This window comes from Glycine soja, chromosome 16, assembly GCF_004193775.1.
Source record: "Glycine soja cultivar W05 chromosome 16, ASM419377v2, whole genome shotgun sequence".
Classification (NCBI taxonomy): domain Eukaryota; kingdom Viridiplantae; phylum Streptophyta; class Magnoliopsida; order Fabales; family Fabaceae; genus Glycine; species Glycine soja.
This window is the reverse complement of record NC_041017.1, coordinates 30,082,133-30,144,819: the sequence shown is the minus strand read 5'-3', so window position 1 is coordinate 30,144,819 and position 62,687 is coordinate 30,082,133. Positions and strand designations below refer to the sequence as shown.

The following is a 62,687-nucleotide window of genomic DNA, read 5'->3' as shown; positions in this document are numbered from 1 at the left end:
GGAGTTACGGTTCACGACTGGGTGGCCTCGACAATTACTGCATAGTTTCCTTAAGTGAGGTGTCGTGTGGACACGCTTAGGCTATTTCCTTGGGGATGGTACGTACCACATTGCATCTGAGAGTTGAGGTCAGGTGCATGCATCATCCTGAGCATAATTGATTGGATCCATGGATGGATGATGAATAATTGTTGGATGTGTGATGATTAACAAATGATGTTGTGTAAGCTCATGATGTTTGTCTATGTTCTCTTACTAATTGTGGTTATTTGGATTTAGTATTGGTTCTTTTTATAATGAACTCACCCTTACAATTTTGCATCGTGTGGTTGATACCTGTAATGATCGCGAACCTTGTTCGTGGGAGCAAGATGATAGCAGTAGGGTGTAGGAAGTGAGATTCTATTGAGGAGCCACCGAGCCGACGTGATAACGTTGGGATTATTTTGGGAGAAAATTGTGTTTTGTTAATCAACTCCTGCATAGTTAGTTCATGATTCATTTTGTTAAACTAGAGATGTAAAGCTAAGATTTTTAATTATATGTATGAACAAATTTAATTTCCATTATGTGTATGACGTGTACTAAGTTACTATTCATATATATATATATATATATATATATATATATATATATATATATATATATATATATATATATATATATATATTCACTCAAGTGATGGTGTGTTGTTTGGTGAATGTATGTCAAGACAAAAATTACTTCTATTTTCATAAGCAAAGTAAGGGAGTTTTTAAAAAAATTGAATTTCTCAAGGTATTTAGTGGTGATATTGTAGCGTCGAGACGGGTCATTACACAAATATCTATGCAATTTTAATTAAATTAATTTACGCATTAGAGATTGCTTTTCAATCAACTCAATCAAAATTACCAAACATAAAAAAGGAATAACTTTGAGGGTTTGTAATTTCTGAATTTACACCAAAACATAATGGGAATCACTAATTAATACACATAATTCACAAATAAAAACAAGCCAAATTGCATTTAACGGTATGCAACAGGGATTTTCTTATGATGATATAATAAAGTCAAAGATTATGTATCACATGTATATCATGTCATGGCATGTATGACATGGATTCATGACATGCAAAAGGAAACAAAACCAACAGCCATAAAAAAAAAAACAAACACATGAACGAGAAACAAAAATTGGATGACTATTCTGGAGCGAAAAAAATAGTTTTTCTCATGGATTCCGAACACAAAACATGAACGCGCATATGATGATTATTATATCGTGATCGAAAAGAAAAAAAAATTATAAACTCACAATCATATTTATAATTGCAAAGATAAAATCCTAAAATAAAACTAGGGTTCATGTAACAGAATAATTCAGGTATAACACAAATCAAATAACTTTAATTCCCAATAATCTAACAATAATGGTGGCTCTGATACCACCTGTTTGAATTTTATGGATCTTAATAAAATATCAATAATCACCGGAAATACATTATGTTAGATTATCAAGAGAGATTATGAAAAAAATACCTGGATCCATGATAAGTAGGCAAATTGATGAGTCTGAGAAACGGTTGGTTTTGTGTTCTTCCTCAACCAAATCACCGTTTTCCTTCTGGGACCTTAGGTTTCTCGTTAGATGGGGAGAAAAGAATACAATTTATGATTTGGTGTGTTGGGGATCACAACCTTACTTTAGGTTTTAATCTGTTAAAGTTTTCATTATTTCCTAACGGACTAAACTGGTTTTCACTTATCAAATTCATATTAATTTCTGAAGATAGTCCAATAAGTTCATCAAATTAGATCAACCCATAAATATAAATAATTAATATAAATGATAAATATAATATGTAGCCCACACTAATTAATTAATTAGAAATGATAAAATTCCTAACAACTAGTGCTTCCAAAAACTATATCATAATACTATCATTAAGAAGCAAGAGGTTTGCAAAGGTTTGGAACAAAGGGTATCTGGTTCTGCTTTGAATGTTGGGAAATGTAAACCTGGTAAAAATGCTGTGTATCAAATCTTGTGAACAGTGAAAACTGGTAAATAGGGAAATTCTGTTCAAAATGCAACACGTATAAGGAGAGCACATTCTGGTGTGATGACCTTGTCAAATGAAACCAGAAAAGCTTTACGAATAATTGCCTTCAAGGAACTTTTTTTCAGACTAACAAAGTTGTCGGGTTTGGTTTTAGAGACATTTGCCTTTTGGTGATATATTATTTCTTCCACGTTGACATGATACCTTGCTTAAAAAGATTAATTTCTTTGAACACATTTTACTTCGGTCGATAATAATTTCTCTGTAAATATCCATTAACAACGTTATCCTACTAACAAAATTCACAATCAAATATGCCTAAAACTAATCAGCATCGTCATGCTACATACAACAAACTATTCATCGTTCACAAATCTCTTCCTTCTCCACCCTAAGGCAAGGTAATTCAATCTCCCTTCAAAAACAAACAGACCAACCTTCATTGCATAATTTGACCGTTAATGAAAAAATAAAAAGAAAACCCAATCAACTGTTTAAGAAACAAAGCAATCTACAGTACACATGTTATGAGCTGAATATTTTCCTAGTATTCGAGGTCCAGGATTCCTCCAGAAAAGCTAAGATAAGAGGGAATGAGACTTTAATTTTCTACTTGCCATTTGAATACATGTTTTCAGTATATATAGAGTTTCAGCCTATTACAATATTCTAACAGCTTTTGGCATTATATGCCTTGGAGGAAATCAAAATAAACATTTCTAATAGAATTTGGATAATGGCTGACAACAATCATGGAAGAGCACTAATATGCTGCCAGCTCAGCCTCCTATACGAAGCATCTGAGGTACTGAGGTTTGTAGATTTCCCTCCTTGCCCTTTCTTCCTTTTTTGGTTCTGGTTCTTGCTCTGCGTCCTGCTGTTTTCTGCTCTTATTCATAACAACACATCACCGTCAACCAACACAAGAAACCATTCTTCGTCACACCAAATACCACCACCCTTCTTCCTCCATCCATGGAATCAACAACCATTTCCCTAAACCTTCTTCCTTCACCTATGAAGTTTCCTTTAACCGCGCTATTAAAAATAACCACATTACTTGGCAAATTGAGTAACATATAATTAAGAAAGAACATATTAATGCTTTAAGATTTTGGGTTAAGTGTAACATCTTATCAGTGTGCAAGTGTGAAAATGAAGGCTATGTTTGATATTTCGTTTGGGGTCTTCCAAATACAGGTTCATGACACGTTTAATTACCCTTAAAAATATGTTTGCCCATTAAAATTTTCTCTAAAAACTTAGTTATGTAGAAGTAAGACTTAGTTACTTTTGCAAACTTAATTTTATTTTAACTAGAACTTATTTTGGCAAACTATAATCACAACCACACATCTTTTTAAATATCAAATATAACTCTAATACTCATGCCCACCGGTAGATCAAAACTTTGTAGGACCATTCCAATGAAATCCGAATCTTAGTGGAATACAACCCAGAAACCAAACAATTTGGGAGAGATAAACGGCCTAAAAGCCCAACTAGAGTTTGTTCGTCACCGCATCGACAAGAAAACCAATGTGGATGTGATATTGATAACGGTGTTTTAATCAAACTTTTCACCAAACTTATAGTCAAAATAAAGTTGCCAAATTTTATCAGCTTCTTCTGCCAACATAGGTTATCATATAGCGTAGAAAAGAAAAGAAATGTTTATTTAGCTCCCACTCACCCTGCCGAAGTTGGGTTTGATTTTTCATGCGAAATTGGGGATTGAGGTGTGAACTATATAAAGAAAGAAAGCAAAATTCGAATTGTTGTGCCAGCCACGAGCATAAAAGTCATAAATCAAATCAAGTTGACTAAGCAGATACGTCTACTATCACTTTCTTATTCTTTATTCCTATCTTTTATTGTGCATATAAAATATGATCAACGTAGCACTATAACTGATGCACAAGCCAAACGAGCTATAAACTTATTACCACTGGAACATAAGTACTTTTTAAAATAAATAAATAAATATTAATACATGAGCAAAGCAATCCGATGACAAACAAATTATGAGTAACAAACTGAACATTCAAGACAGAGCAAGGTTCGAATTCAAAAAACGTCCCTTAGGAAGTACTCTTAGCACTGCTTCGTGCTCCAATCTCCATAGATAATTAAGGATTTAATTTAAACGTGTAAAGATTTTTTATAGTATACTGTCATTTAATTATATATCGTCATACTATATAATAAAGTTGTTGTTGACTTTTGTATACTAATAATTACTTTAAAGTTATATCATTGTATTTTTAGTGTAAAAACCTTTGCACTGGTCGTAAAAATGGAAATTAAACTGATAAATTAATCTCAAACCATTTGATTAACATGATGATTTGAAAAAACTCAAATTTTATCAAATTCTAATAGGCTCTTTTTTGTTCATCAGTTAGTGCTGCGTCGATCACATTTTACATGCATCATAAAAGAAAGTATTAGTTGCATATCTTTGCGCTATTCTTTTAAGTTACGTGTGTGTGTGTATATATATATATATATATAAAAGAATTTTCTAAACAAATAAAATCCTCTTCAATTAATCTTTTACATTTAAAAAATGATTAATATCAAATAGTTAGTTAAAATATATCTTAAAAATTTTGAACTCATGATAAAGTTGTCATTAGCAGAAGGTTAACTAAATAAACCATTCTTAACATCTGAGTAGATTTTTATACTTATACACAACTAAGATTTAAACTAAAAATTAAGGTCAAATTAACTACTACATTTTATAAACCTTAAACAAATAATTTTGTTATAAATTAAAATTATTACCGACTTATATACTATGATGGTCAATCTCAGTGTTCCTAATCAAACTGACTTAATTGATATGACGAGTTGATATCTAACAGATTGATTATGTAGTCAATTTGATGTAATCAAATACAAATCATTTTAACCTAACCAATTCTATGATTAAACCGGTCAGCTGGTCCAATTAAATCAAAATTTATTATTTTTTTTTAAATGTAAAATTTAATTAAAAATACAAAAAATGGTACACTAAAAATTGAATCATGAATCTAAAATTTATTTAATGAACTAACTTACCATTAAACTATCAACATTAACTATTAAACTTATAACACAATTAATACATATATTTATATTTTATGTTACTTATATTAATTTATACAGTTTAATAACTGGTCACATTTAGAGTGTGAAATACCTTAGAACTGTCCAAAAAATTGTTGATTGTAGTTTGCTGCTTACAGTTATATGATGTGATAAATATCTGGTGCCGTGTGAGATATTACATTTCAAAGTATAATTATTAATCTATAACAAATTATTGTGTAAGGTCTCTTTCACTATTACCTCAGTAGAGTACTAGTTGCGCACAAACAAAGGTGTAGCCTAATTCCGTGTGGCCTTTAAAACATTGTGGTACGCTCCATCTGAGGTAGGTTCTTATAATTCGCTAAAAACACCACGATGAACCGCAAGATTTTTATTTGGAAACAATTTTTTTTTTCTTCTAGAATGAGTTCTTGAATATAGGTCCAATATATGTTATAAGCATGATTTCCCAAAGGAAGAAGAATATTACTGTTCTGACGACGAAATAATTTCACCAAGACGTTTCGGGTCCTCAAAAGGTTTTGCGGCTGGCCCATAAGTCACCTCGAGCCTTTGACAGATATGTGTGATCACTAAAGGAACAAAGAAAGCAAAAAAGTGAAAAATAAGTTCATGGCTAGCTCTGTCTCTTAAGTTTTTGCAATAAAAGAATGTGATTTCTATGGGTTTTTTATGTTCTTTGTGTTTGTAAGTTCAACAATGCTAAACTATTAAGGGGTGTTTGGTTTGTCGATTTTTTGTTTTCATTTTCACTGAAAATAAAAAATGATAATAAAAATGTGTTTGGTTAGATTTTTGAAAATATTTTCAGTAAAAATGAAAACAGAAAATAATCAGAAAATGAAAACAATAAAATTTCATTTTTAGTGTTTTTAGTTGAAAACCGAAACATGTTGAATAAAATGAAAATGAGATGATAATGAATGTAATTTTAAATAAATTTAAAAATATAAAAAAGATAAGAAGTCTGTATATTATAAATTTTCAGTGTTTTTATTTCCTAAAAATAGAAAATAAAAAATCAAACCGAACATATTTTTAGAATTTTAATCTTTTGAAAATGAAAACAATTTCCAAAAAATAAAAATAAGAAATGAAAGAAAAAAAATAAAAATACAAATCCTTACTTCGTAAGTTTCTAATCTGTCAGCGTTAATAATGTACACTGTTATAACACTCTGTTTAGCTTTTATATGCTTTGTAAGTGTTGATGGACTTTTTCTATGAATGATCTCTTCATCTATCAAAAAAAATAAAAACTCAACAAAAAGTCTCCTCACATTAATATACACTACAAGAAACGTGTAGTTAAACTTAAGAAATAAAATTTTAGAAATACTTAAACACTTTATTTGTCACGTGAACATACATAATTTTATTCAAACTTAGGACTATCATAAATAAATAAGAATTATTTAAGAATTTATGATAGCCTCCTCACACTATTTTTTTATTTGATGAAATTATATATCTAAAATTCAAACTCCTTATTACCGATTAAACTTGAATAATGATTAATACTATATTGGTCTTTTATTTAAGAAAAAAATTATAATATCTTATTATTTTTGTTTGGAGCCTCACCTAGTGGCAATATATATTTTATGCCTTTTGCTTTTAGCTCGTGTCATCGCTTTCCACCCTCCACCCATCATCCACTATAGTCCTCATTCATGAACATAAGCTATCACGCATATTCTTTTCTTGTTACATTCGATCGAGTTCAAACGTATTTTGATGACAACGATGGCCACATAATAAGCCAATATCCCAAAACAAAGAAAAATATAAATTTTCAAAGGAAAAAATACCAACTTATAATTTCAGAAAGAGAGTTCACTCATTTTAAAGGAATCTGACTTTGGAGGTAAATTAAAGAAAAATATTGCAACAAAGGAGAAACGGCCAGGAGAAGTTTTTTTTTTGTTGTTCACCAAACCCCAAGGAGAAGTTATATTTGCCCTAAACAAGAGAAGTTATATATTTGAAGAAAAAGTTCTAAGAAAAACTGTTATTTTAAACTTTAATAATCACAAAATAGTTGAACTACATATGACCTCCATCAATTTCTTATATGTCAGTCACGTTATCCCTAACACTTTTTTTAGGAAAGAGATATTAATTTTGAAAAAAAAATATCAATGAGAACACATTATTCTCAAACCTAAAATAAACTCTTGCTAACTGAATTTGATGCTTATGATAAAAAAGTAAGTAATGGAAAATTTTAAAAGTTATTTTTTTATATTATAAATTTAAGTTTTTATTATTAAATGGGAGATTTTTAAAAAATTATTCTTAACTTCACTAAGTTACATAACTTATCCTTCTTTAAATATTTATTTTGTTTTTATTTATAATTATGTCAAATTATATTACTTATATTTAATTTCAATTTAGTTTAATATTTAAATCTCGATTCTTTATATTAAATTGAAAATATCTTTTTTAATTTATTAGATAAACTAAATATCAATAAAGATTATTTGTCTTAATAATTATTTTTCATATTTTTCTTCAATTTTAAAAATCTTACTTAGTTTATTCCTTTTAATTTATTAAAATACCCATTATTAATAATAAAATATCTATATAATATTTTTATTTATAAATTTTAATGCAATTTTCAAGAAAGTTACTAATAAACATACACTTTTTGTCCCAAAAAACTTTAGTTAAATAGATTATTTTTTTCACGTCTAAACGTAACAAAATGTTAACATATATATTATTAGTTAAAATTTCTTCAAAACTAAAAAAAAATTATTAAATAAGAAGTGGAATTCATAAAAATTTATTATTTTTAATAAATATCAGTTAATAATAAAGAATGTATTAAAAAAAACACATATTAAAGGGTGTATTAGACTATTAGTAACATTTATCATACAAACTCTAGATTTAAATAGCGATTCCAAATTTGTGGAAAACTAATCACTTCTACAGTTCTACTGGACTCCATCATGTTGATATCATGCATATGTTTAATGTCTTTTTAAAAATTATATCTCTCTTGATTCTTTACAATGTTATCATATTCCTCCACAAGTGCTACTCAGAAAAGAAAAGAAAATTCCATAAGTGCTAAAATCTCATTTAATTTTTTTCTGTCTCCGTAGAACTGGTCCTTTTAATTTATCGCTCCCAATTTAATCATGTCCATCGAAGTTGGAAAATTACTTTGTACCGAGCTATCCCTTTTTCTTTTTTGAAATTTTCCAGCTTCAGTCCCCTGAATTCCTTCCATATTGGTATTAATCTTTAATAAGGAACACATCATAATTAAGGATTTGGCTGTACAGGAGAGTTCTATCCATTTTAAATTAACGTTACAATTTATTCACTTCAGACTCAGAATTAATACAATTAAGAGAATTATTATGATATCCAGAAAAATAAACATTTACATTGTTGGGTTAATAGTTGAATGAGTTTAAAGCTAAAATAAGAAGAAGAAAAGGAAAGATCGAAGAACAAGTTTCTCAACGAGCAATGTTATACATTACAATACGAAACGCAGGAATGCTTACTTGGACCAATGTGTTTTTTTTTTAAATAAACTAATTAAAAGAAAATTAAAAACATGAGAATCTATATGTTTTCTAAGATATAACAGTTCGTATGATAACACGAAATACTATTTTTCTTTCTCAATTAGGTACCAAAATCTTCTCCCTCAAAGAAAAAGAATTAGGTACCAAAATCTTTAAATTTCAGGTACCACTGAATTTCTTTTAATGCAAGTCTATGTTTATCATGATGATTTTCAACTATGTTAAGTTTAAAACAGCTACATCCACGCCACTGTAAATCTGTACATTAGTGGACAATTTATAAATATCCATTCAGTCTCAAGATTTGTCTTTATCATATACTGAGCTTCCAAGAATCAATTCAACTAAATTTTCTTCGATAAAAAAGAAAAAAAAAACAGCTAAGTCCTAGTTCAGTCAGCAAAATGTCTTAATTAAATTAGGTGTGTATTATAATCAATTCTTATCCAAAAGTAATTATAATTAATTAGTCTTAATTAAATTTCCGGAGGCAGGTGATAAATTCATATATATAGATTACGACAAAATTGAGGAATTCTAAACCCAACCCTGCTCATTGATTTTCGTTCATTAGCCAACCGTGTCCACTTAGATGAACTAATTCAAGCCCAACTTTATCTCTTGTGTTTTTTCACTTTCTTTCTTTTCCCTATTTTTGTTAGACTTGTAGGGGTTAGGAGTGTTTAGTTTGACTGTTTTCTATTTTCATTTTTACTGAAAACAGAAAATGGTGATGAAAATTTGTTTGGTTGAATTTTTGAAAACATTTTCAGTGAAAATGAAAATAGAAAATAACCAGAAAATGAGAAAAATAAAATTTTGTTTTCAAATATTTTTAATTACAAACAGGAACCACATTTTGGATAAAATAAAAATGTGATAACAATGAATGTAATTTTAAACAAATCTAAAAATACAAAAAAGATAATAAGTCAATATTTCATAAATTTTCAATGTTTTTATTTCCTAAAACCAGAAAATAAAAAATGAAACCAAACATATTTTCATAATTCTAATCTTTTAAAAATAAAAATAATTTTTAAAAAATAAAAATACAAATCAAACATACTCTTAAATTCTCATTGTGATATGTGTGATATTTAGTAATATATTATAACATGTCGAAACCAAACAGCGACCAGCAAGTTTCTCTGACTATTACACAGTTAGTCGAAACCATATCACATCAACGATTCCTGGTCCACACTTCGTCTCCTATATAAACATGTGTTTGGAATTCAAGAAAATTGGACTCAAAATCAAATCAAATCACCTTAAGTAGTCTTTTACTCCTAGAGAAATTTTGTAGATACTAGATAGAGAGGAAGCCAAAGACACCTTGATAAGTATTATTATAATGGAGCATGGTGGCAAAGAAGACCAGACGACGACGTTCAACAAATATGCCTTTGCTTGTGCTGTTGTTGCTTCAATGGTATCCATCATATCTGGCTATGGTAATATTGCATTCTCTCTCGCTCTTGTTTCTATTATTACTTTTTTCATTGCTATAATTATTTCTCGTATATTTTATTATTCTCCACCATTTTGTAATCTCTCCACGATAACACACTACTCCCTCCATTTTACTGTTTTAGAATAAAAAAAAACTGTTCTGAATTAATTGTTGTTTTACAAAACTAATATGACGTAGTAGTATTAATTTTTTTTTCTTATGTAAGTAGTTACTAAGTACGTAATTAATTAGAAAGACAAATAATACTCTATATTAGGAAGTCATATCACATTTTTTGTTTTTGTAATTTAACATTTAACATTTTTTTGGTCTGATCCTTAGAACACTTTCAACATTGAAAAAAACGTTATCTTAAGGATAACAAAAATATAATTTACACGGACTAAAAATAAATAAAAAACATAAAATTGTAAAAATTAAAAAAATATTTAAGTTTAATTATATTTCTTAATATCATGTCCCTTAAATATGTGATTAAGTTTAATTTTTAGGTCTATGTATATATAAAAAAATATTTATTGGAACATTTCAGCACCTTAGTTAAATATTTGATAGTTCAAGAAATTAATTTTTTGGTTTTTAGTTGAGGATGTTCTGGACAAAAACAAAAAAAAACACATAATTGTAACTTGTACATTAGTTTTGTTAGCCAAAATATCTTAATTATATACTTGCATGAAGACATTTAGACAGTGTTTTTAGTATTATTCTCTAATCAAAACTAGAATTTTATCTGAATAATAGTAAAAAAACAAATGTAAAAACTCAATATAAACTATCAACACGAAGTGAAACTTCAATTCTAATTTGAAACCATAACAAAAGCATCTAAAAAACTAAGTCTAATTTTGATGATTATGTTTTATTTATAGATGGATTTGATGCACGAGCTTAAATTTATTTATTTTTAACTCTATCTACTCACATGCATAATTTCATCAGACACTGGCGTTATGAGTGGAGCAATGATATTCATCAAGGATGACATTGGAATCAGCGACACCCAACAAGAGGTTCTAGCAGGAATCTTGAACCTATGCGCATTGGTGGGGTCTTTGGCCGCAGGAAGAACCTCCGATTACATTGGTCGCCGCTACACAATCTTGTTGGCCTCACTCCTCTTCATGGTTGGTGCAATTCTCATGGGGTATGGTCCAAACTACGCAATTCTAATGCTTGGAAGGTGTGTTGGTGGTGTTGGTGTAGGCTTTGCTCTCATGATAGCACCGGTTTATTCAGCAGAGATCTCCTCTGCATCGTCAAGGGGGTTTCTAACCTCGTTACCCGAGCTTTGCATCGGCATTGGGATCTTACTTGGGTACATATCAAACTACTTCTTGGGGAAATTGACTTTGAGGCTAGGATGGAGATTGATGCTTGGTGTAGCAGCACTTCCCTCGCTCGCTTTGGCCTTGGGGATTCTGGCAATGCCAGAGTCCCCAAGGTGGTTGGCGATGCAGGGAAGGCTTGCGGACGCAAAGAACGTGTTCTTGCGTGTCTCCAACACCGAACAGGAGGCCGAACTCCGATTCGGTGAAATAAAAGTTGTGATGGGGTTTAATGATTGTGAAGTCGAGGAGAAAAATGTGAAGCCCTCTTACAAGTCTCAAGGGGAAGGGGTTTGGAAAGAGTTGCTGGTGAGACCGACGCCAAAAGTGCGTTGGATGCTGATTGCAGCCGTGGGGATTCATTTCTTCGAGCATGCAACGGGCATTGAGGCTGTGATGTTGTATAGTCCAAGAATCTTCAAGAAAGCTGGTGTCACTAGTAAAGATAAGCTTCTTCTTGCAACGGTTGGTATTGGCCTCACAAAGATCATTTTCTTGGTCTTGGCTTTGTTTTTGCTTGACAAAGTTGGTAGAAGGCGTCTTTTGCAAATCAGCACTGGGGGAATGGTTTGTGGGCTCACACTTTTGGGTTTTAGTTTGACTATGGTGGATAGTTCTAGTGAAAAGCTCTTGTGGGCTTTGAGCCTTAGCATTGGGGCCACTTATGGTTATGTTGCTTTCTTTAATGTTGGGCTTGGGCCTGTTACTTGGGTCTATGCGTCGGAGATATTTCCTTTGAAGTTGAGGGCGCAAGGGGCTAGTATAGGAGTTGCAGTGAATAGAACCATGAATGCAGTGGTTTCCATGAGTTTTATTTCGGTGTACAAAGCGATCACTATAGGTGGGAGCTTTTTCATGTTTGCTGGAATATCTATAGTGGCTTGGGTGTTCTTCTACTTTTTCCTTCCTGAAACCAAAGGCGTGCCCTTGGAAGAGATGGAGATGGTTTTCAGCAAAAAATCCAGTGGGAAAAATGTAGCAATAGAAAATGGTCCAAGATAGAAAGTGTAGTGTGTTATAGTGTTACAGTGAGAAAAACCATTTGAGAGAATAGGTGTGATTATGTAGCATTCTGGGCTACATGCTGTAAAATTCAACACACTAGATTTTATGTATTGTTCAACCAAGATCCATGAGCCTGACATCATTTTCTTTGCATCGCTAAGTCAAAAATTCAACAAAATGAATGGGCATAAAAAAACATGAAAGTCCAAATCATTAGATTCCCTATATTTTCTAGTTTAATATATATATACCCACAATAAAAAAATTATAATTATTTTTATTTAATAATAATTTCTTAATATATGAAAATTTAATTCATTTAATATACATATAATCATTATATTTATTAAATTCAATAAATATAATAATTAATACTATATAAAAAATTCAATATATTTATATAAATATTATATTAATAAAATTAGCATAGAGGTATCAGACGTAATTCACAGTAAATAGAGAGGGTGGGAGTGTTATTATAGGTCCTTTTTTGTTTACTAAAATCTAAAAATAGTTAATGTTATTAAGAGTAAAACAATAAATAAAAATATTGAGTGAAATATAAAATTAATTCGTATAAGTATTATTATTGAACGAAATCCAACAAATAACCAACATATTTGGAATAAAAACAAATCCTTAATAACAAAGAAAGTTTTTTGTAGAGGAATTTTTTTATTATTATGCAAGACACATAAAATTCCAATATATGTGATATTAGTGATAATAATTTTTGTGGTAAAAAAAAGTGATAATAATTTTTGACAAACTATCAAACTTGTGTATTACTTCCTTTTGTCTCAAATATAAGAAAAAAAAATTGTCTTAAATATAAGAAAATTTTATCTAACTTTATCTTATTTATGTTTTAATGAAAAGTAAGTTAAAAAAAATTATCTTTTAAATAAAATTGGTGTAATTAATTGTGATTAACTAACATTAATCAATATTTAAGACTAGGAAAGTATAACGATAAATGAAACAATAGTTATATATTAATACCTTTAGCACTATTAATAAAAACATATTAATATTTTTTTGTTATTTTTATTTTATTTTTAAATATGGTATTTTATTTTTAAAAAAACTCATAAATATAATAAATAAATACATAATAGTCAATTAATGAATACATGAATTTAAATACTCATTAATAATACTATTAAATTCATTTAAAACCCACTTTCTATTAATTATCTCTCTAATTAATATTATTATGTATTAAATAAGTAAAAATTAAATAACGGAAAAAGAAATGTTTAAAGTTGGTGGAAAAAAGTGCTTATTTTATATTATAAAAGATATTATATAACATGTGTATTATATATAACTATGTATATAAATAGGTTTGCATATCAAGCTAAATAAGTTGTAAGGCCCAAGGCCTAGTCTTTTTATTCATATATGTTTTTTTAAGTGATTCTTGAGTGAGACATTAAAATATTCATATAAACTTCAATTCTTTGAGATGAATATAAAATTAATATTTGATTTCAAATTTATTATCTTTAAAAAATATTTGCAAAAATTAAACACATATTATCTCTCACAAACTTAGCATATAATGCAAACTAAAACCCATTCATTGAGTCAAAGCTTAATTTTTTAACTTAGCAATGACCAACCTAACTTTAAATAACAACCGAGAAAGAACTTGGCCATTCATTCGTTTCCTCACTTAAGAAAATGAGGAGGAGCTCATTCTTAGTGTCCTATTTTCTACTCCATATTCTTCTTCTATCTTGTATTCTTTTCACACCAACTCAATCCTCTAAAGATTTGGTAGACCAAATATGCATAAAAATACCCTTTAAATGACCTTTGCAACTCTGTCTTACGGTCAAATCTGTTAGCCCCCAAAAGTGATACAAAAGGTTTGGCCCTCATAATGGTCAATGCCATTCTAGCAAATGCTACTGACACATTGAATTACATTAAAAAGCATATCAAGATAACTCCAGACTTAGAATTGGAGCATAAATTGGCTTTATGTGCTGACTCTTACTCCCCAGTTGTGATGTACATTCTCCCACAAGCAGCTGATGCCATAAGCCAAGGACAATTTGGGTTTGACAATTTGGGCATATTTTATGTTAAAAAAAAAGGAAGTAAATGCTTGCGACAAGAAATTCTCTGGCTCAACTCAATCACCCATAGGTGATAGAGATGACATTTTGCAGAAGCTATCGGATGTGGCTGCAGCCATACTGAAACTATTATTAAATAACTTATTTGAATATGATAAGATTTACATTTACGTATAAATGTATAATTTCTATATTGGTCATACTTTTTATTATAAATAAAATATAATATTTAATAAAATAGGACAGGTCATTCGAGAGTAAGCTAGAAAAAGTACACTAGATAAAAATTATTATAACAAAAAATTAAAAAACTATAATTATTATACTTTTTATGCATGTGACAAAGCATTATTTTTATAGTTGACATATGTTAATTGATTAAATTTCTTGGATCTATGAGTGCTTAAAAATAAAAAATATTGGCAGATAGGGATAGGGATATAAGTAAGATAATAATAATAATAATTGATGTCATCTTCAAGATTTACATAGAAAATAAATAAAAATAAAAAATTTGTTTTAAAAGTAATATTAATGGAAAGCAGTTGATTCTTTTTGCCAAAAAAAAGTATACTGATTAAGAAAGAAAAAAATAAGAATATATTTTCACAATACTAACTACATGAAAGATCATTTAAATTTTTTGGAGGGGAGGGGGGACGTTATCATCAATTTTTTACATCTTGTTAATTAATATTATTAAAGTATAATTTAAAAAATTAACAAATAAAAGTTTAAAATTCAAATAATTATATCATTGTATTTGTAGGATGATTGCTCGGGTATAATTTCATAATTTAAAAAATAAAAATTAATAATGTATTCTTAGCTATAGTATTTTTTTGCTATAATTGTTTTAAATGTTCAAAATGGTTTTTATTTTCGAATTTCTTGCTATAATAATGTTTTCCTTGTCACAATTTTCTCTCTAAAATAATCATTTTCTTTTTCCAAAAATTTACTATTTGTTTTCAAATTACTTTTATTTACTATTTGTTGGTCAGAAAACTCACTAAAAACAAATGGTCAAATTCTCTGAAAAAAATTAGTTACCAATATAATTGGTGGATACTCACACAATATAATGACATAATTTTTTTTCATTTTCAAAATACGTCCTATAATAATCCTTTTCTTTTTGTAATTCTTTGCTATAATAATTCTTTACTTTAATTTGTTAATACTTTTTAAATTTGCTTTAAATTAATTTAGCGTAATTTTGATTGATGAAAAATATTCGGATTATTATCTTTTTACTATCATGTTGAATATTTGACTCATATATCTCTACATTTGAAAAGATTGGACTAGTTGAGTATAATTTTATAACTTAAGTAAATCAAAAAGTAAAAAATAGCAAAATAACAAAAAATATTATGTTACTACATTGTATCACATTACTAATTTAATTAATTAATTTTCTGTATGATTTTTTTTTTTACAAAGAGAAAAAAAAACAAAGAAAATAAAAAATTATAATATCAATGAATCCCAGTTACATCAGAAAGTAAGTAGGGGGGATCTAAACCCAACTTTATTGCAAGAAAATCAGCACAAAGTTTCCTTCTTGAAGCATATGGATAATCTAGCAATCTCAATCATGTTGAACTAGCTCCTAGATCAACTTAATTATATTCCCATATTTGTTAAACTAGGAAACATCTCCCTGCACAAAATGTATTTATCGACATGTTAAATGAAAATATTTTTTTTTTCTATTATGACATTAGTACAGAGTATTTATCATTTTCGGTGATGATTAATCTTTTTTGGTGACTAACTATCTTTAATGTGATATTTCACTACAATTATTTTTTTTCATCCACATAACTCGAATCTAAGATCTTATTTAAGGAAATCAAATCTAGTATCATTTGGACCAACGACTTATTGAAAAATGAAAATGTTAAGGGAAGAAATAAGAAATATGTCTTGCTAAAAAGTACCCAATTAAGAAAATAAAGATTTTATTTTTAATCATATGAGAGCACATTTAAAAATCCTAGCAAAGAAGATTTTAATACATTCGAATAAAATTCTTTTCTCTTTTACTTCGTTAACTAATGCCCTTAAAGCTAACAAAGATTGATCCAGTTGGTAAGGATCGGACTTGTATCCCACAAGGACGCTGGTTTAAATCCATTGCTAATGTGAGGACCTTGTTGGTAAGTGATCAATAAGTATTTTTGTAAGTGTTCAGTGAATCTTGAGACATATCGTAACCCTGGTGAATCCTCAAAATCCAACTACCTAAACATTTTATTTATCGAAGAAAAAACTAATGCCTTTAAAACACAGGTTGAGATCTTTTGTAGTAACATTTTAGATAAATGAGATCTTAACCATTAAAATTATTTAATTTATTTCATAAAAATTATTATGAAGTTGTGTTTAAAATGTATGAATGGACGGGATGAAAGCACTTTACTCCCTCATGTTAATTCAATGGAGAAAATCCTTTCCCCTTGAAATATTGGACAACATTTGTTATATATATAAAAAAAAGAAGTAAAGTATCTAATAAGAGAATAAAAATAAGATGAAGAAATAATTTAAAAAAATAAAAGAAAGACATAAACAATTTAATATATATATTTTTTATTTGTAAGAATTGAAGACAAATATCAGAGAGTTTACAATAATTCACACACCTTACTCAACCAACTTAATTATAGCATTTTAGTACAATTTAACATATCTATAACATCTTTCCTATTTTCTTGTAAATAAAACATCATTCATATTTTCATTATTTATGGCAAACTTTTTCAAAAGAACTAGTAATAGGCATCAAAATGCACACAAGAATAGGATGTGTGAGGGGGTGGCAGAAAAAGAAGAATATATATTAGTTGCAATTATATTAATTAATATTAATTTGATTATTTTCATTTAAAATAGTCTTAATTATCCTAATTAATATATATTAGTCAAAATTATCTTAATTGATATAACACACTACACTTTCTATCTTGGACCATGTTCTATTGCTACATTTTTCCCACTGGATTTTTTTTGTTGAAAACCATCTCAATCTCTTCCAAGGGCATGCCTTTGGTTTATTTGGACAAGGCAATTACAAATTCAAGGCGCTAGTTGGCCATGTTGCTCCTCGCATTCTGGTCCATGTTCACTGGCACAGTTTCTCTTTGCTAGTCCAACACACTTAACATTTTCTCCCACAACCTCCACGTGCCCCTTGAAGACCACCTCAACATCCTCGTAAGTTTTTCCTTATAGAATTTAGGCTTGGGCCTAATTCAATCATATAAAACCGACTCATAAGACGAGGACTATGGTTGTTTTCATTTATCTACTTTAATTTGGTCATATCATTAGTTGACGTGGGATCTTAAGTGCAAGAAATGTAGGAGAGAGAGAAGGTGGTGAGGCACATGGGGGACATGTACACAAATAATTGTGGGATCAGGTTGCCACGGTTTTGGAAGAAAGCCTTCAAGGCTGCCTATAAGGATTTGACCAGCTATGTCATGGAGGTTAGAGATATTACCATTGTTGAGATCGCTAACACATTTCTGCACTTCTTCGATCTTCAATTGCCTTCTGTTACACATTCTACAATTGTTACATCTTCTCCTTCTAATTAAAATTTCCACTATACTATACAATTCGAATAATAGATTGGATTTATTTGTGTTTCTTGTTTATTAAGTGTGATCTTGTAATGTAAAACTTGGATTGAGTTTAAGGCCATTGTTTCGGTGGATCAATATCATAAGTTGTCCAAAATGGACCAAGATTTTTAACCATTAGATTAGCTTTATTAGTATAGGTCCTTTGGCACTAGATCCCTAACCCCACTAGTAACCTCTCTAAAGACAACCGTCGTTATTGCCAGAGGAGATTTCCGATAGCGACGTATTTTTTCTTCATCTCTTCACCACCTTCACTTTCTCCAACACCAACAACCCCATCGACTTCATGGACTAACAACTCGAAGGCAAACCAATACTATGAGATCAGAATCCCTTTCTCTTCCCTTCTTCAACCATCGTTCCAACTCATAGTGTTCTTTGACGAGGTCTCTTTTGTCCAGGGTCGAGCCCCAACAAATCCACCTTCCATTCATGGAGTGAAAAATGCAATGCATGTGATCTATGTTTGGGAGAAAAAACAAAATTGAGTTTATTTGCAGATTATTGTTGACATGCATTGTGCCGAATCGTGGGTTTGGCTTCGGGTTCCATTTTATGGTGAGGTTGTTGTCGGAGATAGTGACATGGTGGCAATGACGGAGGAGGAACCTGGGTGTGGGATCAGGCTGTTTGGCTTCAGGTTCCGCTTCTGAGTACTTTACTACTTGAGACAAATTGGTACACTTGTCAAACCATTAACAAGTTTTTGCAAAACGGTTTGACAAGTGTACCAATTTGTCTCAAGTAGTAAAATACTCGAAAGTTCAATTGTCAATTTCCATAGGTACTTTATTTTGTATTTGTGTTGGATAATTTTCAAATTATAAGAGAAAAAGATAAGATGATGTATAAAAGATAAATTTAAAAGAATAGGGTATAAAATAATAACTATTAATATAAAACAAAAGAAATAGTAGGGAATTCAATGAGATGGGAATGTTAAGACCTAGCATGCCTTATTTACCTAAGAGGTATTATTTGTGATTTTTCTCTATCAATCAGGTGAATTTATCCTAGCCACATTTATTAGAATACTTGTCCCTGATGTCTCAAATATTTTTGTAAAGAGTCAATAGATAAAATGCATGAAGTTCTAATTCTAGATGCTTACTTTGATGCATGGACATAATGCAATCACTCTATGTCTAACAATGATTTTATTAAGATACCCCTTTCTTTTAGTTTTATTAGAAATTACCCTTTGTTGAGTGACTAATTCCTAAAACAGATGTATACAAGACCTTCCTTGTATTTCTATTAAGGATTACCTCTGTCGAGCATCTAACCCCCAAAGATGATGCAATGATGAATGATGCATGAAATTAAAAGTAAGAAAGGATAATAGGAAAGAAAACACTTGTTTGCATTGATAAATATGAAGTGTACAATACATCTTTTGGCTTTTTAGACCTGTTAGACCCAACTAAGGGTTTAGCCTCTCATAGCCATAATGGGCTTTATACTAGAAAAGGGGTATAAGAATTGACGAAGGAGAAAAGATGGAAAAAAGGAATAGAAAATGATGAAAGAGAAGAAAGAATTTCCTAAGGAGAAGTTTTTAGGCTTTAGGTGTATATTAGAGTGCTCTGAGACTCGGTGTGGTTTCTTTTCTCCTTGGCTTGACTCCCTTCATATAGTTGTTGGAGTGGACTTGGACTTGATGCCTAAAATATTTCTTATTCATATTTTTTATATTTTTTAAATCTTTTTTGCTTTTAATGCCCCTTTTTGATATCTGCAAGTCATAAATAAGAAAATATCAATTCCTAACATTTAAGCCAAAAATAACTATTAAATAAATATTTTTAAAGATATTTTCAATATATTTTTATTATAAAAAATAGCTCATATTTTACGGTTATCAAAAACTTTTTGGCTTGGTTACAAATTTTGTTCCTTGTCTTGCAAAAATTCAATTCTAATATGATTTGTGCCATTTTCAATTATCTTCCACTCTTGGCTTTGCAAAGATGCAAATTGAATGTCCATATGTGGCCCTGTTGTTTTAACAAAGATATTGCTATGTTTGCAAAATTGGCTACTACAACGATATGCTTGCTAATGGGTTTGAAAAAATTGAGCATGACATTGTTGAAAATTGAAATAGGAACTAGGAGGCAAATGTGTAGGCCTTCCCTTTCCCACTCATATAAGGATTGAATCCCATTCAGTATAGCAGGAAGAAGTAAAATTGGATAGTGTGGATTATAGACTTGGGTGATACAATTAAGATAATGTGGAAATGATGTGTGGTTAGGAGGTTAGATTGTTTGGAAAAAGAATTGACAAGAGAAAGAATATTGATAATTGTTGAGATTGAATTCTTGTTATTGAGCAACTAATTATTAAATTGGCATTGTAGAACTAGATTTTCCACTTTTGTCATTTTATATTATTTACTTGTTGAAGTTAAAGGGGATCCTTGGTGCAACACTTAGAGTAGCTGCCATGTGACTAGGAAGGTGACAGGTTCAAGGTTGAGGAATCAAGCTCTTGTAAATGCAAAGTAAGGTTGCCTATACAATATACCCGTAGTAGTAGGAGCTTTATAGTACTTGATTCAATTGACTCTTTTTTCTATTATCATTGGTTAATTTAGGTAGTGTGATCATCATGATTCTCAAGGTTGAAAGTGTTTATAGAAAACAAACTATAAATTGTAATTGTAAATTAGGGTAGTCTGCATAATCTTGGTGATATATTATAATGTGAATTAACTGTCTTCCTTGCCTGAACATCTTAAGGACATTCAACAATAGAGTATTTTTCAATTTTTTCTTTCAAGTAATGAGTTTTAGGTCTAAACTTGTTTGTATGAACAATATGGGGATCATAAGTACATGGAAGTTTGGGTATGGTTGATAAATTAGAAATAAATTCACTTGTAAAGTTTTAATGATCTTGGTACGTTGGTTTAGTGTTTTTCTCTGTTTAAATATTTTGGGTGATGAGGAAAGGTAAGTTATTTGATATTGTAGATTTCAAAGCTTGTTTCTGTTTATCAAGATTTTGTGAAAGGAATGGTGAAAACAATATTTTGTTATGATTAAACATATTTTATATTTCTTTAACAAAATTGTGAAAGCAAGAAAAGAATACAAAATAACATAGCATTTTAGTAATCATTAGTAAAAATTTTATAGATTGAAAAAAAAAATAGAAAACAAAACCAAGACACTTATCCTTACTAGTTTCTTTAACTTTTCAGAAGTTGAGGCGTAGGGAACATAAATTGTTATCTATTAATGCTTTCATACTAGTTAGTGTTCGAGCTTTTAATGCTTCTACCAGTGGTAGACCTATTTATTAAAGAAGGTGGACAATGTACCCTTCATTTTAATAAATTTGCATATATATATTTTAAAGTTTTATATTTTGCATCCTCTTATGTCTGAACCCCTTGACCTATTTTCAAATGAGGATAAACAAATGCACCTCTTATTTCAATAAAATCCCAAATATTTATCTTACAATTTGTTGGAGTACAAATATGAGATAAAGTCCCACATCTAATAGGAATGAGAAGGTTGAACACTATATAAGTGAGGATAAGACCTATAAACTTGAGTCTTAAGGTTTTGGGTTAAAATATGATGTCAAGCTCACTTATGTGGTTGCTCATGGCCCATTGGTGTATATCTCCCTGGTGTTTACCCCTACGATTGCACAACAATTGGTATCAAAGTTAATGGTTTAACTTAGTGACTGAGTCAAATGAGTAAATGACAGTGGTGGATCCATGGGCATGGAGATCCCTTGTATTGAAAATCTTCATAATGGATGAGCCCATGCATGAATGCTAGGCATTGGATCCCATAGGAGTAGTGGCAGTGCAATGTATTAGAGCATGTTCGAGGGAGAGACTACCATGTGAAAAAGACTCACTCTTGAGGGAGAGATGGTTGGAGTACAAGTGTGAGGTGAAATTCCACATAAACAAGTATATACCCATAAATCTAAATTTTAAGGTTTTGGGTTAAAGTATAATGTCAAACTCACTTATGTGATTGCTCATTGTCTCGCCCCACCATTGGTTCGTTGGGCTAACAGGTTAGGCGGGACGGGCCACAACAGACTGATGAGTTGGGTTCTTCACCCTCCCCCCCCCGCCCCCCGCCAAACATCCATATTCAAAGTCATATTTAGGGTAAATTTATTTTAGGTATTCTAAATTTAAAATTTATCTTTTTAGTCCTTATAATTTGAAAAAAAAAGGTTTATTTTAGCTCCTTTGCCCAAGCTATGGGTGTTCATGAGTACAAATAACTCGAAACTTGATTTGACCTAGATCAACCTAATCACTTTTGATTTTATTTTTTTAGTATTTGAGTCAAACCTAACCTAACTTGTTCAAACATGTTCATGTATAAGTTAGGTTACACATTTTATTTTTTAAACTTGCAAACCCAATTTGTTGACATATGATTGAAATTATCATCTATTTATTTATTCATATATGTATTTTTAAATTACAAAATTAAATGTATTTTATAACAGTTCACTCACTCATTTAGATGCTTAAATGAAATCAAGTGCTAAACTCTATTTTATTAATATGTAAAATATCAAATCTCAATCCTAAAATTTTCAATTGTTCATTTTGATTTTTTATTGTGATTTTATAAATAACAAGAATCATATCAATATCAAAGTAATTAGTTTCAAGATAATTTTAACTATTTTCTTATCTCTTATTTCTATTTCGCCTTTAGAAAATTTAAAATTAATTATAATGATCAGACTTGATTGATGAACCCAAATTAACTCATTTATGATCAAGTTGATTTGAGTTGGATTTTTACAAAAATAATTTTTTTTGTTTTCTTATAAACAAATTTTAATTACTTTTGATTCATTTAATGAGACTATGTTTAAAATACTTTTATTTAATAGATAATTTATGTTTAATATCAAATTCTAATGAAGGGTAGTTTAGTAAAAATATTTATTTTTTAATTAAAAATAACATAATTTAATGAAATTAAATAATTTTCTTAATAAGTATGAAATTATTATTTTTAACTTAGAAAAGAGAATAGAAGAGTATGTTTGAGTAGGAGGATTAAAAACATCAAATTTAAATTTAAGAAACTAAATCCAAACTTATACCAATTTTAAAATATTAAAATATATTACACCTTATTAAATATATAAGTCTCATTCCATATTTAATACAACAATATTTTTCTTATAATTTTTTTTAAGTTAGATTTTGAATGATTATCGATGTACTAATAGATTATTCACGGACAAAATTTTCATATTCACAATAAAAATTCAATTTACATGTTTTTGAAACATGAATCTGTTTCTTCCCTTTAATAGAATAATATTACACTCATAATTTTCCGCCTTTTTAATAAAATGTAGTACTAATAATAAATCCACCCCCCTAAAATTACTCTAATATGAAATTGGGAAATGGAATTTGGAAAGTCATGAATATTATTGATTTCGTCCATATCCGGTTCACGCAGTTCACACTCCGCATGCGTGGCATTTCGGTAAATCCCGTCTCAAAAAGATGCAAATATCAAGCCTTTTTCCGATATTTACATAATCCATGACGTGTTCGAAAATGGCCAGTCCAATACGCGCTTCACCCTTGTCGAAAACAAACACAGAAACCCCAATCTGAACCGTCCATTTCCTCCACGTCACCGATCCCCGTCGCACCCAATCCAACGGTTCCATTCGCTACAAGACAAAACGCCCCGAACCACAAAGGCTCGACCCACCTGAACCCTAGGTCAGACCCAAACCCCGAGCCCGTTTGCCCAGTCACAAGGAGAAAGAAAGAAAAGAAAAGAGGTTTATCCTCCCATTCGCCTTGCCGAGAGAGAGAGAGAGAGAGAAATTTATAAAACAACACTTTAGAGAGAGAAACACAAACCTAAAAAACTCTCCAAAAACCATCGTCACCAGAACTCACTCGGGTTTTCTGTTTTTCAATTCAATCCAATTTCGAAACAAAAAACGCGTTTGGTGTGTGTGTTCGCTCGCACCACTCTCATGCCACTGGTTAACGGAGGCGATACTTAAAACAAGCGTTGGGGGGGCTTTAAGACGGTGTCGTTTTGTATGAGACATAGGATATCGTATTTGATGGACGAGATCTGGGAGAGAGCTATGGAAACGGCGTTGGACGGCGAGAAGGACCACGCGGCGGCGCGGACGCTAACCCTAGACGGCGCCGTTAAGTGCGTGCAGGGGCGGTTACCTCCGCCGAGCCTTCTGGAGCGGTTCCAGAACCTGCAGCACCTATCGATAGCGAACGTCGGCGTTTCGTCGCTGGAGCAGTTTCCGCGGCTGAGGAATTTGCAGAAGCTGAACCTCTCCGACAACCGGATCGCCGGCGGGCTGGAGTTTCTCGTGCAGGCGGGGCTGGATTCGCTGCGCGACCTCGATTTGTCGAACAATCGGATTCAGTACATTGAGGATCTCGCGCCCCTCGCGCAGGTGAAGCTGGTCTCGCTGGATCTGTACGAGTGCCCCGTGACGCGCGTGAAGGACTATCGATCTAGGGTTTTCGGGTTGATCAAGTCGTTGAAGTACTTGGACAAGATGGATGCGGAGGAGAACGAGAGGCCCGAGAGTGACGACGAGGACGAGGATGAGGACGAGGAGGAGGAGGAGGAGTTAGAAGAGGATGACCCCGGGAGCGGCGAGATTGACGGAGGTGAGGAGGATCGTCCGTTTGGGATTAACAATGGGCACAGTGAGGGCGCTGATGGTGTTGTTGATGCTGATGATGAGGAGGAGAGTGACGCGGATGAGGAGGAGACGGAGTCGTCGAGGCGGATGGTTGTTAATGGGGAGGGCCACCGGGAGAACGGTTTTCGGGTTGCGCCCGTCGAGGGTGACGACGTGGAGGAGGAGGATGACGAGGATGATTCCGGGGAGGAGATTGATGAGGAGGAGGGGGATGACGATGATGTGGTGGAGGTTCATGAGATTGAAGATAGTGATGATGAGGATGGAGTGGAGGAGTACGATGACGAGGACGATGACGAGGATGATGATGAGGAGGAGGAAGAGGTGGATAACGACGAGGGTGATTTTGCGGAACCCGAGAGTACCGGGAGGCTGACGAGTACTGAGGGGGAGATTGATGGGCATGAGCAGGGGGAGGAGGATGGGGATGAGGATGATAATGGGGAGACTGGGGAGGATGAGATGGGGGTCGAAGATGATGGGGAGTTTGAAGATGACGATGAAGTGAGATAACCCTTCTGATTTGTGACTTTTGTTTATTGCATGCTTGTTTACTTATGCATGTTTTGTTGATGTCTGTCCTTCCTGATTTTTGTATATTTTTGTGCTAATGGCTTCTATTTGGTGTCATGTTTTGATGTTGTCAGATTGCTGAAGAAGAGATGGTTTTGGTTGCTCTTGATATTTATGAAATTTTTGTTGACTGATGCTTTTTGCTAAATGGATTTGAACTTTTGTTTGTTTGATTTAATTTATTTGCATCATGTGTTTTTATATCTTTTGTGTGGTATTTGGACGACTTGTGTCTTGCATGTTCTGTACTTGAACTAAATGAGTAGTCTTGGTTTTTCCTTGCCAATTTTGCATGGATGGATGGGCTTTGTGATATTTTGTGTTCTACACCCAACTAGTGGCAACTGTCCGTGATTTTGAATGCGCTAATTCAGCTATTTGTCACCGTCTTATCTGATGAACAGTATGTATTATTATTGTGTGTTGTTGTTTTGATATCCTGTAGTTGTTTTGTATCTAAATCTAAATGTAAGCACTTTTTGTGCATATTTGTCTAGTTACCAGTGCCTTTTTCATCCTTGAAGCATTTATCTGATGCAGGAATTGAGATTAAAATGATTTCTTTTGCAGATACCAGAAACAGCATAGCTGTATAAGCTGCAATTTCAGTTTTGAATGTCAATAGCTTTGATATTTTTAATTTGTCTGCAAGAAAACTCTAGAGTTTGTGTATTTTTTTTTTGGTAATTCCATGTATTTTTATTCTGTGGAATTCTTCTTTTTGATTATAGGAAATTTGTTGTGTCTTTTTTAGTATTATTCTCTTCAATGACATGTGTTTGGCAGTCCCGATTTGTTTGAATGTTGATTTTGATTACTTCAGGATTGTAATGTTTGTCTTTTTAGGGGTCTTAACATGTTTTGTTGTAATATGTTTGTTGTACCAAAGTTATTTTTTTAGGATCAGGATTTTGATGTGCTACGTTGGGGACATGTATCATTTGGTCGAAAACTGTTTCCTGAGATTTTGTTGTTCCATGTGCTACTTCTGCTCTGATGCTTCTGTAAGCTTATTTTGGTTGTAGACTATACTAAATAATAATATATCAAAACTAAGATACTATATAATATATTGTTATGATCTGCTTATTTTTTTGTGCTATGATTCTCTAGACAAGAGTCCAGAATGATTGATGATCATTTTAGTTTTTGAATTTCCCTGCTTTGGTTTTTTTGTCCTAAACTGTTATAATACATGGATTTTGCAAGAAAATTTTGAATGATTTGGCTGGTAATAAAATGTTAAAGGATAGAATATAGAATGTCCATGTGCTGTGAGTGAGTTGGTTTACTAAAACATAAGAAATAAGAAACTACGATTGGTGATTTGGTTAAGCTGGTGATTTCCTGATTTTTATTTTTATTGTCTTTTGACTTTTTGTTTTATTTTGTTGTTTTTTTCCTGATTTTTATTCATGAGTATGTCTCAGTTTTTTAATCAAACTATGGAATTTTTGCTGTAATGACAGGAAGAAGACTATGGTGCTGGGTATCTTGTTCAGCCAGTTGGACAGTCTGATGCTCTCAATGCTGGAGGAGCTGATGTGGATGGTGGAAATGATGACGATGGTGAAGAGGAGGATGAAGTTGATGACGACGACGATGATCAGGTGTTGCCTCCTCCTGACTCTTCCCACAAGAGGAAGAGGGATGATGAAGAGGACGTGGACGACGATGACGATGTGGTAGCATTCACGAAGTCACCCAAGAAGCATCATTGACTTCTATTATATATATCAATGTTCTTGTTCTGTTTCAGGCTTCCATGTGTTGGAAGCAGGGAAACCTCAGTTTTAGATAGAAGAACGATTGATTAGTTTTTAGGAATTTAGCTCTCTCATGAACAGAGGACATATTAGGGGAAAAAAAAAAGAATTGTATGTTGGGTGGAAATGTGTTTAGTTCAAAAAGTCGTTAGTGTTTTTTCCCTCTTGCCTTTCACATAGAGCCGTTACTCTATTAAATATTCAAATGGCAGTTATCAGAGGTTTACCGCTCGGTCATGTGCTCGATGCTGGTGTTGTTGGCTTGTAAAGGAACTGGCTGGTGCTTGGAGGGAAAGGGTGGGAACCTTTTCAATTTTTTTTTGTTTTTCAAAATCCTCTAGTTTATTGAGAGTACTTTTTTGGTGGGAGAAAAAGGAAAAAGCTTGTAAAAACACCTGTAGATAGTTCTTTCTTTCTTATGATGAAAATGATTCCTATCGATCAAATTTGGTGCCTATTGTAGTAATGACGTGGCTAGGTCATAAATTATTGCTGTTACGTGGAATTATTCCAATTTCTGCCTCACATTTATTTTGATGATAACAATGCGCAAAACTTGGTCCTGTAAGACTAGTCAACTGCCATGCAATGTGCCAATGGGGGGGCCCTCGGTTTATGCTTGCAATTGTTTTTATCTAACAAAAAATTGACGGAATTTTGATGGTTTTATCTCTCCAATACACATGAATTTTACAACTTGCCACGTGGTCCTGATCTTCAAATTGGACGGTGAGATGAGTATTGTTTATGGCATTGAGTTTGTTTTCCCTCATTGGAACCAAGCTAATTGGAATAGAATCCAATAAGCTCACCATTTTTACTTGTGACTTCTCAGACAAACCTAAATTCTCGCGTGAGGCACACGCAATGTAATGTTGAGCGAGCGAGGGAGCGGTGTAGGCTCAATATGCCATGGTTCAGCTTTCACGCGATTGTTGTTGCTCATATCATGTCTTTTGATTTGGTGGGAGCTTATTATGCTGGTGAGTCGTGAAGCATCTTAGGTGGCACAACAATACAAACAGCTGCCTTTGGTCCTGTGCTAGCCATAGAGCAATAAAGTGACTAAGTTTTATTTTTTATTTTTTATTTTTTATACAGAAGACGTTTTAATTACAAAAATAAATCAGCTAATTTGGTCCGGGCCCACTGGCCAACAGGTTAGGCTAACCTGTGTTGCTCATTTGACAACTCTAGATAATATATAGAGATTCAGAGAAGATGAGAAAAAGAGAAAAAAATATTTAAATATTTATTCTAATTTTGTGTTATAATAAATAATGTTATCCTGAAAGATTTAATAATATATTTACTGAAATTAAGATAGAAAATAAGGATATTTTAATAAAATTGTCTCTTAATAAATATTAGTTTTCTTGGAATACTTATTATATGGGTCTCTTTGAAAATCTTAAACATCAATAATTTTGAAATAAGAGAGAATAATAATAATACCAACAATGAATTTTTATTTATGATTTTTTAAACACTTAAATATGTTTAATGTTTATGATAAATGATTGAATTTTGTTGAGTTTCTAATAATTTTTTTATTATTTTGGGTCCATGATGTATGAAAACTTTTATTTTGAATTTCTGTCTTCAGTTAAATGATAATGTGATACCATAATAATCATTGATAACATGAGAAAAATCAATTTATAGAATGACATGTCATCATTTAACTGATGTCATAAACTCAAAATAAAAATTTTAATATATCATAAACTCAAAACAAAAAAAAATCTTATTAAAAACTCAACAAAATTCGATCATTTAGAATGTGATCTTAAATATATCTAAACATTTTTTAAATAAGCAAGTATGGTAGGTCTATAAAACTTTTTGAATGATTTAAGGATTTGACGTATTTAATTAAATACAATTTACTAAAAATCTTGATTTGACCTATTTTGTGAAAATATATGGTGTGATGTGTGCCTGTGGAAAGCTAGGTCATATGTCTAGCTGTTTGAGATATTTTTATCCCTAGCTATTCCTCTGCTATGAAATTAATTACATTAAGTTATATTAAATTTTGCTCTCGTTTCCTTTTACCAAAAAATTATTTGATAGATATTAATTAAATTCTTAAACAATTTAGATCTAGTAGATAAATAAAGAACTCCCCAAATTAATTATCAAAATGTGTTTGGATTTATAATGTCATTTCTCTATGACCAATGACGAAAAATGTATTAAGTACATCTTTTACAAAGGCAAATTAATAAGAATGATTTAAATTACTTGTTTTTGAGCCAATGCTAAAATAAAATCCTGAAGAATTGACATTTTTTCCAATTGATTTTTAACTTTTCAAACAAAGAATAAAAATGGTAATTAGCTCAAGTTACGCTGCTGCGTTATCTCATTTTAATATGTCCAACATGAAAACATCAACAAATTTCATTGAGGTTATGTGGTGGGAATCAAAACTACACGGTAGAGTCAATAGAGTGAATAGTGAATAGTAAATACCACAAAAAATAATTTAAACGTTACCTATTTTGGGATGAGTTAGAACAGAGAAAAAAAGATAAATAAGAAAAAAAAATAAAAAAATGATAAAATAATTGAAAGAAGATGGAAATGAAATGAAAGAGAAAATAAATATAGATTTATAATAAATCATAAAATTGAGAGCAAATATATAATACTCGTCAAGGGAACAATGACAAGTGACAACTACATGATGGGTACATTAGGAATTCGAAAATTTGAGTAGTGGGTAAAGACTAACAAAAACTTTGAAAAATATAAAGTCAATATAAAAAAACACATAATGCTTCACAAAAAAAAAGTCTCTTCACTAAAAAGAAAATACATAATGATGAGGAAATTTTACCTTGTATGGGCACGGGGAAATTAAGCAAAACCTCAGGTTGAATAGCATTTTTTTTTCATTAACCACTCATTTTTTGTGGAAGTTAATAATGTTCATAACTATATGATATGCTAATAGGTAAAATAATTTTCCATTATGTTTGTTAATTTATCCAAACAAAATATCTAAAATACGTAGTGAAGAAAATGTTATAAAACATTTATATATAAATGGATATATTTCGAGGTTAGAAGCTATTTCTGGTTAATATTTGTTCTGTTAAATGAGTCCTCAAAGCAAATAATGGTTGTTGATGATAAAAAAAACACCAACCAGAAAATGGTATGGTCTATAAATGACTTAAACTAAGTAAAAGGTGGCAGAAGCCCTCCTTTGTTGGAGGTGCATTGAGAGGATTCTTAGGAACGGTTGGTTCCTTTTGTATTACAATATTTCTTTTCCTATGCAATAGTTTCTTCCCTTTCCTTCTTTCGAGAATTCTTATTGGCCTCCTTCCAGGTAATATTTTATTTTTTTCTGCAAAACTGTTCTTCCCAAACCCCACAATCTAACTGGGAATAAACCATTCGTTTTTATGGATCGAAAATTTTGATTTTTAACCGTATTGAGAATCACATCATGTGATTCATGTATTCGACGTCATCTAATAGGGATAAGATTAATATGTTTAGGAATCTGTTACAAAATTGTGTTTGAAGCGAAAGTAATTTTACCAACGGATCATACATCTTGTTTTTATGTTCATTTTGTTTTTATCCTTTAGATTTACATTAAAACGCATGTCACAACATTTCAAATTGCAAACAAAATTAATATCTACTTTGTTGTTGATAATTTTTTTTATATCATCGGCAGGGCTCAACTATTGTGAGAAGAAAGAGATAGGGGAAAAACTGGTGTTCCGGCGATATTGCAGTAATTTTTAACATATAAAATATTTCGCCGGAACCCAGAGAAATCAATAATGTCTTCCCCTCATAACTCTGCTCCCCATAATTCCACTCCCGATAACTCCTCCCCTGATGATGCCACTCCCGATAATTCCATTCCCGATAACTCCACCCCTGATGATGCCACTCCTGATAATTCCATTCCCGACAATTTCACACCTGATAATTCTACGCCTGATAACTCCACGCCCGATAACTCCAATGGGTCACACAAAAGTTCCTCAATGTCCCCTCCTTCAATGGAGAGACACAATACTCCAACATCGGGAAAAGATTCGCCAAATAAATCATTGAATGCGAAATCATCGGGTTCAAACAATGACAGTGGTGATAAAGCAGCAATGGGAGCTGGGATTGGAGTAGGGTTTGTTCTTCTTGTGCTAGTCATTGTGTGTTTCATTTGGAGGTGCAAGAAGAAAAAACGAAAGCAAAAGTATTATTATCCAGATCCTTCTCAAGGAAAAGGTAACAATTGTCTAAAACATTATTTTTTATAAGGACCATGTTAATTAGTGCGTTTAAGATATTGATTAAAGAATTAAAATAAAAAAATGTTTATTATGAAAGTTATAAAAGAGTATAATAAAAATCATAAAAAATATAATTTTGCTCATTCTATTTTTAATTTCTTAATCAATCAATGCATTAAAGATATTGGTTATCAATATGCCTTTTAATAATTCTACTTATCTATTGGAAACATACGAGCATTGACAACCTAAGCACTTAGAGGAGTTAATTTTTGTCACTTAACTATACATACAGATGATCAATATTGCTTTAGTTAATAAATATAATATGATTAAAAGAAATGTTTGTCTAAACTTAATATATAGAGGTGGAATATATTATGCTAAATAGTTATAAAGAAATATTAGTAATACACTTTTAAAACATTTTTTAACATATTTTTTATTATTAACGAAATTCATTAAAAATTATAATTTTTTTAGTGCTATTTTTTATTTCTTTCATAATTTGATAATTTCAATTAATAGTGAAGTTTGTGTCTAATTAGTGCTCTTCTTAGTCATATTTAATGAACAATTAACAAATATAAAAGCTATAGTATAGTACACGAAAACTATAATGCTCATCATATATATTTGACATTATACACTCTTACATGACATTACGAATGACTGTTTTGTCATTTATTAAAAGAAAATCGTTTTGGAAGAACTTAGAACAATGAACTTTGATAGTTAATCCTTAAACTTGTTTGTACTTCGGAACAAGAACTTTCTTTATTAACACTATAATATTGTTTCAAAGAATTTTGGATTTTTTCCCCTTTAGCTAACTGGCTACAAAATAATTTGCACAGCGAGTAACTATTACAACAGTGGGCAACACCCTCTCCCTAGTTGGCAAGCAGGTTCAGGTCCTCATGGGGGTGACCATGTTATGAGGGTACAACAACAACAAGGAATGGGAATGGGAATGGGAATGGGGATGGGTATGGGAATGGGTCCTCATAGTGGTGGCTGGGGTGCACCACCACATCCTATGATGAGCAGTGGTGAAATGAGCTCCAATTACTCATTGGGAATGAGTTCTTCCTCACCAGGCCTTTCTCTTGCACTCAACGCCAATGGTGGCACATTCACTTATGAGGAACTTGCAGCTGCCACCAAAGGTTTTGCCAATGAGAACATCATAGGACAAGGTGGCTTTGGTTATGTCCACAAGGGAATTTTGCCTAATGGAAAGGAAGTGGCTGTTAAGAGTCTTAAAGCGGGTAGTGGCCAAGGAGAGCGTGAGTTCCAAGCTGAGATTGAAATCATTAGCCGTGTTCATCATCGCCATCTTGTGTCACTTGTTGGATATTGCATTTGTGGGGGGCAAAGAATGTTGGTCTATGAATTTGTTCCCAATTCGACTTTGGAACATCACCTTCATGGTAAGTATATTGCTTATGTATGGTTTTGATTGATGTATGATTATTTTTAATTGACTTGGTTCTGATTCTTTTTTAAGAAAATCAAGTTGGATTCTTTTTCTACCCATACGGAATAAAACATGCTGATGCAAATATTTTTTACGAAAAATCTGCTTGATTTAGATCGGGAAAATATGTATGATTTTATGAAATCATGTGTAAAGTGTAGGACAAGTAGAAAATAACTAAAGGTCACACACTTGTGAAACCAATAAGTTGCATAGTATAGTTTCCAACATTTAATTCTTATTTTGTCTAGTTAAGTATTGGCTAATGTATTTGATGGTCACATGCAGGAAAGGGCATGCCTACGATGGATTGGCCTACTAGAATGCGAATTGCACTTGGATCCGCTAAAGGGCTTGCCTACCTTCATGAAGATTGTAAGTCAAAGATTTTTCCTACATATTTTACTTCTCTTTTTTATTTTTTATTTCCCTTTCAAGATCTTACTCATTTTTGCTTTATTTACAAATGAACTCAGGTAGCCCTCGCATTATCCACCGTGATATTAAAGCTTCTAATGTCCTTCTTGATCAAAGCTTCGAAGCAAAGGTTTCACATATCGACATTTTTTTCATAAAGTCTATATATTTACTTTAACTATAAAATATATCACACATATTACCAATGTTTTGTTGAGGAAGCTCATTGATTATGCCAATGGTTCATCTTAACCAGGTCTCTGATTTTGGATTGGCTAAGTTGACCAATGATACTAATACACATGTCTCTACTCGTGTCATGGGAACATTCGGGTAATTTCGCCACCCCATGGTTTAATACCTACGTAGAAACTATAAAGAAATTGATAAAAATGGGAATTAATAGTTTAATTTTGCATGTTAAAACAGGTATCTCGCCCCAGAATACGCATCAAGTGGAAAATTGACAGAGAAATCTGACGTTTTCTCATTTGGGGTCATGCTATTGGAACTCATAACCGGGAAACGACCTGTGGATTTGACAAATGCCATGGATGAAAGTTTAGTGGATTGGGTTAGTATTATATTATATACATTTCTATTAACAACAGTTAACACAACCAAGAAAACAAAAAAAATATACATTTCTATTTTTTTTCTCTCCTCTCATTGGAATGATTTCAAATATAGAGGTTTAAAGTGTAGTAGTTACCCTAAGTATCTATTTTGGTTTTAAAGTTCGGTCATTGTCTTACAACTATTTTTTTCAATCTAAAATTATTATGAAACTGTGTTACGTGCAGGCTCGACCACTCCTGAATAAAGGGTTGGAGGATGGCAACTTTAGAGAGTTAGTGGATCCATTTTTGGAAGGCAAATACAATCCCCAAGAAATGACAAGAATGGCAGCCTGCGCTGCTGCAAGCATTCGTCATTCTGCCAAGAAACGTTCAAAAATGAGTCAGGTATATATATACATGCGATGCATGTGCGAAGAAGAGATCATGTTAACCAAAGCATAAAGATATATTTACCAAAGCATAAAGATTCTTAGTTTTATTTTTATTTGGTGGATTTATTTTGACATGTGCATTTCATGCAATAATTTCAAGTTTCAACTTTTAACTGCAAATCAAATATGCACGACATTAAGTGATCCAACATATTTTAAAACCTAAAACAAATTCTGAGGCCTCGCCTTTTTAAAACTAATAGAAGTAAAAAAAAAAAAAATCCTTTATGAGGATTTGAACCTCATTTTTCAAGAAAAAAATACAACTTATTAATCATCATTACACTAGATCAAGTAATAATAAAAACTATAAAAATACTAATACTTTAAGAGGATTTGAACATCATTTATCAAGAAAAAAATACAACTTATTAGTTATCATTACACTAGATCAAGTAATAATAAAAACTACAAAAATACTAATTCTATTTTTTTTAACGGGCTTAAAGCAAAGGTTTGAGTTGCCTTATGCTTACCATATATGACTAAATATGTAGAATATGACAAAGTAAAGCCATCACCTTGGTGATATATATGTTTGGCATTTTATATATTTGGGAGTTCAATGACAAGCACTTTTAGAGAAATCACTGTTTTGTTGGACATGCATGCATAATTCCACATTTTGAAAATTGAGTTATATGGAGATATGAATTTATATTCATATAATGTATGACTTAATTGTGGGCAGATTGTAAGAGCACTGGAAGGAGAAGCCTCATTGGAAGACTTGAAAGATGGAATGAAGCTTAAAGGGAGTGGGAATGGGAATAGCAGTGCTTACCCTTCTTCATATGGGAGCTCAGAATATGATACAATGCAATATAATGCTGATATGATAAAGTTCAGACAGGCAATAATGTCAAGCCAAGAATTTAACGACAGCAGTGAGCTTTCCAGTAAGGAGATGAGTTATCATTAGAAACCCTAACTAAGCCCCGGGTGTACAACCACTTGAGATTGCTGAATCAAAATGATACAATTCTCAACTAGCTTTGCATGACCCTTATGACATAATTAAGTCACAACCTTTTTGCTAACTCAAGCATGTGCTAGGAAGGTAAAAATAAAAATATAAACAATTTTACTAATGGGGTTTTTTTTTTTTTTTTATAATCTATTTCATTGGAATATATGGGAAGTGAGATTAGAAAATCGAGAATGAATGATTTGGTTTTGTGACCCTATTGGTGTGTTTAAGATGGACGTTGTTACAAGGTGCTAATTAATGTAACATTCTTTTAATTGTTGATTTATGTTGTGACTCGGATTATGTAATTTGGCATTATATGCATTTTTTTTAGAGATTGACATAAATATTGTAAAGTTCATTTAGGTTTAACTAGCAAGATACTTGTGCTCCCGCACAATTTAGTTGGTGGTTATACATGTAACTAATTGGTTCTTTAAAAATGACAAGAATTAGCCTATATGTTATTCATAATTTTCTGTTGTAGTTCACACTTTGTTACTTATGAATTTAATTATATAATATAAATGTGCATACCATATTTTTTTAGTGAATATGTAATAGTGTGTAACATTGTAACATATACTAATATTTCATAATTGAATTAACTCCGATTTACTTTGATTACAAAAAGACATCAAAACGATTCAAGCACATAAGCACATAATAAATCATGTAGTCACAATCTACATCTACAATAAATATTCATAAAGGTACTCCCAAACTAATTAATTAATTAATAATTACACAAAAATTAAATCATCTAAAAAACAAATACTGCAAATCATTATAAACATTAACTTTAAACTGATTTACTAAAGTGAGACATTTTCATAAATAAATCACTAAAATAATACATTATATATATATATATATTGAAAATTAAAGGTGTATATTAGTACGAAACACCATCTGATTCGAATAAAAATATCATTCTTCTTTTATTAAGATTAGTATAAATTAAAGGACAATAATATAATTTTATTTAATTTCATTTTTAAAATAAAAATAATTCAAAATCTCTTTTTCTCTCCCCCAACTTGCACGTCGTCTTTCTGTCCATTGAGTTGTGCAGGACAACTTTAGTTAAGTAACGAGGATGCTAAAAAATTGAGACCTCCATGAATGAGAACACAGATTGCAAATGTGGGAGGAGAAGCTTCATCTTCTATTTCTTAATCCTCCGCGTCAAACCTTCTTCCACACAATCCCCCAATTTTCACCCTGACATCGACCTCTTCTATGATGTCCACTTTTTCGTTACTATTGGTGTCTTCCACACACCTTTACTCCTCTGACCTTCATCAATGTTGCAAGCCCCTCACATTGGTCCACCCTACATCATTATCCACATAGTTTTATTTACATGCATAATTATCTCACGTACTGTTCCATGTGGCCACTTTCACAAGTGGATTGAGTGCATGAATAACATATGACAGTCGAATGGAATGATCTTTGCATCCGCTTCAAGACAAGGTGACTAACCAATCAACTTTTGGAGAAACAATCACTTTTACCTATAATTTTTTTTTTAAACTCAATTCTTATACTTAAAAAATGAGACTCGATATTTTGACTGTAGTTTTAAGTCACCGTATTTTCTATTAACTATGATTAATATAGCATTTTAGAAATTATATTCAATAGAAATTGTTTAATTGCACTAATATAATATCCTATTCAATCAGAATAAACACTTCTATCTTCTTTTCTAATATCCGGTGAAGAAAGTTTAGATGAGTTTTATTTTTTATTTTGATGCCTTTTATTTTATATTTACTTTTTATTTATTTATTTATTGATTTTTATTTAATTGGTATTCTTATTTTATTACTTATCTATGTTTGTTTCTTTATTATGAATTTATGTTATTTATTTATTTATCTATTTATGTTCGTGTTACTTTTGTTTTTATTATTGATTTTACAAGTGTTTTATGTTTATCAATAATTATATTTGTTTATTTTTTTAAAAAATTGTGTATATTATAACACTCGTTTTCTTTGAAGGATTAACAAAATTAAAAGTAAAATCAAATTTATTTTTCTACTTGAATTTCTGGAGAGATTGTTAACGGACTCGTTGAATACGAGTACATACGTACAAAACAGTAAATTACAATGAAAAGAACCTTTTAGAAACAGAATGAGGCAATGATTTCATAGGAAATGAAAAGTGCCATTCACTCGGCCAGAAAGAGGGAGAGAGAAAGTATAAGTTTCTTATGTAAGAGAGGTTGATGGTACTAAGGAATGCACTGCTTAGTCCTTACCTTCATAGTTTCCTCCCTCAACCATACTCCCAAGACCACCATAATAAAAAATAATCAGCAGAGAGAAAAAAAAACATAGAAAGAGGTAGCATATATAACATTTGGTCTTGTGCTCTTACATCGTATCCTACATTTTGATAAAGTTCAAGATAGAGAGATGAAAAGAAGAAGAAAAAATATTTAAATATTATATTAGATAATGTTCAAATGAGCAAATCAATTTTTACATGAATACATTGAATTTTATATAGTTAAATTTGTAACTAATTTGTAACAAACTAAACTAATAACTAACTTATAATCAACTAAACTAATCTTTAACTAACTTGTAACCAACTAAACTAATTTTTATCTCTAATACCCCGTAAGCTGGAAGGTGTTAAAATCACCTTGTAGCTTGGAAAAGATAATACATCAACATCGAAGGAAATGAAAGTAAAGTTTGAAAACTTAGAATATAACTAAACATGTCGGAAATACATTCACCAAAACATAACTTCTAGAAATCTTCGACCAACTTCAGCTTTCTCAATCTTCTTCCAAGAGTTCAAAGCAAGCATCAAAGCTTAACCATCAAGCGAAATCAACAACAAAATCATTTGACAGAAGCTCAAATCATTATTAATCCATGAAACTATCAAAGCTTAACCACCAAGCAAAGACTATACCTCAAAGTTTAACCACTTGGCAGAAGCAACGATGCTTAATCATCAAGAGCAGAAGCAAAATAACAATTCAATTTTTAACCATCCATGACCAAAGCTTAAATAATACTTAATCACCATGCACAGAAGCTTACATCAATAAAATAGAAGAATCACAAAATCTGTCTTCTATGAGGACTTTTCACAAATACTTTGTGAACCAACAATAACTAAGGCTTAACCACTCATGACTTAAGCTAACAAATAAACAATGCTTAACCACCACACATGGCAGAAACTAAAATCATCAAACAAGCCAAACAATAAGCTAAAATCTTCAGAAGCATTTAATTAAACACCTTGTAGGAAAAAATTGGATAGTGCTAGACATGAAGAAACTTACTCTAGCCATGCAAATGGAAACTGTTTTGGTTTCTTTTCCGCTTTTCATTGATATCCTTTATCTTCACAAAAACTGTTCTGGTTGCTCTTAACTTTGGTACTCCAAGTATATGCCAATATGATTTGTCTTGATCAGAAATGGTCAGGTGAGCAACACTTTGCTTGTTGACAAACTGCGATAACCTCAACTTGGATTTGTGTTGAGTTGGAAGTGACGGAAAGGAGAAGATGAGCAACCGATTATGGCTGCCATTGGTGATTGCAAGAGTCAACGACTAACACCTTTGATCTTTCATAAGCAAGAAAATGATGAGTGGTGCGTGTGTGTGAGAGAGAGAGAAAAAAAGATGTATTTTCGTGTGCTCTGATACCATGATAAAGTTCAAGGTAGAGAGATGGAAAGAAGAGAAAAGAGAAGAGAAAAGAGAAACTTAAATATTACTTTGGATAATGCTTAAATGAACAAATCATTTTTACATAAATACATTAAGTCTTATATAACTAAACTTGTAACTAATATGTAACTAATTAAACTAACTTGTAACTAACTAAACTAATAACTAGTAACCAACTAAACTAATCTATATCTCTAATACCTCTCGAAAGCTGGAAGGTGTTGAAAATAAAATTTGAAAAAATGCAATATAGCTAAACATGCTGAAAATACATCGGCCAAAACAGAAATTTCTAGAAATCTTCGATCAACTTTAGCTTTCTCAATCTTCTTCCAAGATTCCAAAGCAAGCATCAAAGCTTAACCATCAAGTGAAATCAATAACAAGATCATTTGGCAGAAATTCAAATCATTATTCCATGAAATTATCAAAGCTTAACCACCAAGTAGAAATTATACCTTAAAGTTTAATCACTTGGTAGAAACAACAAGGCTTAACCATTAAGAGCATAAGCAAAACAACAATTCAATGTTTAACCATCCATGACAAAAGCTTAAACAATGCTTAATCACCATGAACTTATATCAACAAAATAGAAAAATCATAAAATCTGTCTTCTACCAGAACTTTTCACAAACACTTTTTGAACTAACAATAACTAAGGATTAACCACTTATGATAGAAACTAACAAATGAACAATGCTTAATTACCACATATTATGACAGAAGTTAAAATAATTAAAACAAATCTAAAAGGCTGAAACAATAAGTCAAAATCTTGAGAAACATTTAATCAAACACCTTGTAAGTAAAAATATCTAACCTTTCTCTGTAGGTTCTGGATTGGGGATCACATTCAATTGCTGATGGTGAGATTGCATTACTAAATCCAGTGTGTGTTCTTCTGATGGTGAATGTTATCCAATAGATGGTGTCAGTCATGAATATTTTTCTTACTTAGCGAAGTGCGAATGTGAGCGAAGAGAAACGATTCCCAACTAGAATGAGGAAGGAACCCTTCAACTTCAAAACGCAGACAAGAAGAGTCCTATTGTCCTACAAGCTACTGAAATTAGTACAGTAATGCGTGTTTTCAAAACTCTTTCAATACGGCACGTGTCCCTGTAATAATATTTGTGTCATCAAATTTGAGTCAACTGCGCAGAAACTGCAATTTGTTTCTTCCGTGTCTTTGGAAGAGAGAGAAAGTAACATCTAGAAAGAAAGATATTGAAATTGAAAACTCGAAGGCAAATGAAAAAAAAAATGAAGGAAACAGCGGAAAACAAATATGGGTGGAGGTTGATATTATTCTAATACCATAATTTTATATGAATATATTGAGTCTTAAATTTATAATTAATTTATAATTAATTGAATTAATTTATAATTAACTAAAATAAATTATAATAAATTAAACTAATAATTAATTTGTAATTAACTAAATTAATTTTTATCTCTGATATATTTATCGGCATAGAAGTGAAAAAAGAAGACTTCAAGAGGTTTTGATGCTATGGGTCGATTATTGGATTTTGGGAGCTGCTTTGGCTAGTGTACGCGGGGTTGGAGGTGGACTTATTTTTATCCCTATGCTCACTTTTTGATCATTGGTTTTGATGCTAAGTCTACCACAGCCATTTCTAAGTGTTAGTATATAGTGCTCTATTCTGTTTATTCTTTCATGCTACACAAGTAAAAACATAGTCATACCTGAAGGGGTCTTAAACCTCTTCCTGTTGATCTACAAAACCAAGGATAGGTTAGGTGCATATACGTACGTATTTGTACTTTAATCATCATTTTTGAGTTCCAGTTAAAATGACAGTTTTTACTTACTGGCTTGCATGCAGAATTAACATTCATAGTGTCACATGTTAAAATTCAAATGCTATTAACAAAATAAGATTGTGAAACTGATATAAGAAGCATAAATTGTTCCTTAAAGAATTGCCATTATTACTTTAATTGTCCATAAATATATTTATATGTGGTGGATGCAACTATTTTTCAATACCTAATTAGTCTGACAATACGTGAAGAACTCAATTTGTGTTTGTTAAATGTTGTTACAACCTATTTAAATGGCTCACTTAACAATGATATTTATGTGAAACTCAAAAGGATTTAACTTGTTTGAAACAAATAATTTATGTTCTTAAGTAGACTACTCAGACAAATTGAACAAATCTCTGTATAAATTGAAATCATATGCACACATATGGTATAACTTAGTAAACATATATTGAGTTTAAGGTAGAAATATTCTTCATTTGTCCACATACTACTGCTAATCTAAGCCCCGTAATACACCAAATACACAGATACACATTCATTCAAACAACAAGCCATAAAGCAAATCTCTCTGCATCGATGCCATCAGGAATAGCAAAATCCCGAGATCGAAATGCAGCAGCAAAATTACGACCTCTCCATCCAACAACACAAGCAGCTAGATTTGAGCTCCATTGTACAAAAGAAAATGCAAAAGTTGGCTCATATGACTTCAACCCTGTAAACGTATAATAAAGAACCTCCTATATGATAGAATCTTTGTGATAACAACTACTGCCTTGGAAGATGATTTTATTTCTATGGTTCCAGAGCACCCAAAAGTGATACCACACCAAATAAACATCCACCTAATATTTGCCACCGAGTTATGAAAAGGCAATGCATGCTGCTGAAAATTAGGGATGTAAAAAAAAACCCGGTTCGGACCTAATCGATTTATAACTAAACTGGAATCAAATCGATTTTCATCCGTATAGAACAAAAAGAGCTACATTGTTGTACAAAATAAATTCAATTAATCGAATTATTTTTATAAAAGAACCTATTAAACCAATTTTGAACTTGTTTAATTCTTAAACCAGTTCAGCTCATCAAAATAATTCACAAATTTAGATTTAAAAACAAAACAAGTTAAAATAATTCAGTTCAACTTTTTTTACCAAACTAGTATTTGTATACCCCTATTGTAAATATATAGACGTATACGACTTTTTTACTATAGTATTAAAATAAAAATTATTTACGCAAATAGAGTAGTTTTAAAATTATTTACAATTATTTTTGTCACTTTTAAGATAACAAAAGAAATTATCCTAATTGATATTTTGTGCTCATTTTTTGTTCAGGCATCACATTGTATAGCGTCTTTTTCTATAGGAAAAAAAATGAACATATAAAGTGTAACTTAGAGTGACACCTCCTGCATCCTTATTGACAAAAACAACCAATGAATAATTTTTACTATATTTGCATGCATAAATAATTTTTTTAATACTATTTCCGTAAAAAAGTTGCAGTAGACACTGGCAGTGTTGAATGGAGCTGCACCCATGAATAACAATGATTCCAAATGCTCACTACCTTGTCACATAAAAACATAATATGTTTTAGTGATTCCTCCACACTATTACAAAATGGAAATAGCTGATTAGAATCGGTTCCCACTATATTTCTCCTCAAATTATCGAGTGTTGGTAGCCTATTACACATCACCCTCCACAGAAAGAAAAAAAATAATCTTTGGCCGGACTTTGAGGCACCAAATTTGCTGGAAAATATCTTCTTGATGCGAGCCCGCACGTTAAAACTCCAAGTAGAGCTTTATAGGCTTACGTAACCGACTATGAACCAGAGCTATCTTCCAAGCAACACCAACTATCCCTCTTTCTTAATCCTTACCAATCTTCATATTCTACATCAAATGCCTTTCCCATTCAAAACATTATCTCCACCAAAAGAAGTTCACCAGTTTCTTAACTTAATGCTCTCAATATGTATTGTATTCTCTTTTCCTTAACCATATTTTTTTCATATTGAGTTCTCCTAGCTAGTAAGATTTTCTTATCGAGTCAGTATTTTATGATGTTTGAAGAATAATGTACTTTTTCTTTCACTAAATTTTTTTCCCACGATTTTTTTTGCTAATATAGCTTTAATAAGACACATTATTAAATCATTAACATTTAAATGGGAACTCTTATGAATATTGTTATTGACACCGTATAGGTATGATATTATCATTACCTTTGTATTGTCACTTAGTCATATTTCTTTACTACAATAGATAATGAGATTTAAACTTATACCAACACATACAATACAAATTATTTAAATTCAATCTTTGTGTCTTGATAATATTTTATTGTATATTTTTAAATATAATTTTATATCAAATATGACTCACGCAAGTTTTGGTCAATTGGTTGTTTAAAAATCTTGAAAAATGCTAGATACCCTGAAATGTTAGTAATATAAACATTTTTAATGAACATCAATAATTCGCTATAATTCATTTAAAAAAAAGATTGCTATAATTTTTTGTATGTGAAATCAAGCACAATCCTTTGGGACCAAATATACGAACATACAGAACTTCTTTTTTTTTTTTTTTTGTCAGAGCAGATCTTTTATATTATCGGTCTATCGGTCTGAATTTTCAAACTTCAAATATGAGAACGCAAATAAGACTTTGGGTAATTCTATTCGCATCTTTTTTTTCTATTCATAATTCTTTTGTTCTAAAATTTAATTTAATTTATTTTTTACAATATTCCTTAAAACAAGGAAGGTGCAAATAGAAGTCTTCAGAATTTTCATGGACGATTTGCTTGCATGACAGTAATGTGCAAGTTCGATGTGCACTATCTTTTATTATTTGGGGAAATTGGCATATAGTTGAGCGAATATTTATATTAGAAAGTCGTTAATTGACAAAAAAGAAGAAGAAGACAAAAGACACTTAACGAAAACAATAAAAATACAAAAATAATTCCATTGCCGGGAATCGAACCCGGGTCTCCTGGGTGAAAGCCAGATATCCTAACCGCTGGACGACAATGGAATTTTGTGTTACTGCTTCCTTGTTTTATTATGTAATATTAAATAGTTATGATTCGCTAAAATGAAAAAAGAAAAAATTAGGGAGAAACATTATTATAAGGCGAATGTTTTTTGACCTGTCGTTCATACACTTAAGGTGTAAAATCAAATTTTATATGAAAATGTAATAAGATGAGTGAAACTATTATTTATAAAACACAATTTGTTGCCTAAGGATTTTGCAAAGAATTAACATTGATTGTCAATAAATATATTCATACTTGGTAGATGTAACTATTTTTTTTTGTACCTAATTAGTTTGACAATACATGAAAGACTCAATTTTTGTTAGATGTTGCCACAACTTATCTATATGATATACTTTTTTTTTTTTAACAATTTATGTGATTTACTTAATAATGGCATTTACGTAACATTTTGAAGGATTTAACTTGTTTAACACAAGTAATTCATATTCTTAAATAGTCTAGTCAATCAAATTGAACGAATGTCTATATGGATTGAAGCAATTCGTATACATGTGATATATATCAGTACATATATATTGACTTTAGGGTATAAAGTATTTTCATTTGTTCACATATTTTCGTATATAAAAAAAATTGTAATTAAGTTTGGTATAATTATTGTTTAAGCTGGCAACTTGAATAATATCATTAGGATTCTTGAAAACCTCCTGAAACCAGTGAACTCCTTAAAAGAAAAAAAAATGCGAAGTAAAGGATCTAGGAAGAATCAACTTTTTCTTTAATCATAAGATTACTAAAATGAGAACAATAATTTATTATGGGTTTCAGGAAGAAGAAGAACTACTTAGTTCCAAGTACTAAATTGAAGCATTATGTATCTAGTTTATCATAATGACCCAATATATAATTTATTATTAGTTTAATAATATGATATAGTTCTCCGCCTACATAAAGACATTAAAATGGTACTTAAATGAGATTATATATATAAATGACCCAATATATATATATATATATATATGATAGAATGATACTTAAATGTTAGGGGATGGGGTAATTATGAAATTAGATAAGGTTGATATACGCATCAAATTTTATATGAAATATCCATATGTTCATCAATTATATTATTCCTTTGTAAAAAAAAAGTAATAGAAACTAAATTAAACATATTTTAAATGTTAACCATGGATTTATAAATAAAAAAATGGTATTTATATTTTTTTTACTTAAACATGATATTTGGAATCCCTCTACTCTGAGGCCAAAACATGTTAGAGTTTGACTGAAGTGGTTAAAAATAGAGTACATTTGTTAGGTCTGTTCCCGTCTCTCATGCTTCTTGGGAAGCAAATAGGTGCGCTGACCACCTAAATAACTTCGACCATAACTCTAGTTTTGATGTTACTATACTCAATTCCTTGTCTCAATCTTTAACTCCTCTTATAGTCTAAGGATTCTAGAGGTTGTTCTTTCCCTCGCATGGTAACACCGCAATCTTTGTTTTTGTTTCCCTTAGTTATATAAAAAAATTGTTAGTGTGTCTCAAACATCAAAGTATTGTAAATCCTTACATAGTGTTTGTAATTAAGTTTAATGAGATATTGAAATAATAAGACTGGGTAATTCTATTCGTATCTCCCTTTTCTCTTCATACTTCTTTTATTCTAGAAATTAATTTGTACATTCCTTAAGAAATAAAAAGGGAGGTGCTAATAGAATTACTCAAAGACTTTTCATGGCCATATTGCTTTTATGACGGTAATGGACCATTGTTAGTTTGCTAGTTTGGTGAGCACTATCTTTTATTATTGGGCCTATTGACTTATAGTTTGGTTAATAAATCACAAAGCCTATAATTGATAAAAAAAAAAAATGCTGTAAACAAATAAAGTTAAAAGAATAATGAAAAAAAGTTCCATTGCCGGGAATCGAACCCGGGTCTCCTGGGTGAAAGCCAGATATCCTAACCGCTGGACGACAATGGATTTTTGTAGAATTGTTACCTTATTTATAAATTTGTTAAAATGTTGTATCACAAATAAAAATTTATCAGACACCTATTTGAATGCAGAATAAAGCAAAATAACGGGAAAAAAAAAATCACAATGAGATTTAAAAAAAAAAAACAAAGAGAAGATGTTAGCGTCTTGAGGCTTTCGTACTTCCCATCTTTACGGCTTCCAGTGTTTAAGGCACTTACCAATGACATATAATAAGTATATTATATAAAAATATAAGGAATAAACTATGGTCACTAACGTAATTAGCTCTGCTTTAGAAATGCAAAGTTGAATTTCTTCCAATCCCATGTCATGTAGGGTCGTGGGATCATTAATTTTCTATTAGATTTATTAATGTATAAAATGCGTTGAAGATGTTAATTAGGATTTAGGACATTATTGATGGCATTATATTTGAAAGGATAACGTCGCTGTTGCAATTTCTTTAGCTGTTGTGTTCTGCATGCTTGTCATTTGCATCCTGAAAGACCCTTCATTTCTGGCACTATTGGATTTTTTTTGGCTGGTATTCATCTACCCTAACCTAGTGAATTTGCCCTACCTTCGTTTCACATGCAGTGTTCATAAAATTGCCATTCAAGAGGCATGGAATTTCTCTTATGATGTTCTGCCGTGTTTTTTTTTTAATAAACTCATCTACTAATAGACAAAAAGATTAAAAAAACTATTTTTTGGAAATTTCATGCTAGCTGTGTATGCAAATTATGATGTCTTTTTTTTGGAAGGCAAATAAAAAATTCTATTAATGAGGTACCAAGTAGTATGCAAATTATGATGTATCCAGAGTTATGCTTTAAATTCCTGGTATATTTTTCTGGCTCCAGATTTATTGGCCAAGATATTAATTTTGTCGTTCTTCCTCTCAAAATCATACATGAAGTCAAAGCATGGATTGTTTAACTGATGATGATGAACAATTTTCAAAATGAGATGTACATTTGTTGTGGTAGAGCTCTGCTCTCCTAGTTGTATGATCGATAAAGACAGACCTCTCAAAGGATCATATTTAACTGATGCCAAATTGTTAGGTGCTTAGAATTAATTTAATTTACTTTCAACAAGAATGTTGTGTATTTCTTTTTATTTTCTTACAATGAGAATCAAACCTAAATCTTCATGCAGTTATCCTAATTTTTTCATCACTAAACCAATTTTATAGGTTAAAAACTTCTACATGGGAAGTGGAGACGGATCCATGAGTTTATCAAAAGAGAGTTGATTTTTTTTTTTTTGCATAACTATTTATTTACCTAACTTCTCATTAATAATTATTTCATAAATAATAAGTTTAAAAAATATTTATTATCAATCTTATTGGTAAAATTAGAAATATGATCTACTAGTAAATTTTTTAAACAAATATCAATTCAAAAACCTATTTTTTATACATTTTCTATATTAGTATTTTTCTTAATTTTTATTTTTATTTATTTTTTCTTATAAATACATGAAGAATGAGGGGGTCAAGGCTTCTGCTTGCCCGCCTTGGATCCATCCCTAATTGGAATGGTGTAAACAAAATTTGATCAAATTTTAACTTCTTTTGTAGAGTTGTGAGACATATATAAGGACAAAATTTATTCCGTTCCTTTACATTCCCTTGTCATGGGCCTTCTTGGCTTCTTCTTACCTTCTTGTTTAGCTTAATTTAGTAGTATTGGATTTACAATAAAGTTATAAATATAAGTTATAAGATTGATTTAATGATAAGAAAAGAGAAGAAAGAAAAGAAAGATTGAGTTTAAATTTTTTCACTAATAAAAAAATCAACAACTAGTAATAACTTAACATTGGTCGTTAAAAAGAAAACCAATACAATTATGAGTAGGGACAAATTTAAGAAATTAGACATGCAAGGAAAAAAAAAATTGAGACATATATAATTATATATTTTTTATGCATATTAATGATATCTCTAATGGATTACAATCTTTACCATATCCAGCAAGTGCTCCATCATATATTCTGATTTTTATCGATCTGTTTCATAAGCTTGGTCGTGTATTGAGCACTAGATATGAGGGAACCCCAACTGCCTACATACTAATTGGCAATTGACTTTTCTTGTGGCTTTGCTGAAAGCATATTATATAACTTTTATGTTTCGTAATGCATGATGTATCAAACTATATATGATGTATCAAACTAGTTTATAAAGTACATTATCATATGACTGAAAAGCTGCTTATAATGAATATTTTTATGCATGGCCACTTGTTTATAAATATACATAATACCAAAGAAAGAAACACCACGTGCATCATGCTTCTTCTTGCTTATAATCAATATTGATTTGCAGATATTGGGAGAATGAGAAGGTGCGGTTAGATTACAGGCCAGTGCACATGAATACGTTGGATGATGAGGTGGAATCATTCCCTCCTAAAGCTCGTGTTTATTAGTATTCTTGTAAATTATTACTATGGATGATTTATACGGATTGGTTCACGAAGTATGAAGTATGGATGATTTACTCAATAAAGTGTTGTAGATGCATGACTTTGATGATAAGCGTTTTATTCATCATCAATGTTGAACTGATCTATTCGGGGGCATCATCAATGATATACGATGTCTGTATTTAAAGCTGAAAGTAATAGCCATAAATCCCAATAAGTGTTCACTTTGTTGATCAACTTCGACTAAGTGTACCATGTGCTAAGAGTTGATTTTCTGCACCCTAGTAGTTTAGTCTGTTTTATATTCATTTTTATTTTTCTAACCAAAGTAGCCATGGAAGCTGGCTAAAGTGGCTTATGTGGGAGATTATATGAGTAAATTGTGGGAAATAATTGAAGAAATATTTTTAATTGAGTTTGTTAATCAATTGGCCCACAGTTATTTCAGTTTAATAAGTATAGTTTCGGTTTTGTTCTAGCTCTCCTGCGGTTCGGTTTAGCTAAAGTGTATATCCACTATCCACTTGTGACCAAGCCTATCCTATAGTCATATTTTTCATCGCTATAACTTGAGGTTTTACTTGAAGATGTTCTTGTGACAAAGTATGAGACAATGAAAACTTTTGACACGATTAAGTGAATCTGTTGGTGAGACTCAGATTACATTTTGACAAATAGGAAAAGTTTATAAAGTTAGGTTATATTGGATAAAATAAGTTGAAGCTTAAAAGTTACTTGGTAGTTGAAAGTTAAAAAATTAGTTCATTAAATTATAAGTATTTGATAAATTAATTATTAAAATAATTGAAAATTGTAAAATGACGAAAAAATATATAAAATCATGATTTATTTTAAAAGGATAATTATAAAATTTGATAAATAGAATAAGGATAAAAATAAATGAAAATATAAAAAGTTAAAAATTAAAAATTGACATTTAAAAAAAAATATTATTAAGCTACTTAAAGTAGCGTTTTAAAAATATTAAAAATTATTAAAAAAAACTTATTTACTGAATAATTAAACAAATTTTTCAAGTAATAAAATAAATTAAAAATTAATTAAAATATCTTATCAAATAAAATCTTAATCTTATAGTTTGTTTCTTATAAAAATTAGTGTTACTCATCCATTTTTTTAATATAATTTTTGTTTGCAATACCGTTCGGTCGTTGATGAGTAACTCTAACTTTAATGGAATTCAGAATAGCTTGGTCTTGATTTATTGTGTTTGAAGTTCTTACATAAAATGAAACATCTCTTGTTTAGTGGTTCGCAAGAACTATATTGGTAGGTACGTATAAAACCTACCCTTGGAGGACTTATTTTCGTAAAATTAAAGGATATTCTTTCATTATATAAACTAAAAAACAATTAAGGAAAATATTTATATTAGAGGAAGTTACGTATACAACAATTATATAACAGTTTTGTACAACCGGTTAAAAAAAAGTTTGTACAACATTTTTTTTTGTGTTTATCCTTTTTTTACATCATTCATTACATGTAATAATGATGAAGAAAATTAAATAGACAACAAATGATATCATATAAATTATTGTATGTGTATTAATATCTTATTTTTATACTCATCTGTACATATACCAGTAAATTAGAAACTTCGCAAAAGTCAAAGTTACGCAAAAAGAATGAACGGATGCTGCTGTAGTGAAAGGTACAGAATAAAAAAAATTCTAAGAAAATGTTTGCAAATTCTTGCAGTATTACTTTTTAATAAAAAATCATAATATGTACACTGTTTATTTATAAAAGAAATAAAAAAAGGGAGAATATGGTGATAAAACAAAAATACAATGATTTGCTTTTAAGGAATAACATCTGAAGGGCCTTTTATTTATTGAATATTTTCCAAAAAAAAAATAGCAGCTATGTTAGTATGTTACATTAGAAATCTCATGTAAATGCTGTCGGAAATTTAAAGAAATATTTATTTATAGCACATTTTGACGTGAAAATTATAACATAATTTTTTAACTTTTTCATAAATAAAATTTAATTGATTTCATTTTTTGGGAATATTATTACAATAACTAATAAAAAATATATGTATAAAAATCTCATTTAATTTGAATATAAACCAAAAGTAAATATTTTTATTAAATCAAATATTATAATTTCTTTAAAAAAAATCTTACTTACAACATTATGAATTATATTACACGATTCATATTCATTCTTGGTTTGATTTTGATCAAAACCTTTAAATACTCTGTGATCCTTACTCTTGAAAGTGTTACATATTAGAGTCAAAATACGGGTATTTCTTTACATATTAACAATCTTATCCTGTAAATATTTAAGGAAATAAAAAAATATCAAAAGAATATTATGTAGGCATTTAGTTGAAAAAGTGCAGTTTTACCCATATATATTGATATATGATACTCTATTAAGATGGTACTCTAGGAAGTAAAGCAGTAAAAATGGTTCGATAATATGGTGGAGGAACTCTTGTTCAGAAATGCCTGATATTTAATAACAAATTATTTGCCAATTTGTTTACGCTGAAATTTGGTAAACAATCGCTAGTCTAAGTTAATTGCTTGCGAGACCAACTAGTGAATCTCAGGAGCATGCCATTTGTGTGTTTGCTTTAGATGTAAAGCCTTTAATGTTCATCGTTGCAACAAACATTCATTGGTTTGAAATTTGTAAAAGGTAAAGTTCTTTGAAAGGAACAAAATGCTGGAAGTAAATTGACAAAAGAAAAATAAATTGCAGAATTTAAAGGATCAGCGAATTCATTCGATCGAATGAACCCTTTGAAAGACAGGAATTATAAAGTGAAACGTAAATTGCATTGCACTTGAAATGTAAAGTTTACAGAAACTTAAAATGGTTCACAATCATACATTCCCCTTGCGTACTCGTTTCTCTCTGCGCTGGATACTTTGAGTGTATAAGGATTTGTAGAGATGATTTGCGACCCCGAAATCTGCCTGAAAAACTGCTATATATAGACATTCGAAAATAAACTGCCCTAACGGTCGAACACTATCCTAATGCCAAGTGTCCTGCTACGTACACCTTGCATGCACATAACTGCTCCTTAGAACGGTTATCCATATTGCTCGAAGTCGAACTAATTTTGTGAAGTTTTGTCAGAAATTGCGCTAAGTCCAGAAATCTTGTTGCCTTGACTTCGATTCGACCATATGCCAGCTCGATTCGCCCAATGGTTCGAAGCCCTCTTTCTTGTCTTAGCCTTGTATTTTGTAAATACTTCCTTGAACCTGTGAATCCTTTTCAATAGACTCTTCTTTCTTTTTCGATTCAACAAAATCTGGCAAGCTTCTTGCTCTTTAATACGCTTCAAAATTCAAGACGACATCTAATGCGTATTTAGAGTATATTTTTAGCTCATCAAAAATATGGGCTAAACAAATTGCCCCCAAAAAATGTCTGCTTCGATTCGAGATCGAAGGAAGATGAGAAGTTGACATTTTTTCTCTTCTTCTACCAGTTTTCCTGAAATGGCGCCATGATTGCACGTTTACTGTGTAATCGTCGCCTCGATCTCCCACTACCCATCATTAATTCCACTTTTCTAGGCAGAGTGGGACACGTGTCACGCTGGGGAGTCGGAAAGGAAATCTGATTTGATTGATTTTTGACAATTGATTATTATTATATTGTTTTTCCCTTTTTAAAGTGAAACTCCATAAATAGCGCCCAAAACTCCAGAAAAACCCCTTCAGCTTCTCTGCTTCCAAAACCCTTCTTCTTCTAATTCGTATCTCCGGCGAAACCTTTTTATTTTCAGATATTCATATCAATTTGTTACTCCTTTCATCATCAACCTCACCGTATCTCTGAGCTTTGCCACTGTTCTCCGTGAATCCAAGCTTTTACTCACTAATTCTACAAGTTACCAAACCCTTCGCAAGAATCATCCCATTTCAGATTTCTTACGATGTCGCAAGGGCAATCAGTTCCGTTTGCTGGGAAATGGCAACACTTTACAGTCAGGAATGATGGAGAAAAGGTGATTCCAGAACCACATGGTGACGCAGAACAAACAGAAACCTGGGAATCAGAGGTGATGATCCCTTTTGCAGTGGAAAGAACGGTTTACGCTTTTGGTGGACCCCTGCCAGACAAAGCATCACTTTCGAGTAAAATGAATAAGGTATTTCCCTGCTACCAAACTTGCGAACCTAGGATTTTTGATAGCGAGCCTTACAACTTTAATTGTTTAAGCAAACCCAACAAACTCTTTCGATCTGCCCCGTCAATAGCCCATAGGGATTACCTGCCTTGGCTTGATCGAGTCGAACAAGCGTATGAGGATTTCTGGAAGACATATGGCATCTTTGATTTGATACAATTCTCTCGATCTGGTCCTGAATATCGACCAGAGATGTTGATAGCAGCTATGCACTTCTTCGAATCTTCTACCAACACCTTTCAGTTTAAGTGTGGTATGATGACCCCTACTCTCTTAGATGTGGCCGCCCTTACAGGCCTTAGGCCTAGCGGAGAAACTTACGACCCCACTAATTCTAGTGATAATATCAAGCTAGTATATAAGGAGAACACCTTTTCCAAATATATAGCTGAACACAAAGGACCAGTCGAAGAGGAGGTCTCTGATGAAGAGCACGTAGCCTTCTTAACCCTGTGGCTATCTCACTATGTCTTCTGCACGAAATCCTTGCAAGTAGCCAAAAGATTTATTCCAATGGCATTACAAATTCATGAAGGTCAGAACTTTGGATTTGGACGCCTCTTGTTAGCAGTGCTATACGAATCACTTGGTGAGGCATGCGATGATCTGAAGAAATCGAAGGATGGATCTTCCTTCTTAGTGTCTGGGCCTATGTGGCTTCTCCAGTTGTGGCTTAATGCCACTTTTGAACAGGAAATGGGATTAATAATCCCACAAGATTATGCTGAAGAAGTTGCAAATCGCTCGATTGAAGGCCAGAGAGCACTTCGACTAACGCCCAAGACCTTGGATCCAAGCTCACAAAAACTGTTCCTAAAGTATATGAGTATTTTTCTGAGCTTTGACAAGTTTCTTCCCCAACATGCTCCATTCATCAGTCGAGAGGTTGGCCCGGCCTGGTTCACTGACTATTTCCCTACTGTCGATCCGGACAATGAAGAAGAGGTGAACGAAATATGGTCATTTTACTTGAATCCACAAATCCTGTCTTGTCGTACAGGTGTTCAATCGAACTATTTAGGCCTGGTTGGATACCAGCCTAATTTGGTTTCAAGACAATTTGGCCTCTCGCAAATTCGTCCTAAAAGCTTGTTCGAAGATCCTCAAGACGTCATAAGAGGGGCCAATCTTTCGGAAAAGACCTTCAAGAAGTTTTTGAAGATTTCTCTTGATGAAAACTATAACCTGCATCCTTTTGAGTTCAACCATTCCCACTTCTGCACCATGGGGTTTGTTACCTGGTGGGAAAAATATTACTCGACCCGTTCGGTTGGAGACACTACTATCATGATCTCCAGGCTTGAGAGTGGCTTTGTGCAACCAACGGTCGAGAATATTCGCTCAAGCCTTCAAGCTCGAGGTATTAACTTACTTTTGACTTTCTAAATTGATATGTATTTTTGTCTTTTCTAAAATTATTACTTTCAGGCAAAGCACCTATGACGAAGAGGAGTGCTGAAACGTCTCGAGCTGACATGAGACCCAAGAAACCCACTAGGGTGAAAATCCAAGAAGGGAAACAAGAAGAGAAGGTAACTCTTCCGAACTTATCTTTTAATCTTAACGTTTTGCCTCATATTTCTTTATTTTTCAGAGTCAAAAGAAAGATGATAGCACTGAGACTACCACGACTTCAAAACGCTCGAAGCATGCGGGCGCCGAATTAGACGAAGAGAAAGATGCAAGTTTTATTTCTAATGTCAATATTATAGCTTTTCCTCAAGTCTATATTCTGACATTTCTTTACCCTCGTAATGCAGGAAGAAGAGGAGAGACCTCTTATAAGAAAAAGAAAATTACCTACGACTTCGACCAAGTTTGCTGAACAAACAGAGACAGGCAATTCCCAGGCTCAAGTGCCTAAGAAGAAAAAGAAAGTGAAGCAGGTCGAGCCTGAACCTTCTGTGGCTGTCGAGGGTGGTGAGCCAGCCAAGAAGAAAAAGAAAAAGACCAAATCTTCAAAAGAACAAGGTGACCATCAACCTGTTGACGTCCAACCACCTTCGACCGATATTGACGGCACTGAGGTAGAAGCTGCTCCTTCTATTGCTGAGATGGGCAACCCTGTCGAGCAACCGAACTCACCACAAGAACAACCTACCGTCGAGGTATCATTCTTAATGTGATTTTAATCATGGCTTATATGAAACTATTTGTTAACCTTTTTCCATGACAATTCGAATCAGGTGCAACAAAATGTTTTTGCAGAAGAAATACCCTCATGTGCGCGAACATCTCCCACTCCTGAGGCGGATGCAGTGAATGTTGAGAAATGGGGTGAAGGTCAAGGCATTGGATCCAGTAGTCCTCATGGTTGGGCAGAGGTCGATGACCCTCATGAGCCGAACCAGTCAGATAATACCATTCCTCATGAATCGAGTCAGAAAAGTTCATCCGAAGAAAACTTTTTCGATGAAGACGCCATAAAAGAGGCTGAAGCTGGAGGCTCAGACATTTACCCGGTGTCCTCAACATCTAAACTTTCCGCTAGCATAGGGATCGCAGAAGATACATTCATTCAAATGCAAAATGGAGACCCTGCTGCAGCCCTTCGACTCCTGCTGAACACAAGTCAAGCCAACACCTCAAGTGAAAAGATTCCTGGTGCTTCGTCCTCATCTGATGCTGAAATAAACTCTTCAGTACGCCAAGATTCTCTGCTCTTGAAGTTATCAACGGAATACGCACGGAAAGATGTGCTTAAATCCATTGAAGAGAACCCCTCTGCTGCCTTTGGGCACCTGAACTTTTTGAAGAAATTGCACAACCCCCTTACCTCTGATGAGACTCTAGGCAAAGTTATCCAAATCGAGGCCATCATTGACCAATTTGCAAGTACTGTGCAGAGAAAACGCGAAAATGGCACAAGACTAGATGCCCAGAAACAGGCACATATCCTTCTGCTCGAGAAAGCCCGAGCTGCTCAACATGAAGTCGAACGTCTCACCAAAGAGGCGAAAGAAGGATCTTCTGAGATCAAAGACTGTGATGATAACATCTCCTCCTGGGAGGCAACTATTACGGATCTGCTGTTTCAAGTCGATGATCTAAGGCAGAAAATTGTGACAGAGCAGGCCAAACGCAAGGAACTCCAGGAGAAGGCCGCTAACTCGATTCAGAAACTGGTTGATGAAAAAGGGAGGGAAGGCCTGAAGGCCTTTAGCGCATCTCAGGCTGTAGTAGATGAGGCAAAGGTTATGGAGAGTGCTGACCAGGTCTTAACTAAAGAGATGGCCACCTTGAAAAAGCTGTATGGGGATTTGGTCATGAATTAGTAGAACTTGTGATTTCTTTATTTCGAATTCTGTATTTCGGTTCTACTTTTTGATGTAATATTGACAAATGCCCTTTTGTGGCAATTTACTGTTATTGCCATTTTTATGTTTCCAGTATTTCTCTTATTCTATGCTTATTTTAACTTCGAGCAGTGTTGGTTTATATTTTTTCAAATATTTACCATTTATACTCAAAGTACGTTTCTGAGGGGTTAGCTCCTCCACCTCATAAGCACCATTCGAATAAATCTGAATTATTTTAAACGGTCCTTCCCAATTTGGGGACCATTTGCCCAAGGCTCGATCCTTACTATCCATGGGCAGGATAACCTTCCAAACTAAATCTCCAATATTAAAAGTTTTTGACTTCACTTTCTTATTATAAGCTTTAGCAACTCTTTCTTTTTGTTTAGTCAAAACTTCTAATGCTCTTAATCTCTCCTCATCTAAATCAACCAAATCATCTGACATCATTTTCCAATAATGGTCGATTGGAATGTCCATTTGTTTTTGTATCCTGGCTGATTGCAAATGTATTTCGACCGGAAGTACAACATCATGCCCATAAGTCAGTCGAAATGGGGTAGTATTAGTTGATTCCTTAGGAGAATTTCTACATGCCCATAGAACTTGATCTAACGTTTTATTCCAATTTCTTGGTTTTTGGGCAATGTGTTTTTTAATCAAGTTAATTACAATCTTATTGGCTGCTTCGACCTGACTATTTGCTTGCGCGTAATATGGTGTTGAGGTTAATAATCGAAAGCCAGTTTCTTTGGCAAATTCTTGCATTTTTCGTCCAGTAAAAACTGAACCTTGATCAGTGGTAATTGTTTCGGGAATACCATACCTATAAATAATATAATTTTGAATGAAACTAATTACTGCTTCCTGATCAACATTTGGCAAAGGGACTGCTTCGATCCATTTTGTAAAGTAATCGACACCAACTATGATATAACGCTGGTTCTTAGAAGAAGCAGGCTTGATTTCACCAATTAGGTCCAAAGCCCATCCTCTGAAAGGCCAAGGTTTGATTATGGAGTGTAACTCTCTAGCAGGTACATGCTGTATCCCTGCATGCTTTTGGCATTCCTGACAGCCTTTAGCAAATTCTATGCAGTCTTTTAACATCGAAGGTCAATACAAACCTTGTCGAAATAAAAGCCATTTCATTTTATGGCCTGCTTGATGTGATCCACAAGCCCCACTGTGAACATGGGAAACTGCCAAGTATGCTTCTGATTCACTTAGACATTTTAGCAACACTCCTTCTGCAGTCTTTTTAAACAAATCATGTCCCACAATCACGTAATTTAAAGCCCTATATTTGATCTTTCGAGCCACATTACCTATTGGATTTTCCAAATATTCAACAATGGACTTTCTCCAATCATTATCTAACATATTGTCAATGGCCAAAATTTGAATTTTTTCCTGGAGATCATCCATGCTTTCATCTTCATTATTTTGTGGTGTACTTGCCCCCACAAGTTTTGGCATTGGCAATTTAGTGCTTAATGGCTCTGGTAATACCAGTTTATCTTTTATTTCGATCAACTGAGTTAACTTTTCCTTCGACATTTTGTACCCTGAAGCTATTTGGGCTAAATCATTTGCTTCTTGGTTTTCTTGTCGAGGTATATGCTCAATGTTAATGTAATCGAAATGATTCAGAAGAGAACTTGCCATAACAAAATATTTTGCTAAGTGTTCATTAACACATTTGTATTCTTGTGTTAATTGTCTCAACACTAGTTCTGAATCACCCCTTATGTTAACATTTCTTGCCCCCAAGCTAATTAAAATTTCAAGGCCTGTAATTAGAGCCTCATACTCAGCCTCATTATTAGAACAAAGCCCTTTGATTTTATATTTGAATTTAGTTGGAACTTTATTGGGAGATATTATTAAAACTCCAATTCCAGTTCCACGTTTGTGTTTCGAACCATCGAAATACAAAATCCAAGGCTCTGTATCGACATAGTCTTGCGGCATTTCGATCACTGAATGATCTACAATAAAATCTGCCACAATTTGACCCTTAACAGATTTCAAAGGCTTGTACGTTAAAGAATATTCTGTTAATGCCAAAGCCCATTTTCCAATTCTACTGTGTAAAATAGGTTTTGACAACATGTGCTTAATAATATCATAATGAGAATATACATAAACATCAACAGGCTTTATATATTGCTTAAGTTTTGCACAAGAGAAATACAAACAAAGACAAAGTTTTTCTATGGCATTATATCTAGTTTCTGCATCATTTAGTACACGACTAAGATAATAAATTGCATGCTCTACGCCATCATCATCTTCCTGAGCCAACATGCTACCAATGGTCTTGTCAGACGCAGCAATATACAACTTCATAGTCTTGTTTCGACTAGGAGGCATTAACACAGGAGGCTTGATCAGATATTCTTTAATTTCATCGAAAGCCTTTTGATGCACTTCATCCCATTTGAATGGTTCATCTTTCTTGAGTCGAAGTAATGGCGAAAAAATTTGAGCTTTGCCACTTAGATTTGAGATGAATCGCCTCAAGAAGTTGATTTTTCCTAGCAAAGACTGAAGCTGTTTTTTGGTCGAAGGAGGCTTCGTCTCAAGAATAGCCTTTGTCTTGTTTTGATTTATCTCAATGCCTTTTTTATGCACCACAAAACCAAGGAAATCTCCTGCACGCACACAAAAAGCACACTTTAATGGATTCATTTTTAATCCATGTTTCCTCATTCGTTCAAAAGATTGCCTAAGGTAATCCAAATGGCTATCTTCCGAGGAGGATTTGATGATTATATCATCAATATAAACTTGCATAAATGTGTCAATAAAATCATGAAACATGGAATTCATGGCCCTTTGATAAGTGGCCCCAGCATTTTTCAACCCAAAGGTCATAACCACCCATTCATAAGTGCCTAAAGCACCAGGGCATCGAAATGCTGTTTTTGACACATCACTTTCAGTAATAAATATTTGGTTATAACCAGAATAACCATCTAACATGCTTAAAAATTCGAAGCCAGCTGCTGAATCTACCAACATTTCCGCTACTGGCATAGCATATTCATCTTTAGGTGTAGCATTATTTAAATCCCTAAAATCTATGCATACTCTAAGAGTTCCATTCTTTTTAATGACAGGGACTATATTTGCTAACCATTCGACATACCTGGCAGATCTGATGAATTTACACCTCAGCAGCCTTTCGATCTCTTCCTTAATCTTGGACATGATTTCTGGTGCGAATCTTCTTGGTAGTTGTTTTACTGGTCTTTTTCCCTCCTTAATAGGTAATTTCATTTCGACCATTTCTCTGCTTAACCCAGGCATTTCGTGGTAGTCCCAAGCAAAACAGTCTTTAAATTCTCTAAGAAGAGGCACCAGCTTTTCTTTTAGACTTAAGGTGATATTGGCACTGATATAGGTTGGCCTTTTTATCGAGCCATCTCCAATGTCGATCTCCTCCAAAGGATCTTGAGCCTGCATCTTTGGCACCTCACTTATGGGATTTTTCTCAAAACCCAGTGGCTCATCATCATAAATGCAGTCCAGTCTTCGATCCTTTGTTTCTTTGTTTTCATGATCTTTGATCTTGGCTTCAACTGCCATATTTTGTTGGGATTCAGCCTCAAAGGCCGTATTTAGTCTATTTTCGGCCATATAAGCCGTAATTCTGGCCCATGCAGTGGCCTCAGGCATATTAATCTTCATATATATTCCACCCAGTTGGTGGATTGACTCCATCTTCAGAGGAAACAGCATCAATTTCCTCCCTCTCCCATATAAACCCATGGGTAGGATGGAGTTTGACAGAGTGGATAACATTGTCACTTGGCTCGAAAACAGTCTCCTTGTCACCACAAGGTGCTATGTTAGCCAAATTTTTGTCAAAGGTTTGTGGAGTAACATTATCAACCTCTGACTTATAGAAGCTTTGATCTGCCTCTATATTTTCAACAATCCCATCCTCCCTCCAGATAATGAGTTTCTGGTGGAGAGTAGATGGCACAGCCCCAACTCCATGGATCCATTCCCTTCCTAATAGCAAGTTAAAATTAGCCTTGGACTGTATCACCAGGAATAAAGTTGGTCGAACTATACTGCCTACAGCAACATCTACTTGAATGGCTCCCAAAGAATAGCCAGTTTTACCCTCATAATTCGAAAGCACAATGTTGTGGGCAGATAGATCAGTGTCATGTTTCCCGATCTTGTAGAGCATAGATCGAGGCATTAAGTTAACAGCCGCTCCTCCATCTATGAGCACTTTGTTGATTCCAACATTCTCAACTTTTGCCCTGATGAAAAGAGGTTTGAGATGACTTTTCATCCGAAAATCTGGCTTTTCGAAATAGGCTAATTGTTCTTCCACACAGCCATTGTTCATAACATAGTAGCACACTGGCTTTGGGTCAGCCATATCAAAATGATCGAACTCACTTTCGATCTCAGTAACCTCAGACTGGACATCATATTCAGATGGCAAGATAGATACCACGCAGATAACATCAAAGTCTGGTTCAGAATCCAGAAGATCCTCATTCTCCATCTTATCTTCATCCACTGGAGGCAGGAGTCTCTCTTTTACTGGCCTCCTAGACACTTCTTTATACCGGCCCGTCTGCAGATTCCGTTGGGTCAATTTCTTCTGACGTTGGAACCTGCGCCATTGGGTCCTCGTCATAGGATTCTTTCCTTTGTAATTGTTCCTATAAGAGTACCTATTAGCCTCCTGCGGGCCAATTTGCTTCGTTCCACTCGAACCACCTACTTCCATGGCCCCTTTGTTGAACCTTATGAGTCCCTGGTGCATCCATTTTTCGACCGGAACTGATCCAGGAGGAACGAAAGTATTCCTTCGATCATACTTCTGATTACCATTCGACTGCACCATAACCCTTTCGCCTTTATCAAAACGTTGGTTCTGCTTTGCCCCCTTGTTAACAACTTGGTATTTTTTTAGGCTCTCAGTAGCCTCCCTATCACATACTGCACTGCAGCGAGGGCAGAGCATCACACTCTTGCTTTCGAGTTTGCATCTGTTCAAGAAATCAATTAGATCCTCCTCAGCCTGAGGATACACAACCTTCATTTGTTCGTTGTAATCCTCTTCAGATATGCCCTGAACTTGCACCTGAGACAACTCCATTGCTTCGACCATCATTATTTCTTGGGGCTCTGCATAGAGAGTTTCAGCAGCTTTGGATGTTTCAGCATTTGCCTGGGCAACCTTTGGTTTCTCACCAAATTTGAGCCTCCCTTCGTTAAGAGCCTTTTGAACCAAATCCCTGAAAAGAACACAACGTGAGGTTTTATGGCCAAGGAAATTATGAAATTTACAATAACCCCTTTTCTCTGTTGTTCGATTGGGGGTACTTTCAAGCCCTTAGGAACAACAATTTGGCCATCTGTGACTAATAAATCAAATATTTCATCACATTTAGTTATATCAAATGTATAAGTTTTAGACACAAATTTATCATTTTTAGGTTCAACAGGGTTTTTTCCATTGGAAGGTTTAAGGAATTTACAAACATAAGGAGGTCCAGGTTTTAATTCTGCTACATCAACCTCATTGTCTTCGATATCTTCATAAATAATATCGAACTCCTGGTCACTGTCATTGGTTTCGACATATGCAACCTTTTCCTTCTTGTGGAACTTAGAATTTCTAGCCTTTTCAGCCTTTAATCGTTCGAGTTGTCGAACTCTATCAGCCAATTGAGCCATATCCCTTAAATACTGGGTATCTAATTTCTTTCTAATCGAATAGTCTAGGCCACCAGCAGCCATTTCGACTAATTCATGTTCAGGGACTTGGGTGAAACACCTTGCCTTTAAGAGTCTGAATCTGTTCAAATAATCATCAATTGATTCAGGTGCCTTACGTCGAACGCTGGCTAACTCTTTAAGGCTTATCTTAAGCTGTCCCATATAGAATTGCTCATGGAAAATCCTTTCCAATTGGTTCCAATTATGTATGGAATGAGGAGGAAGGGTTGTAAACCATGTAAAAGCATTTTTAGTTAAGGCATTAGGGAAATATTTCATTCTTAAATTTTCATTATTAGCCAAGTCCCCTGCCTCGACCAAATATCTAGCAATGTGTTCGACAGTGGACTCATTTGTTTCTCCTGCAAACTTAGTAAACTTAGGGATTTTCACACCCCTTGGTAATTCTGTCTGTAACACATACTCAGATAATGGAGACACAAAATTGGGCCTGTGTAAACCCAAGTTCAACCCATTCTGTACTAAAATTGTTTCGACCATTTGGGCCAGGTTATTTTGCCTATCGAAACGGTTTTGTTGAATATTCCCTATTACTTCATCAGCATTTTGGTTTCTATTTACCAATACTATACCAGGGTTTGGATCAACCTGTTGGGCTGGTGGCTCTATGCGTGCCACTGGTTGTGGTGCTTGAGCCATTTGCATCCCTAGATTGTTAGGCATCTGTATCTCTTGGACAGGCGCCTGTATTTGGATTTGTCGAATTGGTGGTTGCTGTATGGGTGGTGCCCCAAAAAAGTCAGCAATTCGACTTATTTGATTTGTTAACATTTGGTAACTGTCATTTGTATTTTGAATTAAGGGGTTAATGACAGTTCCTATTTGTTGTGTTAACATGTTAACCATATCATGGTTACTTTCATCCATTTGTTGTCTGAGTGACAAAACGGATGTATTGGTTAAATGTTGAGGAATTACCCTACTTTGATTGCCCGCTACAGACCCTGATGGAGAGAACGTATTAAGATTCTCTACATTTGGTTGAGAGTTTTGCAGCCCTGCCATC

The 62,687-nt window shown here is 32.5% G+C and overlaps 3 protein-coding genes, 1 long non-coding RNA gene, 2 other non-coding genes and 1 pseudogene across 6 annotated transcripts; 4 read left to right on the top strand and 3 right to left on the bottom strand.

Moving 5' to 3' along the window:
- Positions 1–9,958: 9,958 nt before the first annotated feature.
- Positions 9,959–12,641, top strand: LOC114390267 (probable polyol transporter 3). Its single transcript, XM_028350976.1, has 2 exons — positions 9,959–10,160; positions 11,123–12,641. Exons 1-2 carry the CDS (start codon positions 10,061–10,063, stop codon positions 12,508–12,510), a joined length of 1,488 nt encoding a protein of 495 aa, XP_028206777.1. The 5' UTR covers positions 9,959–10,060; the 3' UTR covers positions 12,511–12,641.
- Positions 12,642–14,199: 1,558 nt separating this feature from the next.
- Positions 14,200–14,777, top strand: LOC114389955 (annotated as a pseudogene).
- Positions 14,778–24,013: 9,236 nt separating this feature from the next.
- LOC114389608 (acidic leucine-rich nuclear phosphoprotein 32-related protein-like) lies at positions 24,014–27,755 on the top strand. The gene is made up of 2 exons (XM_028350310.1): positions 24,014–25,474; positions 27,013–27,755. Exons 1-2 carry the CDS (start codon positions 24,338–24,340, stop codon positions 27,262–27,264), a joined length of 1,389 nt encoding a protein of 462 aa, XP_028206111.1. The 5' UTR covers positions 24,014–24,337; the 3' UTR covers positions 27,265–27,755.
- Positions 27,756–30,534: 2,779 nt separating this feature from the next.
- Positions 30,535–35,668, top strand: LOC114390457 (proline-rich receptor-like protein kinase PERK4). Its single transcript, XM_028351197.1, has 9 exons — positions 30,535–30,652; positions 31,010–31,569; positions 32,432–33,007; positions 33,343–33,429; positions 33,531–33,601; positions 33,728–33,804; positions 33,901–34,045; positions 34,275–34,436; positions 35,175–35,668. Exons 2-9 carry the CDS (start codon positions 31,119–31,121, stop codon positions 35,403–35,405), a joined length of 1,800 nt encoding a protein of 599 aa, XP_028206998.1. The 5' UTR covers positions 30,535–30,652; positions 31,010–31,118; the 3' UTR covers positions 35,406–35,668.
- A 2,844-nt stretch (positions 35,669–38,512) lies between these two features.
- On the bottom strand, positions 38,513–40,430 carry LOC114390421. Its single transcript, XR_003661902.1, has 2 exons — positions 39,993–40,430; positions 38,513–39,020 (listed from the first exon to the last, which is right to left on the bottom strand). It is a non-coding gene; the product is annotated as an uncharacterized LOC114390421 (long non-coding RNA).
- Positions 40,431–43,952: 3,522 nt separating this feature from the next.
- Positions 43,953–44,024, bottom strand: TRNAE-UUC. Its single transcript has one exon. It is a non-coding gene; the product is annotated as a tRNA-Glu (tRNA).
- A 1,884-nt stretch (positions 44,025–45,908) lies between these two features.
- On the bottom strand, positions 45,909–45,980 carry TRNAE-UUC. Its single transcript has one exon. It is a non-coding gene; the product is annotated as a tRNA-Glu (tRNA).
- Between the last annotated feature and the right edge of the window lie 16,707 nt (positions 45,981–62,687).

Excerpts from the sequence above, each read along its gene's own strand:
- LOC114390267 (XM_028350976.1), top strand. The coding sequence starts at position 10,061 with ATGGAGCATGGTGGCAAAGAAGACCAGACGACGACGTTCAACAAATAT. Across the intron at positions 10,161-11,122 it reads ATCCATCATATCTGGCTATG|ACACTGGCGTTATGAGTGGA; the intron begins GTAATATTGCAT and ends TAATTTCATCAG.
- LOC114389608 (XM_028350310.1), top strand. The coding sequence starts at position 24,338 with ATGAGACATAGGATATCGTATTTGATGGACGAGATCTGGGAGAGAGCT. Across the intron at positions 25,475-27,012 it reads AGTTTGAAGATGACGATGAA|GAAGAAGACTATGGTGCTGG; the intron begins GTGAGATAACCC and ends CTGTAATGACAG.
- LOC114390457 (XM_028351197.1), top strand. The coding sequence starts at position 31,119 with ATGTCTTCCCCTCATAACTCTGCTCCCCATAATTCCACTCCCGATAAC. Across the intron at positions 33,008-33,342 it reads TTTGGAACATCACCTTCATG|GAAAGGGCATGCCTACGATG; the intron begins GTAAGTATATTG and ends GGTCACATGCAG. Across the intron at positions 33,602-33,727 it reads ATCAAAGCTTCGAAGCAAAG|GTCTCTGATTTTGGATTGGC; the intron begins GTTTCACATATC and ends CATCTTAACCAG.